General features: G+C 47.6%; 7 protein-coding genes across 8 annotated transcripts in view; 1 reads left to right on the top strand and 6 right to left on the bottom strand.

The window, feature by feature from the left end:
- The window catches only part of LOC135806228 (WASH complex subunit 1-like), a 2,484-nt gene extending 2,038 nt beyond the window's left edge, over window positions 1-446 (bottom strand). The window contains exon 1 of the mRNA XM_065320387.1: window positions 1-446. This exon is cut by the window's left edge and continues 2,038 nt beyond it. Within this exon, the coding sequence (XP_065176459.1) occupies window positions 1-333 (333 nt within the window). The 5' untranslated portion in view covers window positions 334-446.
- Window positions 447-12,774: 12,328 nt separating this feature from the next.
- On the bottom strand, window positions 12,775-14,600 carry LOC135806227 (very long chain fatty acid elongase 3-like). Its single transcript, XM_065320386.1, has one exon. The coding sequence runs from the start codon at window positions 14,363-14,365 to the stop codon at window positions 13,565-13,567; it is 801 nt and encodes a 266-aa protein (XP_065176458.1). The 5' UTR covers window positions 14,366-14,600; the 3' UTR covers window positions 12,775-13,564.
- A 6,062-nt stretch (window positions 14,601-20,662) lies between these two features.
- On the bottom strand, window positions 20,663-28,065 carry LOC135806226 (uncharacterized). Its single transcript, XM_065320385.1, has 4 exons — window positions 27,663-28,065; window positions 24,072-24,277; window positions 23,280-23,554; window positions 20,663-21,255 (listed from the first exon to the last, which is right to left on the bottom strand). Exons 1-4 carry the CDS (start codon window positions 27,894-27,896, stop codon window positions 21,062-21,064), a joined length of 909 nt encoding a protein of 302 aa, XP_065176457.1. The 5' UTR covers window positions 27,897-28,065; the 3' UTR covers window positions 20,663-21,061.
- A 791-nt stretch (window positions 28,066-28,856) lies between these two features.
- Window positions 28,857-32,563, bottom strand: LOC135806225 (AP-1 complex subunit beta-1-like). Its single transcript, XM_065320384.1, has one exon. The coding sequence runs from the start codon at window positions 32,399-32,401 to the stop codon at window positions 29,537-29,539; it is 2,865 nt and encodes a 954-aa protein (XP_065176456.1). The 5' UTR covers window positions 32,402-32,563; the 3' UTR covers window positions 28,857-29,536.
- Window positions 32,564-33,624: 1,061 nt separating this feature from the next.
- LOC135806224 (translin-associated protein X-like) lies at window positions 33,625-35,945 on the bottom strand. Its single transcript, XM_065320383.1, has one exon. It carries the CDS (start codon window positions 35,852-35,854, stop codon window positions 34,994-34,996), a length of 861 nt encoding a protein of 286 aa, XP_065176455.1. The 5' UTR covers window positions 35,855-35,945; the 3' UTR covers window positions 33,625-34,993.
- Window positions 35,946-37,872: 1,927 nt separating this feature from the next.
- LOC135806223 (uncharacterized) lies at window positions 37,873-45,384 on the top strand. The gene is made up of 4 exons (XM_065320382.1): window positions 37,873-38,358; window positions 41,622-41,784; window positions 42,648-42,835; window positions 44,891-45,384. Exons 1-3 carry the CDS (start codon window positions 38,177-38,179, stop codon window positions 42,786-42,788), a joined length of 486 nt encoding a protein of 161 aa, XP_065176454.1. The 5' UTR covers window positions 37,873-38,176; the 3' UTR covers window positions 42,789-42,835; window positions 44,891-45,384.
- Window positions 45,385-45,585: 201 nt separating this feature from the next.
- Window positions 45,586-65,825, bottom strand: LOC135806222 (uncharacterized). Of its 2 annotated transcripts, XM_065320381.1 has the most exons (11): window positions 65,715-65,825; window positions 65,066-65,211; window positions 56,523-56,597; window positions 53,692-53,730; window positions 53,247-53,486; window positions 52,461-52,700; window positions 51,172-51,627; window positions 50,755-50,835; window positions 50,368-50,499; window positions 49,005-49,282; window positions 45,586-46,982 (listed from the first exon to the last, which is right to left on the bottom strand). In XM_065320381.1, exons 3-11 carry the CDS (start codon window positions 56,578-56,580, stop codon window positions 46,605-46,607), a joined length of 1,902 nt encoding a protein of 633 aa, XP_065176453.1. In that variant the 5' UTR covers window positions 56,581-56,597; window positions 65,066-65,211; window positions 65,715-65,825; the 3' UTR covers window positions 45,586-46,604. The 2 variants fall into 2 exon arrangements, with proteins under 2 accessions (XP_065176453.1, XP_065176452.1); XM_065320380.1 differs by lacking the exons at window positions 65,066-65,211; window positions 65,715-65,825 and adding an exon at window positions 59,346-60,208.
- Window positions 65,826-71,258: the final 5,433 nt, after the last annotated feature.

Genomic DNA, 71,258 nt, shown 5'->3' with positions numbered 1-71,258 from the left:
TGGGCGGACTAGTTTCTCCACGTCATCCCGCTTATACAGCGAATGGTACGCATCCACATTCTTCGGTGCGGGGAATTTTGAACTGGAGAAGACCTTGGTGGCCTTGTTACGGCTGGATTTGATCTTATCCACCTTGGCCTGGGCTGAATTGACGCGAGTATTGATCTCTATCAAGCGATCCCTGTTGTCGGCAACTCGGCCGCTGATTTTCGTAAACACGTCGTTCGCTACGTTATCCAGATAGTCCAGAACATCAGCGATCTGCCGCAGCGATTCCTCTTTCCGAAGGTCAGGGAGAATCACAGGGAAATTGTAGACCTGTAACGACGACATCCTTGCGAGTATTCCAAAGAATCAAGCAACCACCTAGAACTGTAGCAGCATTATTGCTACTACTTACTAGTACATTTCAATTTCGTTTTTGTATCAAGTTATTTTGAAGATTTGCTGTTATTTGCTGTTATGTAGTCTACCATGCATCTTGCTCTGTGTTGCAAGCATGCATGCACTGCACATCTGCATGCTGCTCGATCGAGTACGAGATGTCACTGCACTGCACAGACTCCGAGTCAGTGAGTGGCAGCTCATGACTCATGTACTCTTGCCGTCTCTTCTTGGTGGCAGGCATCACCATGATCACTCATCGATGCAGCGCTGACTGGATTTCTATGACCAAGCTGGCAGGACAGTATGATCTACAAAATAATAATTAATGTACATCATACAATCATGTACATTGTATAGCCACATGAGTCTACCATGATGAAAAAGACTGTGCATCTTTTCTTTTCGCGCATGACTCACACAGCATACGTAGAGTCACGAGTGCTAGCCTGCTTCAAAACTTGAGAACGGGTTTATTCACAATCGTGTGAAACCATGAAGTAAAAATACAAAGGAAAACTCCGAAAAGACAACCCAAATTCGGAAAATGCTAACTGTATTATACTGCTCTCTCTTGGTCTACCTCTCCCTATTACCTTTATTGTTATTATTATTCTCTCTCCCTCCCTCCCTCCCTCCCTCCCTCCCTCCCTCCCCCCTCTCTCTCCCTACTTCCCTCCCTTTCTCTCTGTCTGTCTGTATGTACATGTATGTATGTCTGTCTGTCTGTCTCTCTCTTTGTCTCTCTGTCTCTCTGTCTGTCTCTCTGTCTGTCTGTCTGTCTGTCTGTCTGTCTGTCTGTCTGTCTGTCTGTCTGTCTGTCTGTCTGTCTGTCTGTCTGTCTGTCTGTCTGTCTGTCTGTCTGTCTGTCTGTCTGTCTGTCTGTCTGTCTGTCTGTCTGTCTGTCTGTCTGTCTGTCTGTCTGTCTGTCTGTCTGTCTGTCTGTCTGTCTGTCTGTCTGTCTGTCTGTCTGTCTGTCTGTCTGTCTGTCTGTCTGTCTGTCTGTCTGTCTGTCTGTCTGTCTGTCTGTCTGTCTGTCTGTCTGTCTGTCTGTCTGTCTGTCTGTCTGTCTGTCTGTCTGTCTGTCTGTCTGTCTGTCTGTCTGTCTGTCTGTCTCTCTGTCTGTCTCTCTCTATCTATCTCTCTCTCTCTCTCTCTCTCTCTCTCTCTCTCTCTCTCTCTCTCTCTCTCTCTCTCTCTCTCTCTCTCTCTCTCTCTCTCTCTCTTTCTTTCTCGTTGGAGCACATCTTGTTACCTGGTTATGATGTTCTTTCTTGGTCACCACTCCCCTATTACCTTTATTGCTATTATTGTTTATGTATTGTGCTTTTGATTTATCGTGCTTTTGATTTCTTCCGTTTTTGCCTTTTTGGTGCGTTATCTTGACAAGAAACCATTAGTAGTATCAGGGAGTCGTAAAATACGACTTTACGACTCCCTGGTAGTATTTTACGACTCCCTGGTAGTATGATTACCTAAATGGCCTCCCGACCTTGCGTCGAATGCTAGAGGCCCTGCACTGGTCCTGCAGCCCTAAAGCACGTGACTGCCCATCGCAACAGGCAAAACGAAACCCGGGTGCGTAACTCACCCATCACGGCAGAATACACCAAGTCTCTGTTTTTGTCTACAACCAAACCAGCTAGTGACTTCAGAAATATGTTGGTTTCCTTGCCCGCCACACCCGAGGTCGAAAACACCAGTGGGGTGAATGATGCTCTCTCCACCTGGTTGACTCTGGCACTATACGCCACCTTCTTCATTCTCTCGCGTGTTCTCAGGTGGCTAAGGATTTCCGGACGAGACAGCAAGGACGGCCCAAGGTCAGTGACCCTTAGTAGGCCTTACATCAAAAAAGGCGTCCTGCTGCCGCGACCAGAAACCCCCTAGCCCGTATGTCCAGGCACGCCTCTGGCTGACGATTAGCTGAGGCGGCAGAGATGTCCTCACCGTGTAGTGGGAGCAAACGTGGCTCAATCTCGGCATCGGTCAGTACCTCCAGCAGAGCCCAGCCAGAAGGTCCCGAAGCTCGTTATGGCGAGCGACGGAAACCGCCGGTCGGGCATGTGAGGGTGTGGTGAGTAGATATGGACTACCCACAGACACAATGATGACTCTCTTTTTTTACTATGTTCACATTCCCAGCTCGAAAAAAAGAAAGAAAGACAATGGTACTGAGACTAGGACAAACGTGACAACTACTGAGCAGGGGGCTGCACCGAGACGCAGCAGTGCTGGGGGGGAATTGATGGCTCAGCCCTCGGCATCACGGCCAAAAACACGCACCAAAAAAACAAGAGATATGACTGTACTGGTCAGCAAAATGAAAACACCAGCAAGTGTGAGGGAGGAACTATGATACTATGTAGAATTACAGGGGTTGTGACTGAGAGGAGCATCATTATGGCCGATCATGGCGAGTTGATTGTCCGAGCCAGTTGTGTTGCGTAGATCGGGTTAAAATTAATGTTTGGATTCTAATGCTGTGGGGAGGCTGGGAAAGAAGTGCGGCGGAGAGGGAGTTCCAATCTCTAATGCTGCAGTGTGGAAACGAGCGCTTCATTGCCAGCGGGACAGATGCAAGCAGCTGGTGTTGGAGCTGGTGGTCATGGCCAATGACCCTACCGTGCTCGCTGCGAGTACTGGGGCTGGTAGAGGAGAAATGGCGCGGTGGAAAAACAGAGAGCAGCTGCGGAGGACCAGACAGGTACTTGCAGCTTGTACAGGCAGCGCAGGCAAGCGAGGCAACCGTACGGCGGATGGCCAGTGCACCTGGACCGATGATTCGCAGAGCACAGCGTTGGATATGATCCAGGCGTTGCTGGTAGCTGGGCGGAGCACCTATCCAGATGAGACTCAGAGAGGGGGGGGGGGGGGTACTCCATAACGGGTCGAACAAATGCCTTGTACTGTATACGGTTCGAAGAAAGTTTTAAATTTGACTGTAGTGGTATATCCCTGGACATTTAAATTAATTGTTTTATTTTTAACAACCCAGCCCTATGTTTATTGCTAATTTATGTAGCATATACTGTAACACGTGTAGTTTTCCTCACTGTTTATTTCTATTGCATGATTTGCATCAGGAGATCCCCTCGACAGGCCATCGCCTCTGGGAGATCCTTTAATAAAGATTATATTATTATTATTATTATTAACTGGTTTGAGGGAAAGAGACAAACGGGAAAATTCTGAAGAAAAAATTGACTGTCACCACCAGGACTCGAACCAGGGACCCTCGCTTGTAGCCAGCGATGCTCTAACCACTGAGCTATGGTGTAGTCGTCATCCCAGCAGAGGCCGTTCAACGTTTTCTTCAGACTTCGTAACTCACACTTCCTGTGAATCCACACAGGCGGGTGGGACGCAGCCCTCACTGTAACCCACACACTTCACGTACAAACTAGCACGCGGGGAGCCCCAAGTCATAAAATATTAACTGGTTTGAGGGAAAGAGACAAACGGGAAAATTCTGAAGAAAAAATTGACTGTCACCACCAGGACTCGAACCAGGGACCCTCGCTTGTAGCCAGCGATGCTCTAACCACTGAGCTATGGTGTAGTCGTCATCCCAGCAGAGGCCGTTCAACGTTTTCTTCAGACTTCTTATTATTATTATTATTATTTGCCCAGCGCGGGCTTGCGACTAGTTGGTTTGGAGGTGACAGCGTTGCGAATGACCGAGGGTCCTCAACGTCTGGTCTCACCGTCCAGGAGCGACACTGACTCACGCTGCTATCTGGTGTTCACGAGGTGTTTATCGCGCTGGAAGCGGAGCGTCTCTGTAAGTTTGTATCCCTGGTGATGTTTGTACCTGAAGAGCACTATATAAGTGGTGCTCTTCAGGCACAATCTTCCTCAGCCTACTCAAGCTCAACTGATGAGGGGTGAATTCCCCGAAACACTGTGTATTGAGCAGGGAGTGGTGCTTTCTTGCAGGTTTGCCGAGTCGAAGGTTCGATGGACTTCTCGTGTGCTCTGGATGGCAGTCGTGAGTCAGTCAAGTGTCAAGTAAAGTCGGCGGAATAGCGCGAGCTCCGGTGTGGGGAGCAAACCCTTTCTTACAAATTATTATTATATATATTATTATTATGAAGGAGATGCGCCATCTGCGGGCCCCACTGATGCAAGCGATCAACAGAAGTCTGGAGGTTCAATGCAGCGTCGGCTGGGGATCAGGGGATATGTCGAGGGATATGAGGCTGGGTATACAGGGTTGTATCGTCAGCGTAGATCTACGCCTCCAGGTGCTCTCCGGGTGAGAGAGCCTCTGAGGCGTCGTTCACGCAAATCAGGAAGAGTGTGGGCCCGAGTATACTCCCTTGCTGATTTGGTGTACAGCGATGATGTTTGGCCGCCCACTAAGCATTGAAGGGACCGTCTATCTAGGTAGGAAGAGAGCCAGGTATGCAGCCTATTGCAGGGGGCCGCCAATGCCAAGGTGGCGGACTTTGTGGAGAAAGCCACGGCTAGAATACGTGCTGCATCGCCTCACACACTATCCAGTGGCAAACCATAGCGTATGCATAGCGCGTCTCTGAGATCCAACTTCTTCAGCACGGCGCGGTTTTCCCGAGACGGTTGTGCTGTTAACCACCTTGACACGCCCTTTTCGTCTGCTACTGCGAGCAGTTGCCGCTGGACCTGTGAAAGTTCCGCGGAAAGCTCTGTCAGCTGCTGCCAGCACCCACCGACTTTTCCGGGCGCTTTTGTCGGGCGATGCCTCGTGCCTCGCCAATGGCTTCAAGAACGTGATTGACCATGCCCGGGACGACACTCAATACGACGCTTTGCGAGTTGTGGTCCGGACTGATGGCTGGGGCGTCTCGGTCGCTCTCATTTGGGTGGACGTCGATCAAGTTCACTATGAGCGCTGTGAGAGCAAGTGATGCCTGATGCTCTCCCTCTGCAGACTTTGCTACCATAGGTATTGTCAAGCCCCCGAATCGCGTCGGGAGGGCAGGATCTGTCTCTGCGAGCTGTCAGCTGCAATTCTCTAGCCCAAAAGGACAAAGAAGAAATTAATTGATGATCCAATACCTCATCTATTTAGAAGGTGCCAGGGTGACGGAGTCTATCAATGATGCACTCAAGTCGTAGGACCATTTCGACGATACATGTAAGCCCTTTGTGAGCACAGCGTAGGAGGCTGGGGTTGCATTTCCTCCATTGCAGAGAGCCATCAGCTCCTGTCGCCAGTTTTTGGCCAACCCGTCTCCGGCACTGCGGGGGCAATACTCTTCAGAACCAATACTCCCACCGAGATATTGGTGACCCGACCCGCCACCGTGACGCACACTCCCGTCCCCCGGAACACTTCCTCACTGCTACTTACTACGAACTACTAACTATGTTACTTAGCACAGCTACATGGACTTGTACAGACAGGAGTACGTGTGCTGCTCAATGAAATCTAATCCGACGAAGCGAGTCAGGAATGCCACGCCGGGGCCCTGTGCAGCCCTAGACCTGCCAACACTGGGTTGTGAATTGGGCCGGGGTAGAGGGCGCAAACATGATCAGTCATGGGGTCGGATTTTATTGAGCAGCTCTGTAGCTGCATACCCTGATAAATTGTGATATAAAATAATCATGATCACTGCTGACTCTGTGCTACCCCGCACTGCACTCGCAGTAGATCTATCATCTGGCACTCAGCCATGACTCGGTGATACGCAGTTTGGACTGTTATACCCGGACAATGGCCTAGCAGACTCAACTCTCCAGTCCACTGCGCATTGACCACAGAGTAGCAGAGTACATACATAGGCACAAAGTATACGCGTACCGTGATCGGTGTTGGTCAGGTCAAGTCCCCTTGCAAGCACCATACATGATATACCAGGTAGGCATTCCGTTGATTTCTTTTCTTTCTCTGCGTGAGCGATGCATCAAGAGTCGATAAACCCCCATTGCCATTGGGGCGGGGCTGGATAGACACGTTGGTAGTAGTAACTTTATTCATAGACATTTTGGTTGTATATGTCCATGTACATGTACGGACCACCAGTAGAATGTCACAGCCGTATCCGTTATCGTAGAGGACACCTCTCAACTAACGACACCTCTCGACTAATCACACTTCTCGACTAAGGGCACCTCAATATTGAGGACAACTTTGTCGGTTCTGTCCCAGCGTTCCCAATCACCCTATGTTGTCATGGACTCTTGAATCTTGATATTAGTAGTAGACTCTACGTGTAGTGCATGTAGTACCGACGTGGAACGTCCCGACTATGGACACCCTGAGGACCAGATATCCCTGCTGTCCTGAATGGGGACGCGTCCAAATACAAAACAGACCCGAACCAACCTGGAATTACGCTGACAAGTCGGTTACATAAGTGGGTATACCCAGGTTTCAACAGTGCTCAACACCACAAGGGCGGAGCGTAACCATGGCTTACCCTTGTCCTGCCTGGTGGTTTCTCCGCCTCTGCACGCTCCATGCATAGTTCGCGCCTACTGCGCATGCCCATCCAGTGATGTAATTCTTATCACTCGCTCTTCCCGGCATGCATGCCCTGCATTGATAACTCACACCTCCTCTACATGCCCATGCGTATCCCCCACAATAAGAACAAGCTATCCCGCGATAAAAACATTAGTTGTCTGATGATTGCCTTAGCATTTTACATGTAGCTACGTGCATGAAACGCAGCGTTACAACGTATGTATATATAATTGGTGGAACCATTCTTTTTGACCTTTGTGGTTACGCTCCGCCCTTGTGGTGTTGAGCACTGTTGAAACCTGGGTATACCCACTTATGTGAATTTGCTCCTCTTTGCAGTAGAGCACTCTTTACTTCAGGTTGCTACCAAAGGAATGGACAAACCAACACGGATCGACCTGGGATATTCGCTGAAGAATATACCCATACCGCCCAACAACGCGTATACGACTAGGCTGATTGAGAAAACGGAGAGTCTGATCAAGAGGATGCGCTGGAGGGCGCACTTCCTCCTCCATGGCGACGACAACAGCACCCAACCAGCGGAGAAGTTTGGATTCAAAACCAGATCGTGCCCACCTCAGCTGGACGAACTAAAACCGTTCGAAGGTGATTTGCTGCGAATGGTCGGAGATATCAACTTCAGGAGGGTTACAGACGAATTCCAAGACACGCTTAGGAAGGACATCGAGGACATGAAGGGTAGTGAGCAGCTGATCATCCCAGCGGAAAAACCCAGAAACCTATACAAAATGCCGAAGGACAAGTACCAGAAGCTGCTCACCGAAAACGTGACTAGGCACTACCAATCAGCCCCAGGGAGAGCCTACAATGAAATAAACACGGAGGCCAGAGAAATCGCCACAGACCGAGACGTCGCAGACAGGATGGATGTCCTCGCAAAGCCAGGCGCATTTCTGACACTCAAGGACCACAAAGAGAATTTCACTCAAGCCTTCCCATGGTTCATAAACCCCGCTAAAACAGAGGTTGGCGTCATCAGCAAGGCGATTCTCGACCGCATCATCCGGTCAGTTCAGAGCCACACCAAGACCAACCTGTGGAAAAACTCCACCGAGGTGATCCGGTGGTTCAAGGGAATACAGGACAAGGAGCATTACTCGTTTGTCAGCTTCGACATAGTCGAGTTTTACCCATCCATCTCGGAGCAGCTACTCAAAACGGCTCTCGAGTTCGCCGCCCAATTCACTCCCATTCCCCAGTGCGACATCGACGTAATTCTCCACGCACGAAAGTCGCTGCTATTTGCCAATGGCAAGGTGTGGGCCAAGAAAGACAGGCAGAGCCTATTCGATGTGACGATGGGAAGTTTTGATGGGGCAGAGGTGTGCCAACTAGTGAGAGCGTTCCTGATCAAACGACTCGCGGATATGACATTGTATGATCCGGCTAGTGTCGGGCTGTACCGCGACGACGGGCTGGCCGTGCTCAGGACTACTACAGGAGGCGAGGCAGACTCCATCCCCAAGGCAATCACGAAGCTATTCAAAGACGTTGGCCTACGAATAACCATCAGTACCAACCAGAGGACAGTGGACTTCCTCGACGTCACCTTTGATCTAGCCAGCGGCCGCTACCACCCATACCGCCAACCGAATGACGCACCCAGATACATACACACCAAGTGGAATCACCCGCCCAATATACTCCGGAATCTACCTGCAATGATCAATAGGCGGGTGTCCGACATCTCGTGCGACGAGGAGGCATTCACCAACGCGGCACCCGCATACAGAGCTGCGCTATCTGCCAGCGGATTTCCAGGGGCCATGGTGTTCGACGGTGGTGGGCCCACCAAGAAGAAGAACAAGCGGAGGAGAAACATAACATGGCACAACCCACCATACAGCAAATCTGTATCCACCAATATCGGTCAGAGGTTTTTCAAACTAGTCAGCAAACATTTCCCTGCCGCGTCGCCACTACACAAGATCTTCAACAGAAACACATTGAAGTTGAGCTACTCCTGCATGCCCAACATGTCCTACCTGATGAAGGGACATAACCAAAAGGTACTAACGCCTGGTGAAGAGAGATCTGCGGCAGGGTGCAACTGCCGAGCCAAGCCATCATGCCCTTTGGGAGGCGGATGCTTGGAGGGGGAAGTGGTGTACCAGGCCTCCGTCACAACCCCAAGTACCGGCGAGGAAAGGCAATACATCGGCCTGTGCGAGACGCCCTTCAAGGTGCGCTATGGCAACCATCTAACCAGCATGCGGCATGAAAAGTACCGTACCAAGACCGAGCTATCCAAGCACACATGGGCGCTGGCTGACCAAGGTGAGGAATACAGTATCAAATGGGCAGTCATAGATCGGGCCAAGTCCTACAGCAACATATCCAAAAGGTGCTGCTTGTGTTTAGCAGAAAAGTTGCGCACCATCACCTTCAAGACGCCTCACACTCTGCTCAACAAGAGGTCGGAGTTGGTATCAAAGTGCAGACACCAAAACAAGTTCTACCTCTCCACCTACCCTGCCGTGACATAGCCACCGCGTGCTACCACTATCACCGCCACATCCTCTGAATACCCGCAGCTGTTGAATGTGGACACCACAGTGTGCTCCCACCGCCACACATCACACCCCCTGGCCAGTGCCCCCATGGCTTACCGGGTAATACCCTTGTCCTGCCTGGTGGTTTCTCCGCCTCTGCACGCTCCATGCATAGTCCCTGTTTCCGATCCACTCTACTACATTCCATGATCACCACGTGGAACTCCCTGCCTACCGAGATTAGGATATCTGAAGCCCGTGGTGTATTTAGCCGGCACGTTAAGTCCCATTTCCACAGGTATAGATTCCATCCTCGAGGTTTTCTCACTTCCTGATTACCCCCCTTCTTTACCAGTACCCTTTTCGCTTGCTTCTACTCAGACTTCTTATTTAACCTCTTCACATTAATATTTTTTTATCTTAATATTTTCTTCCTTTTAAGAATTGCACCCTATTGTACACGCATTGTACACGTATATTAAATTTTATTCTCGGAGACCCCCTTGATTTAGGCTTCGGCCTTTGGGGAATCCCTCAAATAATAATAATAATGGTTGATAAATATGATGGTAAAGACACACCTGGCAATATGGCGGTAAACACATGCCTGCCCACACATGCTCTCTAGGCTGCAAAGTTCTGGCACAGAGCTCTCCTTCTCACTGATGAGTCCAGCGGGGACGAAACGTACGTCGCAATCGAGCTATGTCGTTGCTGTGTCATCATCTATGTGCCATGCGCTACTTGATGTACCAGCCTGCTATGCTGGATACCGCCAGCCATGCATCGACCAGGCGCCAGGCGCGAACTGATGGTGGTGGTGGTGAGAAGGAGAGCTCTGTGCCAGAACTTTGCAGCCTAGAGAGCATGTGTGGGCAGGCATGTGTTTACCGCCATATTGCCAGGTGTGTCTTTACCACCATATTTATCAACCATAAGTACAGCTGCAGTGGTGTCTTCAATTTCATTCTCCCGAATAATAATAATAATAATAATAGTTCGCGCCTACTGCGCATGCCCATCCAGTGATGTAATTCTTATCACTCGCTCTTCCCATGCATGCCCTGCATTGATAACTCACACCTCCTCTACATGCTCATGCGTATCCCCCACAATAAGAACAAGCTATCCCGCGATAAAAGCATCAGTTGTCTGATGATTGCCTTAGCATTTTACATGTAGCTACGTGCATGAAACGCAGCGTTACAACGTATGTATATATAATTGGTGGAACCATTCTTTTTGACTTTTGTGCTGACAAGTCGGTTATATTAGTCTGCAAACCAAAGGATTAGCGAGAGAGCCAGACCCCATAACATAGGGTTCAAATGGTCACTAGATAGGGGCTCTGCCAACCGATGGTTATAGCCAGGATTGTGATCAAGGGGGGTGCTACAACTTTCCCCACACAAAAGTACATGCACTAAAGTTTTTGATCCGCGATACGGCGTGGGGGGCCGGGGGGGGGGGGGCAAAATTAGCCCCACATTGGACACTGAAAATCAATCAGTGAATGGCAAACCTCCAACCAGGTACTGAAGTAGTAGTAATATTTACTACTCCCTGCTTCCAACGTATGGTGAGCTTATCATCAAACGCACCCCATATTTCCCACAAAACTGCAAACTCCACTTCAACGTTACTTTCACTGTTCTGCTGCTGTACCGACACATGAACGAATCTTCTTTTCTTTTCCACAACCTCCAATGCGAACACTCAACCGTCAGAACTACAGTCATGAGTCATGACTGTACCTGATACAAAACATAGCGCGAGCAAACTGCTATGCCTGATGTGTGTTTCCCGTGGACTGTGTTGCTACTTCTACCAAGAGGCAAGAGTACATACCCCCCCCCCCCCCCGGGGCCCCCCTACTCTTGCTTCTACCCATGGCGTGTTTGTAATTATATGACTCTTTGCTTTTTTCAAAACATGTGGAGTGCGATACAAATCATGTGCTTAGTCTGCTGAGGTCTGACATAATGCTGCACAATGGTATACCGGTACTGGCGGTAGGTAGATCTACGAAGCGGAGTTGCCCTTGACTGTTGACTAGAACTTAGTACAGTGAGTATCGTTTATAAAGTGACCGGGTGTAACGATAATATACCGGCTATAATGATCGAACTCGCCAAAATCAAAATCAAATCACAAAAAAATACAGCTAAAATATCACTATACACACTATTATCGGCTATACCGATATATCGCTTATTGTGATGGGCTTCAGGAAGCAAACCATATCAAATGCACAGGAAAATATCGTATATACTGATCAAGAGTGATGATCACAAAACAATTGTTCTTCAAATTTAGTTCATTTCTTCCAAAACTGATCCAGTGTTGCCTGGATGAATCTGGCAGCAGACGTGATTGAGAGAAAAATCTTTCCTGTATGCTGTAAGCAGCCACATGTACACGTGGCTGCTTTTCATGCTTTTTCCGGCATGTACGCATCATTTCATGCACAGTCATGTGCCATGTGTCAGTCATACAATGCAAATCGGCTATAGTGATGCACCGGATATAGTGATAAATTATCGAAAATCAAAGGGGCACGTTATATCCACTATTTACTGTAGAAGCAAGAGTAATCGTACATAACCCCAGGGGTTATGTACGCGTTATGTACTCTTGCTAGAAGTTTCATTGCAAAATGGTCAATCATCATACAAAACTGCAGCAGTACAATACCTACTACGAAGAGTTCATTGGGTTATGAACTCTTGCTACTACTTCCTGGCCTGAACAAGGTTTGCTACAGTGCGCAATGTGCAGAGTTGCACATGTGATCAGCGGTCAGCGGTCCGCGTATTACCATTACGGTCTCTCTCAACCAGCTGCGAATCATGATCGAAATTTTTGAGGGGGTGCTTTGGCACCTAAAGTTCCCCCCCCCCCTGCCTACGCCCCTGTGTACATGTGCAGGGAATACTTATAATAAAAGAGAAGCAGGTGGGTGGTGAGGCAAAAAGAAGGATACAACTAAATTATGCAAGTAGGGATAGGTGCCATAGCTAACCAGTGTGTGCTAAGGTACAAGTAACAACAGGAGGATGACATGTACTGTACATTTATATTGGGGGATTATTGGCAACTACTTCGAAATACAAGTACATGTAAGTAACGTGTGCATCAGATATCAGATACATGATTGTATACAGTGGGACTACAAGTACATTGTACGTATGTAACTACCGTATATGCTACTGGACGTGCATGTACATGTACATGCACATGCAGAGCCTATACTCCAAGTATACTCTAACTCAGGAGTATTCAGGCATAGCCTATGGACGATTGGTATTCAGGCATAGCCTATGGACGATTGGTTCTACTCCCTCAAGGGTCCCATAGTCTTGCATTCATGCGGTCTTCCATTCTAGGAATACGGAACACATCAAACTGCACATAGCCATGTCAAAGAAGCATCAGAATTGGTTGCCTTGGGTTTTCTCTAAAACAAATTATGATAGAAAGTACTAGTGCAGTAGTGACTAGTAGGCCGCATAAATAATATCATCCTGCAGGGACACATCCGAGTATTATTGGAAGTACTTCAAGATACGAATCACTTTGGTCATGAATTTCGTCGTCAAACAACAGTAGCATCCTCAGAAGGTGACTCGGTATGGCAAATGTTATGCTCATCTCTCTGTTCGAGTGAACGAATGCCTTCACATAAAGATAAAATTGGTTTCTATGGAAATTTGGAAATTTGAACATCAATCATCCCAGGCTTGTTTCGCCAAGTCAATAGAAATGCGTAATCACGATAAGTCAATCCTTCACTATAATTATGTTGTCACGGAGTGTGGGTTTGAACTTGTCCCAAGGACTGTCAAACCAGAAAAAAAGAGCTACCTAAGAAGTGGAACTGGTCTCGTGCATATGATTTGTTTTTGTTCTTGTGCCGTTGACCTGTACGACTTTGCAGATGTTGTTGTGGTGCGCCGAGTTGCACATACATGTACATGTATGTGCATGAGTGTATGCCGTGGGAACTGGGAAGCACGCAAAGTCTTGGCGGAGAACTAAGACGTGCAAGTAGCCGCATAATGCAACGCTCAGAGAGACAGCACTGTGTCTTTAATCGTTGGCAAACAGTTGCGCTGACCTCACACCCGGCCTGTTGATACTGGAAGGTGGTACTGTTCAGTTGACATAAATTAAAATTGCCTAGACTCCATTCCACGGTGGCCTGAAACCATTAGCTCGTCTTCGGCTTCTTGCTAATATACGTCTTGTAGAAAAAGTTGATGAACAGCACTAGGTAGCTGGCGTACATTGCAAACGCAGCATAGATAAGCGTGTAGCTGACGTCACAGCCGATGTTGTTCACCCGCCGATAGTAGGCAATGCTGGTGGCAACGATGCCAAGTGCCATCTGCAGCAGCTGCGTGCTAGTGATAATGATGTTCACATAACTGGGTATCCTCCACATGCCCGTGGCAGTTATCGAATAGTAGGTGTACATCATGGAGTGAACGATCAAATTCAGTAGGCCAAATAGCTTGCCCGTTGCAGCTGCATCAATGAAACCAAACCAGCAATACAGGAGCACTGATGCATGGTGATACCAGTGTAGCAATGTCAACTTCTTCTTTCTCAGCACAATGAACGCCGTATCTCCGAACTCCACAAACTTGGACAGGGCGAAAATGAACGACCACAATCCGCCTTCATGAGCCTCGAAAGACTCTTTATCACAGATCACATCTATCCATCTGCCCTGCACTGTCCTTCGCGCCGCAAACTGCACAACCCGCCACGTGCCGAACATGCTAAACCAGGCCAGGCCCACGTTCCACAGCACCAGCGTGCGGCGCAGGCTGAACGGCGGACGGTCTTTCATCCATCGCACACCCAGGAACACAAGGGACAAATAGGCCACCACAATGCAGAGAGCATAAGGTGTAACATCTCTTGCCCAGCTGCGAGCCGCACCAGCATCGTAAAAACGCTCTTCCATGTCGTTCAGATAGCCATCAAACTGGAGTAGAAATGCCATTGTCACGGCTACGCTGCTAAGTCAAGTGGTCACCGAACAAGAAGGGAGATAAACAGGCTACTGGTATTAGGAACCACAATACCACCTATGAATGCATTTCGCGATAAAACAAAGCTTACAGCAACTCGTGCAATGTAGATCTACAATGTGCGTCTTTACTTCCAACGCTGAAGGAGAGCTAGTACTCGTAGAGGTGATTTTATCATCGTTCCATCGGTGCAGCTACACCCCTCGAGCTCTACCTGCCCTGTGACCCCAAACCCCTTGCAGCTTGCACTCAAGCATGCACTGCCGTTGCTCGCTGCACGTGCTGAATACTACACAGACTGTCAGTGTTAATATTGCATGCTAGCCAGCTAGGGCCAGTGCACATGGTGCAGTGCAGTGCCTGAGACAAGCGCTAAGCAAGCTTAGCCAGCTGGAGAAAGGTGTGTCACTTCTCGATCTCATTCAAACTCAAACTGTCTGCATCGGTGCATGCATATGCCGCCTTCTCTTTAGACCCAAGAGTTGGCAAGTACTGAAGTAGATTGTTCGACTACTGCCTGTACGCCAGCTCTGTAGCCAAGACTGGCAAAAGATTTAGACTTCAGACTTCAGAATTAGACCTACCAAAAAGTTAAATGCCATGACTACATACCGACACATGTATTGCTCGCTGGCATCAGCTCTCTCACCCATCATGGCATCAGCTTTCTCACCCATCATGGCATCCAATCCTCATCCGGCTCATCATTGTCTCGTAAGTAGCCCCATCAATGTATGTCAAGATACTTAGTTTTGAACTTAGTAATTAGTTACTTGTCATGCAGACTGGCTACTACTGAGCTGTAGACAATGCATAATATCAAGATACAGTACAACTTACTACTACAAGTAACAAGAACAAGACAAGTATCAAGGTACAGTACAGTATACATGTGCAAGTATGCTTGGCAAGGTGGAAAACACACCACAGCCAGATCAACAGTAGAGTGATACTGATATTGAACTGACACATGTAGGATGATTAGTGGCCCAGACTGCAACGACATTGGGTAGAGGGGGTCTCGGTCTTGGATCCCACCAACCGGGTCTGACACGATGAAAATTAATACAGCTATACCCGGGTCTGAACGGACGTACAGTGTATGCACTAGTATTACTAATGTACCCTGTCTAGGGTCATACAGACTGAGGCCAGGCCAATAATATGGTCTTATGCTGCTCCTACATGTACGACAGGCTAGGCTACTATTGCCCACAACATCAAGTGACTGTGACATGTGGCATACGCGCTCCCGTTCACCCGCAACAGTCTCACCACTTACACCTTGCACGACTAACTGAGTAAGAGCAGCCATAATTATGAACTACAACACATGAGAACATCCATGTACATTGTAAACGAGAACATCACAAACACGCCCATTGGACGCCCATTGGACGCCCATCGCGGGAGGCGATGATAGCGATGCTACAGCAGAAGCCATAGCAGCTTGTGCTGGGATTGCACCATCACAAACACACACAAACACACACACACACACACACACACACACACACACACACACACCTGTCCTGTCCTGTCCTGAACATTGCCGTTAAACGGTCACATGTCCCCTCATCCGAGGGGCCGACAGACATGGGGTAGGTCGTTACGGTACGCAGCACGCTCCGCAGGCAAGCGGCCAACGAGAGTTCGGGTATACTTTGCGCAGCTGTGGAGTTGAAAACCCCTCTTTGATCGGCAGCATCTGCCACATGCGCTGCAATGAGCCTGGCAGCAGGGTAGTGTTGCTGAGTCCTCGCCGGCACTGGTACTGCCGCAACCGAGTTGGGCGCAGACAAAGGAGGGTCCGCCAATGTGCCTGTAGAACGATCGTCGTCGGGTCGACACGTATGGACAGCGAGGCCTCCGGCGCTCCTGAACCATCTCTTACACGCCGGGCATTTCCTGCTCCCAATCTGATCTGCGATCGGCTTGCTGCGCCCCTCTTTGCACTTGTGTCGGGCCATACCACTCTTCGACAGTGACCGCATGGTGTTCGTGGTTGCGGGCGTGATCCAGATGACGCAACGCTGGAGTACGCCCCTCGCCATTCACACACACACACACACACACACACACACACACACACACACACACACACACACACACACACACACACACACACACACACACACACACACACACACACACACACACACACACACACACACACACACACACACACACACACACACACACACACACACACACACACACACACACACACACACACACACACACACACACACACACACTGGATCTTTGGAAAGCCCATCGCCGAAGGCCATGAACCGTTGAACGGCATGATAGCCACATTGTATAAGGGGAGGCAGTAATAATTCTTGTGTCGAGATAAGTCATTTAGACAGCGAAAGTCACGGCCGCAGACACAGACGAACACTCTTGGTTGGGGCTGGCTTGGTGGCTTCCGACCGCTACATGTAAGCTCGCGCACCCTCCGGTCTTGATATGAGCATGCAGGTACCATTGCGCCTCCGAGATGCCGGTCGCACGCAGGTCACCCCCCCCCCCCCCCCCCCCGCGTACATGTACACACTCACCAACTCGCCCATCAACCTGTTCGGAACTAATAGTTATACTTTGAAGTAACTTCCTTCACCGTTTCAACCAACTACATGTACATGTATCCGCCCCCGACCTGCCTGAAACAAAATAGAAAGCATGCCTTTTTGGTCAATGGCATCTAGCCTCATTCTATCATCCATAATGATTTTATATGATTGTAGACTGATTTGTTGATAAATATGGTGGTAAAGACACACCTGGCAATATGGCGGTAAACACACGCCTGCCCAAGCTGCAAAGTTCTAGCACAGAGCTCTCCTTCTCACCACCACCACCATCAGTTCGCGCCTGGCGCCTAGTCGATGCATGGTTGGCGGTATCCGAGATAGCAGGCTGGTACATCAAGTAGCGCATGGCACATAGAAGATGACACAGCAACGACATAACTCGATTGCGACGTAAGTTTCGTCCCCGCTGGACTCATCAGGCAATCTTCTTCTTGGATGTCTTCATACGGAGCTTGACTCGGGAGAATGAAGTTGAAGACACTACTGCAGCTGTACTTATGGTTGATAAATATGGTGGTAAAGACACACCTGGCAATATGGCGGTAAACACACGCCTGCCCAAACACGCTCTCTAAGCTGCATAATACCGCCAACCATGCATCGACTAGGCGCCAGGCGCGAACTGATGGTGGTGGTGGTGGTGAGAAGGAGAGCTCTATGCTAGAACTTTGCAGCTTAGAGAGCGTGTTTGGGCAGGCGTGTGTTTACCGCCTTATTGCCAGGTGTGTCTTTACCACCACATTTATCAACCATGAGTACAGCTGCAGTGGTGTCTTCAACTTCATTGTAGACTGATTTGAATCATACAATAATTGCCTTCCTTATTGGCCGCTTTTTTTGTAATTAGTTCCAACGCCATCGAGTGGGACCAGGGAGTCGTATTTTACGACTCCCTGAGTGGGACCAATCAATGAGGAGCAGTTATCGCTGACATGGCAGAGTCTGTCAGTCCTTCAGGTTACTAAGCCTTCTCTAAGCCAAAATAAAAGGAGGTAGATCTAAATGCACAATCAGTCATGTACTAACAGTACATGTAGGACCAAGACTAAAAAGTGCATAAGCTACTCTTGGTAGGACTACAATGTAAGGAGGGCCACCGCAGCACCCCCCCCCCCCCCCCCCCCCCCACCACCACCACCACCACCAATACCCCCGGCTCATGACCATGACGACGGTAGATCTACCCCCCTCCCCCGGGCATTCTCCTGAATCGCAGGCTGAAACTCATACACAGGAGCCAGTGTGGTCACTGCGTAGATCATAGATCACCACCTGGTAACAACCCGTCACTATGGTCACCAGACAATGAATTCCCTGAGAGGGGGGGGGGGGACATCCGTGTAATGCGGGCTTGAGTGACCCATTATTTCCTCCCCCCCCCCCCCCCCCCATCCATGATTCCCGTGATGGGGCTACAAGCGGCGTACTAGTAACTCATCTACACGTGTAGTACCGGCTTTGACAGAGTTCTGCTTCCTGATTTCCTGGGCAGAACTGTTCACAAGCAACATGCACTTCCCCCTTTTCTCTGTACGTCTAGCCACTGGTGACACTTGTGCCATATGCTGGCATGCTTCACTGCTCTCATTGTTTATAAATACATGCATTATGGGCCTGTGGCCGCCATGCACTCTTGAGCAAGGCTGGCTTCTGGCACTACTACTAGTACCACATGTATGATTATGGTATTTATAATAACTCAATCTAGAACAATACTTGAGAATACTCAAGAATACAATACTTGAGAATACAATACTAGTATTAGATACACCTTGTTATAGTTCACACATACATGTACAGAACCGGGTTCAACACCCATTATGGTTCAGAATCATGAAATTAACTGATGGTCCCAACGGACGGGGGGGGGGCCTCTACCAACCGTGGATGGTTGTACTGTAGTAAGGTCACTGTTTCCAAACACAGTGTCCTCCACCTTGTTTCATGCTGCTCAGCCTCTGCTCGAACGGATGTCCCTGTACAGAGTTCGGGAGTGCTACGCCCAGAAGCGGCCCGCGGCTCGTCCTGGTGTGGCGCTGTGTCAATGGGAAAGCCAGCAGTGTCCTCCAGGACCTATTCTCACCATCAGCTGGCAGCACCACCCGGCACCAGGTTTCCAGGGGCCTCACTGTCCCCTCGGCACAGTCAGAAGCCGGCAGATCTCGCCTGGCCTTTCAGGCAGCCTTGGCCTGGAACGCTCTCCCAAGGAGTGTAAGGGAGATCAAGGCTGCCCAGCAATTTAAGCTTGCCTCCATCCCCTACACCTTGCAATGAATGCTCTGTCTGACTTTTCCCGTCCACACACCACGTCATTTACTCTTCTCTGCGTGCTTGTGCGCTCAAGTTATGAACTCTTTGTGTTCCCTCTGTTGATGCTTCAAAATCGCTCTATTGACACTGCAAAATCGCTCTGTTGACGCTACAAAATTGCTTATCATCTCCCTCCTTCCCTCCCCCCCCCTCTCTCTCTCTCTCTCTCTTTCTTTCTCTCTCTCTCTCTCCCCGTAGCTCTCTCCCTTTTGAAATTCGCTTCCATAGAATTGGGCACCATTGCCCGTTTGGCCTTGCGAAGCAAAATAAAAATCAACAACAACAACAACAATGCTGTCAAACTAACAACATGTATGACTATGTAGCAGCCTCACTTTTGGAGGGGCCTTGCAACAGTGAGGCCATCATAATTCAGGCCCGGCGGAAGCAATTGTTGGTTGGTCCGGCCAAGTTTTTTTGCCAACACAGCACTTGCACATGTGTGACACAACACAACGTCTCTTTGCTTTGATCGTAGGTCAACCAAGACCATGTCTTGAAATAATTATGACGCCTGACAAGAGCGCTTCACCACTGTCTTTTTCCCAAATTCCCGCCGAGGAAAAGCGAAGGAAGTGGTTGGGTGGACTGGCACTTCTGGCACAGATATTTCGCTGGAAGAAGCCATAGCTGCTAAGCATGCACTGCAGCTAAGCTGACCAAACAGCGAGAAAATTTTTGAAAAACTACTTCGTTCAGTAAAAGAATCTGAAGCACTCGACGAAAACCCCTCAAGACTACAAAATTAATTACAATGTAGTATCCATCATTATCATGGCACGTGCTTTCAGGTCGCGCCACAGCTACAGGCGCCTAGGCGCCGCCCACACACAGGCGCTAGGCCACATGGCCACAGCTAGCCCTCAAGCGTGCACGGTAAGATCAGAGCGAGATCGCAAGTACGCGTACATGCAATCGATGATCACAACAGTCAATAACGTTACTGCGTCGTAAAAAAAATCGTCGGTGGCCGAAAAGTTGGTCCGGCCATGGCCGGACCGACCGGAGCGGCTCCGCCGGCCCTGTAATTGGTTGCAGTGGAAAACCAATGGAGGCAGTAAGCAATGATTCTGACTCTGAGTTAAATTTCACTCTATTGCGGATTTGTGATACACAGACTGTGAGTGGAGAGGCACACCTACATGAGTACCTGCTGTGACATGGACTGGTAACTAATTATACTTATACACTTTAGTGGAGCTGAATCTTTTATTGAGACTGTCAAGCCGTATGGTTAGCCTAGTGATGAGAAGGCAGAAATGCTTGTGTATCTGCAGTGTGTATCGTACTTTCAATAGGGTGAGGACCACAAATTTGAGAACTGCTTCATCTCAGTCTCCGTCCAGGTTGAGATCGGTGGCGTCGAGATCATAAATAGTATTACACAGTACATGTACAAGAAAAAGTAATATTGAAGCTAAACAAAGGTAGGCACGGTCGCTGCAATCACCGAGCATTGAGTGCACATTGATTACGCCGCAGAGCCGTTCACACACTCATTTCATCTAGTAAAAGATAAGCCATCACAACTTGAATGCGAATGTAGTACTAAAACTACACTACAAACACATGCACGTGCACACACACAAACAAAAACGCATCTGATAGGGCAGATGTCTCGTTGCACTAATAGAAGATAGACCATCCAATAACAACGTGTATACAAGCACAAGATCAAAACTAGGGTGCACACACACACACACACCTGACAGGGCAGATCTCTGGAACGCATCCGTCTCCAATGATGCATGCACATGTACATCAGCATTTCAGCTGGGCATCGTTCCACCCGTCATCATAATAGTGTTGCCAGCGAGTCAACTGGCCAGCTGAGTCGAACGACACCACCAGGATCGACGGCCATTCAGTGTGGCATTTCTTCTCAGAAAGTGCACGAATATGGAAGAAGGTGGCAAGACTAGTGCCATTATCTGCAATGAAGAGATCTTGTGGATCTGTGTAGGAATAAGACATGCGAGGCAAAAACAATTTAAATTAGCAGATAGCTGATATCCACATCCTAAGTCACTCAATGAACACACGACGTCTTGCCATGCAATCATTCCACTTGGTCATTTGAGAAGTCGTCGGCCACTAAAATCTCCTGGATGCATGCAGCACGCAGCCTCCTCTTGCACACGGTCAAGCACCGGGGGCTGCACTGGGTTAGGCATGTCAACTGACCAGGGTCACGGCTACATGTCCGGTCATACTCGAATGCATACATGTATGCACAATAATGCACATGCAAGCGGTGCACTGAAGTAGAGCGTGTTTGTGATCATGATCATAATGATTTTCCTCACACTACCGCTGTGTACCATGGTGTACTGATGATGGTGATCTCAGCACAAACAGAGTGCATGGAACCAAGAGTTCGCAGCTTCTGATTTGTTCTGTATGGATGCCTATCTCGCGGCAAAATTCCTAGATTAGGCGAGACCAAAATAAAATCGAGATTCCCGGGCAGTACCCATGTGAAATTGGTGCGGGTGGGCGAATTTTTTTCTCTTTTTTCCAATGTATGTAGCATGCCATGATGAACTTTTTTTACAGTATTTTCCGGTGATTTTTATTAACTTTTTTTTTACAGAAAACAGGTCCGCGGTTTACCCATTCATTTTTTCTGTATTTCGGCCAAAAATGGCCCTGATCTGTACATCAGGCCAAACTAAAGAAGGTGTGTGGTTCGACTAACATGGACATTTTTTTTACGGGCGGGCGGGCGGGCGGATTTTTTTTTTTTAATATATTTTTTAGTACATGTAAATACACTGTACTGCCTTTAGACACCCAGTACATCGGTATTATTACGCAGTGTTATGCCATACATGTTGTATAAAGGGATCACTGGCCAATACTTTGAAACATTGTGTAGCTCTGGAACGAGAAGAGAATAACTTCAAGCGGTGACTCTGACTGTCCAAATCATCAAGCAAATGAAGAACGATGCGAGTTGAAAGTAAGTTCGGAAACTACTTCGAAGTACAAATTGTACAATGTACCGGTACATGTAGTGCTAGTTTGGTGTCGGCGTGCACGAATACATGGGCTTTTTCCATCGACGCTTCCTGTGCTTGCACACATGGAGCAGCAACTTACCGGTACAGGTGAAATATCGTTCCCAATACACGAGGAAAGTGCAATCTCGCCTGTCCTTCATCCCAAAACAGAAGGCCGTCCTTGATCTGGAACGAGGCAATCACTCTCAACCGGACGGTCACTTCAAAATAAGTCTCGCCAGTCTGCCGGTGGTCGTATCGAGTAGACTCTACTACCAGCACAAGGCAGCAGTCGTACCACTCACTGCACTGCACTGCAGTACAACTACAAGTACAAGTCAAGTCCAAAAGAATCCGCCTGCGTCCGCAGACTCACGCTGCACAGCACGTAGACGTGGACGTGTTCAGTCCACGTACGTCAGTCACACGACAGCCCGCCGAAAAAAAGTTACGGTCGGGCTGAAATTGTACGGTCGGTCGGGTGAGTCGAACCACAGACCTTCTTCAGTGTGGCCTCAGGGAGTCGTACAAGCCAGGGTTTGTGTGACTCCACGTCACAAATCTACTCACATGATCAGTACTGTACATGTACATGAACTGTTCCAAAAAAATTAGCTTTGGCTCGATTTTGGTGCGGGAGGGCCCGGGAATCTCTATTTTTTTGGTCTCGCCTTACATCATAGTTTTAAAATGCAGATCAGCGGCTGGAAGTGGCATAGTGCGTACAACTGAGCTGCAGTTGTGCAGCAGGAGATCTGCTTGAATCATAATGTGTACGGGTGTGTCATGTAATGTGAAGTTCTGCTGCCACAGATACCATAGCTGGAGTTGCACACTCTAGGGGGTGATGTAACATTACTCTTGGCAGAGCATGTACTGATATTGAGCATAGGGTACAATCATGCACAACTGGCCTCCACAAATGCAGTCATGCGATAAGCACAAACAACAAAGTTATGTATCTATCTGTTACTCACAAGCTCCGAAAGAGGGATAGGTTTTCTTGAAGAAGGTGCAGAAATCGATGATGCCCAGCTGTCCCGTAACTGGAGCATGTCCAACAGGCGACTCCACACTGCCGCTGGCACTAAACTGACTTGCCCAATCACTGCATGCCCCTGTGGTCCACGTGACAACGTTGGAGTAGAACATCGATTTTATATTGAATGCCAGTGGCTTGGAAACGGATTCTTTCGCCTCCTCCGGAGCTGCTGTACGGTTCGACCGACAGCGAATGGCAGCGTCGATCCAGCTGAGCGAACAAAATAGATGCAAAATAGGAATCATCACGTGGACTCCAGCAGCGTCCACCTACACCGCCGAGTCAGTAATTCCCATCCCTAACTTACGTTACAGTTCAATATAAATTATGGTCCTGGTGGTGACAGTCAATATTTCTTCAGACTTTTTCCATTTTCACCCCCTCAAACTAATAGTCACGTATAAGTCAAAAGAGTTCACGTACAATTACCCTGACTTTCAGACTTTCAGACTGATAGTCAATGTACTGTATAGAGAACTACTAGAGACCTTTCATACTTTTCACACAAGCACAAGATAAGAACTCGTTCGTTACCCGGATTAGAGGATCCATAAGAGCTACACATGTGGGTGCAGAAGGCCATGTTATCCGAGTGCATGCCCCTTCATTCGTAGGCTGCACAGGTCGCTCTGAGTGGAGTTTTGTCTCATGCAGCATTCAGCCCCCAAAATTTAATGCAACGGTCGGTAAAATAATGTGGAAATAACGTGAATGTCCCGGATCTTACCCATCATCATAGTAATGGTTCCAGGACAAAACCTTCTCGCCGTCCTTCTCAAACTCCAATACAAGGATCGACGGCCAGTCGACAAAGCAGCCCACCTTGCTGACGGCGCGAACGTGCAGCGAGAAAGCCACGTGCATGACGCCGGTCACATTGCCAAGCCACAGGTCGCGTGGATAAGCACCCATGCCTGCAAACATCTCCTTGTTCTGTTGGAACAGACACACAACACATGTACACAGATACCCAGGAATGACGGCAGTGAAAATTGATTTAGAAAGCGCGAAACATACATACACCGGTATAGCACACACAGAGTCGTACGACTCCATGATGGCACATGAAACAATGCACTTGGCCACCAGACTGGTGCATTTGTATGGAGATTACGCGAAAGAAGTTGTAATGTTGAGTCAGCAGACTTCCAGAACCGCTTACAGGCGCTTTGTATACAGAGTGAGTCGCTAGTGCAGCGCTGTACCGTGACTTTGCCAAAGCATCTCAACTGATGATGTAATCGCATACCCTAGAATCCCGCGGATAAGCCCATGGGCTTATCTGTTTCACAAGGACATTTCGATGGGCTTATATCAGTTATATGAGAACATGGGCTTATACGCCGACACCAAGTTGTGCTATTGAAAAGTATCAAGGAAGTGAGAAGTACATTGCTGAAAACCACTGTGCAAACAAAAACAATCTATGATTGTGCTGAAATGTACGAAAAAACTATAATGTGCATGTACTATGTACATGGTATGGCCAAGAGTCATAATTTATGGACTCTCGGTATGACCTAGGCCCATGGGCTTGTACGATGAAGCTTTGTGATGTTCGAACAAACTCTGGGCTTATGCGCGGGCATGGGCTTATACGCGGGTGGGCTTATCCGCGGGATTCAACGGTAGCCTATAGGCAAGAGTGCAGAACCCCAATAGTGTGTGCCTGCCTTGACATTCTCTATCCAGTGCTCCGACATGAGAGTTTCACATCCCACCACAATGTTCAATACTAGCACGCTACTCTGGCAAGCAATGCAAAGTGACCGCCAGAGAGTTGTACCCAAAGCAGGGCTGTGTGCACAACATGAGGGAGCACAATGCACACGCACAGGCAGTGCACACAGACATGCACACGCACAGAGACAGACACACACACATGCACAGACACACACACACACATGTACAGATACACACACACATGCACAGACACACACACATGCACACATGCACACACACACACACACACACACACACACACACACACACACACACACACACACACACACACACACACACACACACACACACACACATGTACACTTTGCCCCGTAATCACCCCTGCACATTCTCTGTAGTTTTTGGTCACAAAGAAGCCGAGACCATAATTATGGCAGGGATGAATTTATCCGGTATCGCATCGCAGTTTGCTATGCAACATCGATTTACTGCTACTCAAAAATCACAGTGACTTGCAGAAAACTGCGATACATACAGGCTATCCATGCCTAGCTTACGCTGTCAAGTAACATGCACACAGTGCAGTTGACTGGTGTGCGAGGAACGCGAGATGTCCCTCCGTGGTCTTAGCATTTTCAGTCGTTGTTTTTGTGGATACAAGTACTTCAAGGACCTTTTCAGGAATCACTCACAACAAGAACGATGTGGCAACTACCCAACTTTCGAAGAAAAGTGCTAATCAAAATATCAAAGACTCCTACGCAATTGAGATTTTGCATAGCAAAAAACCGCTATGCAAAAACATGACAGTAAATTCATCCCTGTATGGTGAACAAAGCTGTCCCTGCCTCTCCCTACTCCTGCCATTCCATATGTCCCAGTGCTGCCTTGCTGCTTTGTACCATCAAATGGTGTGGGGTTATTTGTAAAGAACCCCCCCCCCCCCCCACACACACACATTGATGGGGACACTGGTAACACTGCGGACTGCTGTACAAAAAGGGCAACAAATTTGCATCGTGGTTTCTTCCACTGGAACAATTATGTCAAGATTATGTGGATCTATGGTTCATGGACACTGTAGTGATATTACTAATGCTATTTCAGAAACATACCATACAATCCCGCGGATAAGCCCACCCGCGTTCGAACATCGTGAAGCTTCGTTGTACAAGCCCATGGGCCTAGGTCTTAACCGTACATGTACGTAGTACATGTACGGTTAAAATTTTTGTTGTACATTTCAACACAATCATCGATTGTTTTTGTTTGCACAGTGATTTCCAGCAATGTACTTCTCACTTCCTTGGTACTTTTCAATAGCACAATGTTGGTGTCGGCGTATGCCCGTGTCCGCGTATAAGCCCACCGAAATGTCCTTGTGAAACAGATAAGCCCCGGGGCTTATCCGCGGGATTCTACAGTAGTCATAATAGGTGCTATAGTGGTAGCAAGAGTACATAACCCCCCCCCCCCAGAGTGTGCAACGCCGATCCAGCTCTGTGTAGGGTCTTGGTCGAGCGGAATCGGATCTTCTGATGTCATGCGTACACTTCACACCAGCGCAAGGCCGGTCTCGAGGCAGGGCACCATTGTTTTTGATCCAAGAGTACCCGCGACTCCCCGGGTTCCCCTCAGATGTGTACGGTATTATGACGCAAAGATCCGATTCCGCTCGACCAAGACCCTATGCAGAGCTGGATCAGGCGTTGCACACTCTGGGGGGTTATGTACTCTTGGTGGTAGGTACTGTACTAGTGGTGCGGCTACGCGTATTGTGCTACTCCTCCCCCCCCCCCCCCCCCCGCATAAACAGCCGTCATTACTATGATTCATTAGGCTAAGGCTGTGTTGACATGAGAACTTTCAACCCGGGACGAGTTCAACCCGGGTTGAAAGTCTATAATTATGATGGAAAAAATAGGTGGGTGTCTACATGAAGACAGTTGACCTGGTTCAAATACTGGTTTGCCGCCAAAAGTCCACTTCTAGAGTCCAGTATTGTCACGTGACTGCTTTCATGCGAAACTTGCCTGTGCAGTGCAAACTTGCCTGTGCAGTGCAAACTGGTGCGAAATACGCACAGTACTGTCAGTAGTACGGTAGTACGATTCGTCGATTTCAACCCTCCCCTTGGTCAACCCGGGGCAAGCGCAATGCGTCATATAAACGCTCCAGTCAATGTGCATGTGTAGTGCTGCTCAACGAAATCCAGTCGTGTCCCTCAAGTACACGCCGCGCCAGGCGTTGCACAGCCCTAGACCTGCGAACACTGGGCTGCGAAAAGGTGCAAGGCGAAAACTTGAGTGACGCGACTGGGTTTCATCGAGCAGGACTGTATGTTCATGGTGGGTTGAACTTTGACCCGGTTTGAACTCAACCCGGGTCGAACTCAACCCGGGTTGAAACGCCTCATGTAGCCTATGAAAATAGCCAAAATTCAATTCTGGCTGTACCAAAATTCGAAAAATTTAAAAGTGCGAAAATTCAACCAAAAAAATTCAAAAACAAAATCGAAAACATTATGTGGACAGGTCACCTGGTCACAGGCCTGCCGCTTTCGACATGTCACCATGGTCACTACGCAGTCGACCTCGCCTAAATAATCAACACAGACAGTCATAGTCACTCATACCTTTGCACAGAATGCTGCGGGAGTTTGAGCTGTTGTGCCCACGGGCGATAAGACCTTCGCACCTGTGGCAAAGAGTTTCTCAAACTCCGTGCACGAAGATCCGCTGGCAGTAGAGGCGTATTCAGTCACCACACGATAAGTCTCCAGTTTCGGGTTGAATTGACCGTTCACAACCAGCACGGACGCCAGCAGAAATACTGCACTGGCCCCGACAAGTACTGCAAATGCAGCCATTGCTATACGGCTGTCAAGAAAACTGAGAAGGGAGCAACAACACTTCAAGACAGTAAAAAGCCTCGACCAGCTGCCGCAAAGAAAACTGATGGAGGAGCAGACTCCTGTCCAGACCTCACAAACTAACAAACTTACTAAACGGCTAACTAGTCTTCGTCTTTTCCCTGTTTTCCCACCAAGTGCAAGGAACTACTTAGTCTTTGCCACGTGATGCCTGTCACATGTGCGTCTCTTTCTCGGCATCATCAGCACAGTGTCCGAGCACTAGTGACTACAGTAGCTTGTGTAGCTTAGCCTTCATGCTTCAAGTAGATCGATGGTCCTACCACCAGCATGACCGTCACGTGTTTGCATCATAACAATAATACTGGACTATGGATGGACTAACCGACAAGAAATACCCGTAATTCTGTTCTTCATTTTTTAGGGTACCCTGTCAAAACAGGGGCGTGCTCGGCCCCCCAACTAGGGGGGTGCACGGGAGCCGAGGGGAGCCCCCCCCCGGCAATTTTCTGCAATTTGTTTGCAACCTTTCTTGAATTTTAGAGCATATTTGCATACATTACAATTGCAATTACCCAGATTGAAAATTTTTGGGGGGTGCACGTGCCCCCCGTGCCCATCGCCGAGCACGCGCCTGCAAAAGGCCTTAGCCTTAGGCCTGTACTGTGGGGATTGCCCTATCAAAATTTTTATAATAAATACTGTCAACACAGGCCAGGCTTACAATTTAACGTTACGTACCACTGTGCATACATGCAGCAGCATTTGCATTTCTAAGTACCAGCAACTGTGCTACAATGATTGTGGTATTTGGAGGGCGCACGTGGTATAATAATTGTCTATATATATATAAACAGGCAAAACTGTGCCGGGGTACGCATGGCCACTGAGGGCATTTTGCCACATAATCATACGGCCTTCTTCGCATCACGACAGCAGTCCACAGGGTCACAGACATCAAGCTCTATAATTCTTATATTATTCGAAGAATTTGCAAACACGATGACGCCATTCTATTCTGAAGAAGAAAACAAGATAATCGCTTTACTGCGAGAAACATCAGATTGCAGTGCTGTACACATACCTGGTAGCAGTGTAGATCAAACTAGGGTGACATCTCCAATGCAACCAACGTCAAAGTAGAAAACAACAATGCACGGCCAGGGGAATTTCCCCGCCACTAAAAAAAGAACAGAAAAACAAACAATGAGAAGTGATGATGTGTACACAATACTACACATATAATTATATATCCTAAAAATGCAGCCACCATGCGGCAGTGCCTGGACAGGCAAAGGAACGCATAGTGAGCAGCCAATCTGACGACGTCACAAGAGAGCAGCAGCAAAAGAAAAGGATGCCTGCGATAAAATAGATCAACCCGTGTCAGTGGTGTCTCCAACACTACAGCACACAATACGGCAGCAGCGCAAGTACGGATGTACATGTAATAGCAAACCATGCCACATCCATAATGCATACATTTCATCTACTCCACCTAGCCTCTCAAATTGAGAATTTCCTATTGAACAAATTGAATATTGGCTACTGAACAAAAAATACTTCAGCAGAGAGGGAAACAATGCCAGCACGAATTGCGCACGAGGCTTCGCAAGTTTCTGTCAATCTGCCGTTGCTTACGCGTTACGTAGGATGGTGTCAAGGGATTGCTGGACGCCGGCTACTACATCAGTGGCACGCGTCTTCAGGGCCAGTGCAACACTTGTACCGCCTGGTGTGAACTTCAGCTCACCGAGTACCCAGATGCCATTGGTGAACTTGAGAGACACGTAGAGGAGCTCTTGTATTTCGACTGTACGGCGGGCGATGGTGAAGACGTTGTTGTTCTTCAGCTTGCCCTCCGCTGCATCTGGCGTCAGGCTGATATCGGACAGCATCGACTGTACTTCGTTGGTGTTCGGGATATCTTTCCACGTTGCCAAGAACACTTTCCTCTCCATTTGCCCATTCTCGTCCCACAGGACCCAGTACGGAACCTGACAGGAAAAGTAGAAGACGTCGATGTTGTTTTTCATGGCTACCTGCAGAAGAGTAAGAGGATCCACGCGCTGTACAGGGCCGTTGGTGTTGATGGCCAGCGATGTCTGGATCGACTGGTTCGCAGCGATCGGATGTGGAATTTGCAACGGTGTACCAGGGGTGAGGCCAAAGCTGTTCTTGTTGAACTGGACGGCAAATGCTGTCATGGCCTGCATAGCACGGTTGTTGATAGTTAAGTCGGCGTAGATCTGACTCTGGCGGCGAGAGAACGTGCCTTCCACCATGCAACCCTTTCCTTGAGCAGCCTCAAGCCATACGGACTTTGGCGCAGTGTACGACGTACCGCTCTGAAACATACCAACCGATTGCAAACTGAAGAGGTCACCTGCGCCCGCTCCCGTGCCGTTTGCCACTGGGAAACCAGCGCCGCCGCCAGCAGTTCCCGGTGCCTGAGGAGCTACAGAAAGAGACGGATCGGCAAGACCTAGAGCACTTAACTCGGAGAGAATGTCGCCTGACCCGGCCTGTTGGGCTGGCGGCGGTCTTGAATCCAGTGAGAGCAGGTCGCCAATGAGATTATCCTGTCCTGGGATGGACGGCGTAGGGATGACGGTGGCAGCAGGAATGCCTGCCGCGGCTGGAGCTGCTGCTGGCGCTGCCGCTGCTGGTGCTGCTGGCTCGGCCGTGGAGCTTCCTGGAGTTGGCTCTGCTTTTTGCGGCAGCGTGACGGACCGATGGGGAGTCTTGCGCTCAGTAAACGTGGCCGGCGGCTTGTGATAGACCGAGGACAAGCTGGCTATGTGACAAATGAGCTCCTCGAGCAACGCAGGTTCTAGAAGATCCGTCTCTTCAGAGATATGTGGCTTATCAGCGAGGACAACCGTCTTGGCAGCACCTGGGTCGGTGGACAGCAGTCGCCAGTAGATATATCCGCGATCGCGCAAGTCTGGGTTGTCGCTTTCCTGTGTAGCCAGACTAAGTACACTTTGCACTAGTGTTTGCGTGTCGTTGGGTTGCTTCAGGAACAGCTTCACGACGGCGGTCAGCAGCTGCAGCTGGACATGTGTTGGCTCGTCAGCAAAGTGCTCCACAAACGACTCCAGTAGCTCACTGGCATTGTCGATGCGCTCAGCATACTCTCCCAAGATCCAGATCATAGAAGCACGCGCATCCGGCTCATCAAGCGAGTGGAGGTTCTCGCAGAGCGTAGAGATGATGCTCTCATACTTGTTGGGATACTTGCGGAAGATGTCCTTGATGACGACGACAGCTTCCTGCACCACGTAGTTGACCTTGGTCTGGATGAGATCGAGCAGAGTCTGAACAGCACGCTCAGCTTCAGATTCCACTTTGATTGCACAGCGGCCAATGGCACGGACGGACTTGCGCACAAAGTCCACATCAACCTCAGCAGCATACTCCTTCAGTTCAGGCAAGACCGACTGAATGTTGCCCTTGTTACACAGGCGAATCATGATATCCAGCTTCTCCAGCTTCACATAGATCGGGTCATTGTATTTGACGAAGAAGACCTTGATCTCGGACGTCAAGATATCGGGGCGCTTCTGAACGATGAGTGAAATGTTGCGTAGTGCAACATACTGGATCTCTGGCTCGCTAGACAGTAAAGTCACAAGCGGCGGGGCCAGCTTAGCTAGCAATGACTTGTGATAGTCAGCATTTTGCTCGAGGAGTTCCATCAGGCGCATGATAACGCGCACTGCTGAGAGTACAACTGCGGAGTTGGAGTGGTTGAGACGCGGCGTCACTCGCTCGCAGATGCTCTTGGCCTCGCGTTCCTCTTTGGGCACGTACAGTGCAAGACTATCCAGAATGAACACTTGGCCCCACTCTGCGCATTCGTTGAGCGATGTCAGCAGCTTGTTCACCAACGCTGGGTTCAGCTCAAACTGGCTGCGTGCTGATGGGCTGTTGTCGCAGATTTCCGTCAGAGATGCAACAGCATTGGCCACCACCATTGGATTGGCGTCAGACACCAAATCCTTGAGCAGATCCAGGAAGCCCTGGTCTTCCACAAGGCTGGCGTTGATATCGTGCATTTTCACCACACACACAGCTGCTGTTTTACGCACGTACGGATCGTCATCTTTGAGGCACTTGCGGAGAGGATCGCATAGATATTCCGTGATTTTGTCCACACGAATACATCCCATGGTGCGTACTGCCAGGGCACGAACCAGAGGGTTGTGATCCTCGCAATCTCGTGCGAAGGTGTTCACAGCCATAATGGCCATATCCGGATGGGACTTGGCGTAGTTCATCAGGTACAGGTAGACCAGTTTCTTCAATTCCACATCACTCGTCTGCATACAATTCACCACATCGGGAAATAGCGTGCTCACGTCCTTTCCCACTGTCATGTTGGCGATGATTTTCTTCACGGCATCTCTCTTTTTCTCCTTCTTGTCGCCGGCCAGATCTGCTTTGAGCTCGGCTATCTCACCCTTCTTGGTGGTAGTGAAATACTTGGAGTCGGTCATGACTTCTGCTGCTCTTCCTCTTCCTCTGCCTCGCCACTGTTGCTGCTAGCGGCCTGCACGGCAATACTTCAGCACGCTACGTGCACCGTCCAGCAAGCCAGCAGAAAAAACAACGAAAACAACTTTCTTGAGCTCGAAATGCCGACCCAGCAAGTGCCACTGCCATCACTGTGCGAACAAGCAGCATGCCCGCTGCATGGTATGCAGTGAGGCACTTGACTGTTGAGTGCAATGACAGACTCTGTAGTACTGTACAAACAAACTCGTACCCGGTAGATCTGCCCTTGTGAAGTATTAGTTGTGTAGACTGTAGTCCGCGTAGCTGCTTGAACAGCGCCTATCCGGTGGTCGGGCAATGCGCCACCCACCTAACCCGCATACCGCGCCGGGGATAGCATGCACAGATCGAGTGTTGAACTATTGACTATTGTTACTTGAGGGTTTGTGGCCCATATACATACTGCCATAGCCTATAATAATAAGGGAAAGAGACAAACGGGAAAAGTCTGAAGAAAAAATTATACTTTTTCTGGGCATATGGCCCTATGCCTGGCATAGGGCCTGGCATATGCCCAGAAAAAGTATACAGTCGACTAACTTACTTCGCTAATATAGTAATAACGACTGCGGATAGAACGACAATTCGCGAATAACGACAGTATTTCCATGCCCAGAGCAAACTAACTTGAAGGTCCCATCTAACTGTAATACATGTACATAATGATGTGTCGTAGAACGCGAAGCTGACTGCACCCGATACCGGCTGAGAAAATAAGTAAATAACCCTGTCTTATCACAATGTGTGGGGATTATGGCCAATAAGGCAATATGGGTCATGGTCCTACACTACAGTCTACAGCCTGGTGGTATACCGGTACTGTCTGTACTAGAGCAGTACAGGCGTTTAGGTCATATCAGGACAGCTCCAGTTCATGTCTGTAGTACAAAGTCGGGAGTCTAGGCGACTGACTGAGTCTAGGCGACTGTCTGAGTCAGACGCTCGTCTGCACAGTAGCCACACTAATGAGTAATGATTCTGTTCGTTGCCAACGAAAATCACAATGTGCGCTGCATGCAGACTGAGAGGCCCAACAGCCTTCCGTGCTCAATGTGCGCTGCATGCATGCAGAGGCCCAGCAGCCTTCCGTGCTCAATGTGCACAAATACACAGAATGATCATGATATCACAGGAGAGGACGCCAGGTGTCAGTATGCTCGTGAAACTCGTGGTACATGGACGTACTTCCGTACATTCAAACAAAGGCAACTACATGTACTTTAAAAAGAAGTTCAAATCAACAGCAGGAGCCAGGCCAATGAATTCACACCACTGGACAAGATAAAACTGTTTATGAGCTGTCGTGAGTATGCGTATACCGAGTAACGATAGGTGACCTTATACGCCATGTTGAGTGCAGTGACACCAAGCTACAGGTGTCGGAACAAAGCGGCCTGCAGCCACAGCTACACAGTCACTGAGGCTCCGCCACAGCACACTCGTAGCTGTACAGACGCTAAGTCACTCAGCGAGACTACTACATGATGTACGGCGGGTATGATACAGGCCCTGTGTATGGTATGACTACACGATCTGATGATCAGAGATAATCGGAACTGGTATGCAATGAAAATCCTACGTAAAACAAAACATTGCGCAACACTCGGCCATGCGGCATCACTGTTACCAGGGCGACCAGGTAGAATCTCAAGCACGAGATAGCGGAATGTGCATGGCAGGAAGCCAAGATGCGAGCAAACCATGAGCAGAGTTAGCGATGTCTGTGTGCAGCGCTGGGCCTAACGTGCTCCGCGATGAGAGACGGGTTAACGGTTGCTGAAGTCAGCTGCATGCACATGTACAGTTAGAATGTGTAGAGGAAATGGCCTGCAACACAACGAGTCAGAGGTGGGTAGAACGCAACGCCGAAGTTCGCAAGTTTCCAGTATAAACACAGGCCAGAAAGTGGCTTGGCTTCACACGGCAGTACCAACTTGGCCGGATGGAGCAATTGTTACTGGAGTATGTGTAGCTGCTACTGCTAGGAATAAGGTTGCAAGAAGTGGAGGGTGGCACGTGGCAGGCTTTGACACCCTGACTAGCTTGGCCAGCCATCACCTTAAATCAACTGTAAGAACGTACAGCGCAAGAGCAAGCACTGGCCTGAGTCTTAGGCATAGCCATTGCGTACGCTGCTGGGACAGGCCAAACTCAGCTGACTCCCAACAAGAGTTCGTCGAGCCATGTACACAATTACAAGCAGCACGGAGGACGTTATGCCTTAGCAGAGCATAGTTACAGCCGTGGAATACTGTAGTTTTTCGGTGGTGTGAGGTGAGGTGAATGAGCACAAACTCACACACCCTCACACACGCACACACACACACACACACACACACACACACACACACACACACAGCTGTAACTCACAAGACACACGACGTATGCTGCCTGGTGGCTAGTATAGCAGTGCCAATACAGGCAACAGCATCGAAGCAGTGATCGACGTACCTGGAGCTGACAAGCCACAAATGGAGACAGGCTTCCTGGTGTGCCAATATTTCATACAACAGTGCTGGTAGAGACGATTCCAGTCAGTCCTGTGATCGAGTCTCATCTGATTTTGTCCCAGACGTACTGCTGCTCCCCTTAAAAAGGTCACTGAGCATTTGCGTGGGCACTTCAGTGCCACGGATCTTCAGCGCGTAGCAGGCGCTTTCCAATTTTGTCAATGTGGCTTGCATGGTGTTTAATTTCTGGTGGAAGCTTTTGCCATGGGACACTGCCTCAAGTACGGTGAGCTCCTCATAGAGTGCTCGGATAAAGGCACATATTTGAAAGGGGGCATCGCGATTGCCACTGCTAGCATTATTGGTTGCCAATCGCATCAGCTCGCCGCCTACATCAGCCACACCCAACACATAGTCGTAGACTGAAACAGGGACCGTCAGCGCATCGGGTGACTTGCTGTCCCCCTTTGCTGCCTTGCAGCTGTCGATACTGGCTTGTATGAGTGCAATACAAGTCGCTCTGGATATTACACTACCGTGCTCTATGAAGTACAGTAGGCATCTCGCCTCAATGTACTCCTGTATACCAGGGCTGTATGCACGTGAGTATAAGTCAACAGAAACACCGCATAGTTCCATGGCTATTTTGTACAACAGATCTCCAGCACCTCCATTCAGCTTGTCACGTGCCTCAACAACAAGTTTAGAGCGGGATTCATCACAGTCCAGAAGAACACGCTGCAGAGCGAATATTGTCCTCTTGCTAAGAACTGTCAAATCACGACCCAGCTTGACTATACGCTCATGTCTATCTTGTTTTGCTGTCATTTCAGCTGAGTATAGGCGGAAGTCAGACAAAATCCCATCACTCTCCTCTGCGTTGGACATAGCTGCACCGGAATCTGAAGGAATGCGGGCCCTTTTCGTAGGTGGTGCTGACATCATCACTATCCCTCAAGCACTACAACTAATTCACAAGTAATCGAATCGACATCACTCGATCCTCAACCGATCAGGCCAGGCTGAATCCAGTACAATAATTATTGTAAAAATTACCAGGTACATGATGCATACTGCACACAATTAATACTGATTGTTTTGTATCGTACGTAGATCTACGATCTCGAAAAAAGAAGGAAGCATTTTTAATTATTTTCAAAATCGAAAAAATCTTGTAGCGCGAAACGGGCGCCGCAAGAAAAAATTATGAATGTCGAAATAAAAGAGTTGATGGCACTTACTAACTTGCATGCACTGCACCGGTCTTGCTTCATGCTTATTACTACTAGTAGGCACTTCAGTCACGTGACATGACCTGTCAAAAAGTGCTAACGCTGAATCGCGTACAACGGTACATGCATGGCACCAAGGAAAGGCGCATGCATAGATCGATCTGTAGCTACACGGAAGCTGCACAGGGCCTTCTCGTGTGGCGCAGCATGTAGCTGAGGCCCTCAGCTTTCGTTTGAGCCCACATACGTCATGATGCGGCAATTTTTTGAACTCACGTACAGTTAGCTAGTTCGAGTAAAATCGGCAAGGATTTTTCGGGCATTTCACTTGGTTGCACGCATTTGCCATGTAGCTCATCGTCTTCAGCGTCGTATTTCCTTTCGGAATCAGTTGTCCTCGTTCGTCCAACACTTTGCGCATTGCTGCGCAAGGAGAAATAATGCGAGGTGTTATTGGAAGCGAACCGCGACAGGCGTCCTCCCGGCAATAGTCCTTGTTCGTCGGAGCCCATGCGCATGGCTGCGCAAGAAGAAATATTGCCAGGTGTTATTGGAGTCGCATCGGAGCAGTCGTCCTCTCCTGCAGGCGACGAGTAGGACAGTATATACTTCGGCGACTGGACCAAGAGAGCTGACATCAAAACGGCCTGCTCGGAACAAATCGTCAGCTGATCAGCAGGTGGCTTCCAGCGACCAAGAAAAGCATTGACGGTGATATTGTACCAAGAATCCAGCACACACTCTATGCACAAAATCTCTCATGCTGGAGTTGCTGAAGTTTCAGTAGTCCCAAAAATTTGCAGACGATGTTCTACATGTAATAGTTTGTCATTTCTTTCCGTCAAATACATGTACCTGGTAAATTCTAGTTTGCTCAGTCTTCGGCTCATTGTTCTTCCGTACTCGTCACCACGTCAGTACTGTACATGTAGCAACAATGTGTTCTGGCACTGAATTATTGTAGTTACTTTATCTTACCTCAAAGTCTCATCTTATGCTTTTCCAAAGGCTTCTCTGCACTGTTTTCATGCTGTTGCGATGGAGTTGCTATGCTGTTGCTATGGAGTTGCTATGCTGTTGCTATGGAGTTGCCATGGTGACCACACCCGATATCTTCGTCGGAGCTGCCGGACGGATGAAAAATCCGAAGTTTCTCCAAACCATGCTGTTTCTGCATTCATCTGGTTATTTTGACCTGCTTCCAGCGAGCCTGGTATTTTGCCACTATAGACACTGAAGCAAGTTCTGCCAATTTCTGATATGCTGCTGGTGCCGTCGAAATACTGAAAATGCCGTTATTCAATTCTCCGACTTTGGGTGGCTATATCTCTGTGCCAAGTTAGTTATTCTTTTTGCTTCAAATTTTCTGTGGAGTCTTCCTAAACCTATCTGAATCGGATACAAAAAAGAAATACGCGTATTTCTCGTTTTGAAAAAATCGCCTGAAGTGCCTATTATTAGCGCTTGTGCCTGCTGCAAAAGGAATGACACCCCCAAACGACAAAGACAATCTGTAGTTGCCAAGCTGAAGCTCTGCTGCTGTCGACATGCATGTAGTGTGGGAGTGTCGCAGCTTGGTACACGTGCTGTGCTTTACTTGTCTTGAGTGAGCTAGAGCTAGCTATAGCTGAGGAGTGTTACACTGTGTCTGTAGTGATGTACCCCATGGCGTGTTCTCTGATCTGGTGCACCTGTGGTACAGTCAGTACATGTTAGCAGTCGCACACACGAAATAAACAGTGAAAGATCCACCTTCTTTTGTACTTCTTTATCATACATGCACCAGTACAAGGCGCTCCTGGCTTGCAAAGCAAAGATATTTGAGATCGTTGCTGGTAACAACTCGTCCTGCATGGTTGGGTACCAGCCGGCCTTCGAAGCTTCATGGGCTTGCCATCTTTAGTTTAATAAAAAAGATAAAGATTGTGAGTCAACTCAAAGTCAGAGAACTGCACTTGAGTCTACTCTCTACTTCTTTCAACTCACGATCACTGCTGAGTGTGATAGCTAGAAGCACGAAAAACGACTTTACATAATGGCGTCCACTGATGGAGGTGCGTTTCGAGTGAACTTCATAGTGAGGAGTAAGGATGATGGTACAACACTGTACATGAAAAATGACGGCGAGCGTTTCAAAGCAGATAACCGAACGGTCAAGGTGCTGTCCCAGCACAAGTATGAGGTTGACGTGTCCATTCGCCCACCATCCCCGCCAGAGTAAGTAACTTACAAGAAGATTTAATTATCATAATCCGCAGAATTTGAAAATGTTTGGAATAGAGGAGAGAGAGTTGTCTGTCAACAAGCTGAAATTGGCAGATACAAACATGTAGGTAGTTTACATCCTGGGTCTTGGCAAAAACACATTACTACTAGCCAGGGGTGTCACAGGGCAATGGGGTATGGCACGACTAGGGGTGCGGGTGTCCCCCTGTAAAAATGGATTTTTCGGCCAACATGCATTTTAAAACAGGGCACGCGTTAGCACTCTTGTACAGGTGGAATCCTGATAATTCGAATATGGCTTAATTCGAACATACCGCTTAATTAGAAGTTTTTCCAGGACCGCATACCGGTACATATTGAGTTGTGGGTCCATGTTTGGATAATTAGAATGTCCGGATAATTAGAAGTTTTTTCCTGGCATTTTGAGGTTCGAATTATCAGGATTTCACCTGTATTGCTTTTTTCGATGTATTGGGCACGGCATACTATTCTGGACGAAAAGTGGTACAACCATGGTCGTACCAAGAGTACATAACCCCCGAAGAGCGTGCAACTCCCGCATACTGTAAAACATGTTATTTTCGGTGCACCGTATTATCTCTAATATAAGCACAGTCTCCAACAATAGCACGTCTCCAATAGTAGAACACCTTGGGGCGGCATTCAAAAATAAAGTGCTCAGTCTCCATTATAAGCACACTGTGTAAATTCATTGTCTGTACCGGCGAAAAACCCCTGAAATGTGTGTGTCTGACACGAATTTGGCATGGCAACATGCCTCTGAAATAAGGTTGAAATAATAATGGAACAGTCTCCAATAAAGGAACGTCTCCATTAATAGCACGGGGCGAAGGTACATTGAAAAAATAAAGGACCGTGCTTATATTAGACATAATACGGTAACTAATTTCTTTGATTTCGGTAGAGAAAAGAGGCACCTAAATTTAAATTTCACCTAAAAGACACTAGAGTATGCACCGTATGTGAAGAGAAAGCTGGTCGCCTAATTCTACATTCCCCTGAAACCTGTCAGGTCCCTGGCACCGAAATTTTAATGCATTGCATGTTTTACAGTACCCTGTTGTCCCAAGAGAATTTCAAGTTGGTGTCATCTTTATGATGCAATGCTCCTTGCACCAGTGATTTACGACATTTCTACGGGGTGTCAACGCATCACACGTGTTTCCTTGAACTACAGTCCATTCATTGCAGGGGCGTCGGAAGGTAATTTAGTGTGGTACGGTCAGCCATCTCAAGTACAATTTACTCGTGGGGGAAGGGTGGCTGAGCCGAAAATTTTGGAAATTTAGAGCCCAAATCAGTGCATTTTATTGAATCACGGGGTACTTGGGGCAAATAGTGGTACGGTCAATACCGTAGTGACCGTACCGTGTGCGACGCCCCTGCATTGGAAACTGGCACCCTAACTTTTTGGCGTCTCCCACATAGTTATAGATATCGTGAAAACAACAGTACATCCTGCATTGTGTGACCCATGCAATTACTCCTTGCCCCATTTGAGGCCAGAAAAGTCCAAGAACAGGGAAATAGAAATTCAGCCAGGTTTTACAAAATTAGGACAGGTACATGTATGCCATGGCAAAATGTATGGAGAAGCAGATCTCAAACCCAGATTTTTGAGATTTAAAGTGGGTTTTTGATCCTCAATTCGGCCCAAATCGGACTTCAAAAAGCCAGCGGGACTGTTTCCGATGAATGGACTGTAGTTTGTACCGGATCAATTGGGGCTTTGTCCACCACAGGTTCAGGATACGTCCGATAATAGTCGTAATACGTGTACAGTGCGCATTGCATCATAAAGATGACGTCAACTTGAAATTCTGTCGAGACTGCACCCATAGTTGAGTTGCACGCTCTTGGTCGTGCTGGTCGTACCTGGTGTGATGCTCCTGCTAGCTCCACACCTGCTCAATGCTATTTTGGTGCAGTACGGGGTGCCCGCTTTCCTATGTATGCAGGGTTTCAACCCTATAACATCAACCCTAATCTGCATACGTTCGAATGTGATTTGGGTGAAAGGGGTGCCTTAGAAACCTTCCCATTGGCCACAACGATAAATCGGCCAGCGCAACATTTTTCCGCAACAGCCTCGCAGGGTAAAGGTAACATAGTAAACATACAAAAGGCGTCATTCTTTGCTATGGGTATCAAATAGTAGACAAATACGGTAGAGGCATTTCTATTGTTGCATGTCAGGTTAAACCGTTTGAGGTTTTCAAGTGCAGTCCCAACTACACTGGGTGCAGGGCATGCCAATTGTTTGTCACTATGCTCCGTGGTGTGATCATGGGTTGGGGCAGATGAAAGATCTTACCAAGCTGCTGTTCAGAGCCAGTCATCTTGTGCTCGCATCGCATAGATGCCGCATCCACACGTCAGTAGCGATCAGTCCTCAACACTGAAAACATGTCGAAGGATATATGAACTATAACACCCTCACTATCAGTTCCTGCAGTGCAGTGCAGTGCAGTGCAGTGCAGTGCAGTGCAGTGCAGTGCAGTGCAGTTCAGTGCAGTGCAGTTCAGTGCAGTGCAGTGCAGTGCAGTTCAGTGCAGTGCAGTGCAGTGCAGTGCAGTTCAGTGCAGTTCAGTGCAGTGCAGTGCAGTGCAGTGCAGTTCAGTGCAGTGCAGTGCAGTTCAGTGCAGTGCAGTTCAGTTCGCCATTGTAGAATTGTAATTGTTATGGTGGTACATGTACAATCAAGCTGCTGTAATTCCGGAATGGCTGCTCCGATCAACCTGGGATCTTCACCATTGGAGTCAGCGAGTGCGTTCGATTAGGCACTTGAATCGATTCATGAATGGAATCTCGCCGTTCGATTTCATGTCATGAGCCCTGGAATCGATTCGGAATCCATTCACCCTATTCACATGGGGTGATGTGAATAGCCAGGGGCAATTCATGAATGGATTCATGAATCGATTCGCGGGCATAATCGAACACACTCAGTGCATTTTCACTACAAGTTGTGAAATATTCATTTTGGGGTGAACTTCCCCTTTTAAAAATGTTTCAGCTGAACTTGGCCATCCTGGGAAAAAGAAATTAGCAGGAACAATTCCCAGGAATCACCATATAGGTGATGTGATGAGAGCCGCTTTGAAATGTACACGTACATGTATAGCGAAAAGGCTTGCTCCTTTTGTCTTAGGCATGAAGGCATGTGGGGTCGGTCCGCTCCATTTTCCTTTTAAACGATTTCTTGTGTGTCTATCTGTATGCTCTACTTGAAGGCGGGTAACTTTCGGAGATCTGAATTTAGTCAAGGAGAAAGAAAGTGCGGATGGAGCATCTGCAACCTTCTCGTATCTCTGGGACACGATGAGCTTCCCGCCAACAGGAAGTGGAAACCGCTCTAACTTGCCTATTGTTGTCTATTTAGAAGATGGAAGAGTGGTACGTGCAATTGAGCATATGTCTGTACATGTATCCATGTCTAACATGCACTCAGCTCTTGTGCAGTGGGCACTGGCGTCCCATTAGCCACACACAGAGAACACTGCCATCACCAACAAACCGAACAACTTTGTGCGTGACACGAAACCGGAGGTATCTTTTTTCAACGCAGACACTGCTGGACTGTATCTGGATCATCACATTAGAGATAACTCACTAGTTGTGGGGAGTTGCTCTCTGCGGTATGAACGTAGTCAGTGCACCCTAGAATTCCTATGCCGTTGACATTGGGCTGTGCAAACCTGAACCTCACTGTCTGAGACTCTTGGCAATGGCCGAAAAATCACTTTTATTTGGCAGGAACCTCCTTCCTCCGAAGTCTTGCTATATTTCTTGGGTAATGTACTGTATTTTCTCTATTTAAAGCGAGTCTCTTATAAAGGCACGCTACATGTTGTGCGCGATCAAGAGATCAAGAGATCTTTGAAATCGGTCGATGTCGATTGACAGATTGCGCAGTTATCGATCCTATTTCGAAGATGTCTTGATCGTGCACAACACGTGCATGCATTGACAATAAGGGCTAAGGTCTCCAATAAAGGCATACCTGTCATTTTCCTATAATGTCTAACTTGCCCGTTTGATTTTGTACCAGACATGTCCAATGTCATCCACAAATGGGCAATGTGATGGGACAAACGGACTTGAAAATATTATAAGCACAGGTTGGAGGGAGGTTAAATTTCTAGACGCCTGCCTCTGAATTCAATGCCAACTGAATTTGAAGCTCTCCCAATCTTTTACAACTGGCTCTATATTATTTTTTGTATTTTCTTCTGTTGTTCTGTTGGGTCATGCGACAGATCCGTACAATCATTCAGTGCAAGTTCTACAAGCCGAGCGACATGAGCCACTATCGCTGGGGCAATGAATTGAAAGGATTAGAACTGGAGTGCTCTGCCAAAGACGGCAGTGTTAGCGTTCTCAAGACCACGTATAGATGATCTCTGACTGCTGGTGAGCCAGCAGTTGACTGCTTGTAGTCTAACTTGTAAGTAAAGTTACAGTCGTGTACAGCGTACTCGAAGTACTACCAATTAAAAAAATCACGGTTCGCTTGAGACTCGGTTAGACTGAGTTTTCAGCATCCGTAGGAACGCCACCACCCTGCAAAGATCTAAGGCAGTGTACACTACTACAGTGTACACTGCAGTACTAGCAAGAGTAGATAAACAAGAGTGTGCAACTCCGGGATGGGTTGGCCCGCGGCGGAATGTTTTGTTGGCGTAATTTTTTCGACGACGCACGCGCTGCGAGTCTTTTGGAAAGTTTTGCCTCGTGCACTTGGCGGGGCTTTACATTGCAAGGTCGGTGCCCAGCACGTGCTCTCACACTGCTCTCCGGCAAGATGCGCGTTTTTCTAAAAAAGGTGACGTCAACAAAAAATTGGGGGTATCTGCAGATTGTGCAGAAGAGATCCGGAGTTGCACACTCTTGTTTATCTACTCTTGGTACTACCAAGTGTACATAAACCAGAGTGTGCAACTTGGGATGGCTCCTGTGGTAGTGTAATTCGTGCAGTACGTCATTTCTGACGGCATGGTAAGCCACAGGTACGGTGAAAAGTTACGTAACCAGTCACGGTGGTGCAGGTCACTGAGTTTGTCCTGATTTTTTTTATTTATATACGGATAGCCTAGTGAATTTACTTGTCGGTGGATGTACGCAGCGTACACAGTCACACAACAACACCGAAATCCTGAAACAGGACGTCTAAAATCAAACAAACTTGGCTGATTTCCGGGCTATGAAACACGAAAATTTGAGCTGTACACAAGTCACGGCTTGGCTGACCTCATCAGGGTGACGTAGTGCTCGAACTGCGCTGTTTCAGATCTGATATGCATAGTTGCACACTCTGGTTTATGTACACTCTTGGTACTACCAATTCCCGAGATATTTCGGACACCATTTGCACCTTCTATAAGCCTTTTGCGCGTTGTACAGATGTACGAAGTTCAGTACTAGGGCGTAGGTGTGTACAGAACCGATTGGGTGTTCATTGTGTGCTATGCATGCGCAATTGACCAATTTTAGCCTCATAATTAAGGGCAGACAATCCCTATTCCAGCTTCTTCACTTTGGTTAGAACTAATGACTACCTAGATCTTTGTCAGAAAAGGTTTTCGTTTGAAATGCCTTCAGGGCCCATTTCTTAGTGGAAATAGCAGAAAACACAATAGGGTCCTGCACATTCAACACCCATTAGGTTCTACGGGATTCTACGGGATTTCGTGCATCTGTACAACGCGCAAAAGGCTTATTACCGTATGTCAGCGCCTTTAAAGCCATGGCCTTATATTCGAAACACCGCTGCTTTCCTAGATATTTTAGATGCAAAATGACTCGCCCACTACGCCATGCCATAAAAGTCAAAGTCAACACAGAAATGTCGATCTAAATCCAATTGTTCACCCTTCCTGCTGGCCTGTAAGTTTGTTAGCATAGTACGTATTCCTTCATTTTTACAAAACATACTTGAAATGAAATGTCATTTCATTTATGAAGCCCATAGCTTTATAACTGAGACTGGCTTTATAATCGAATATACCGCCATGGCTTTAAAGGTGCGGACATACCGTAGTAGCCAATCAGTTACATGTTTGCGATACTTCAACTCTCAGAGATATACCAGAGAAGTGGAATATGCATAAAACATGGAGAATAGGATTTATTGAGTTCAAACGCACTTTATACCAGGGACGTCACTTACTTTTAAAACACAGAATGGACAAAACATGGAGGGACTACATATGTGCCCAAATGTGTTTCGGTCCAGTATTGTACATACATGTAATGCCAAGCGATTCGGGGGGGGGGGGGGGGGGGTAGATGATGCCTTGACTCGGGGAAATTCACGTTGGCCTAAGAATGGTATGATCCGACCAGACGTCGATGATGTATTCAGGGTCATGCGCTCAAGAGAAGTACAATTGAGCTCGCTTGTGGTGAAAATACTACGACTTGAAAATCCGAATATTAATCACACCTCTTCTGTATGTCTGAGCTAGGTTTATGTCCACTCTGTCTGTGCTCCTGCTTACAGATATGTACAGTTTCAATTCATCCCAGAACTGCATGTAACATACTGGAATCTCCATGAAACACATTCCATCTACTATGCTTGTTTCATTATTGTGCTTCTTTTAGCTTTCCCCTTGCGAGATTTTCTTTTCAATAAAGCTAGTTTTACCCTTACTCCTTACCCAATCCAACCCATGCTTCTACTTACTTCGTACTTTTAAAACACACGAATTCAGCTAGTGACACACAGCCACGTTCAGAGTGGAGGAAACCATGTTATTGCTCTTAGTTTCGTGCAATTGTAGTGCTGTTGCGTTTAAAATTCTTTTATTTGAAGTAGAACATTTTTAAGCCGAAATATAGGTAGCTGTCCGGAGATCCGAGCACTAGAATATTAGTGAACTATGATACTGCCGGGGACGTGTGTGCCGAAGTCGCACCAACCTCTTCTTCATAATTATGACGATTGTTACTGTCTATGACCTATTTCAATGTGATGTGATGTTCATACTTGAAGTATTGGTATCATTCTGGCGCCTGGTGGTCAAGACGAGGAGGGTTCCGTATGATAGGTGATCTCCCCAGGGATGAAGTTCATTCTCACACAAAAGCCAGGTTGTGGTTGTATCCAGTCCCTGGTTGTACCCGCCCACCACTCCTCTCTCCTCTCTCTGTACCACTGCGAACCTAACAACGTGCCATCACAACCAGAACGAACTTGCTTCACTACGTGACTTACTCAATGACGGCGGTTATGAAGGGATATAAGATCATCCGATGACAGGATGTGATGGAGTTGATGATAAGAATGAACAATAGCAAAGGTTCAATTAGATACAAACTGACTAAAGCACGGACGGGGGCGCATAAAAACTGAAAAGAAGACCAATAAGAAGACGGTGAAGACTAAGTGAAGACGGTACAGAAGAGCGGGGGACAACAGTTGCCATGATGAGCACGGGACGGACGAGAGGAAATATAGCACAAGTATGTGCAACGATCATGTGATAAGCCATTTCACTAGTGCTGTGAGGAGAGAGAGGTAAAAACAGGGACGAGAGTTCAGCTATCAGTAGTATAATACGTTCAGAGTTGGTATTGGAGTGCGGGTAGATGTATGCTCAGAGAACACGTATTTCATGCAGGAGGAAATTGTTCCTAAATTCATACATGTGCAGGCAATAAATGCACCTATGTATGGCAAGTAGAATTATGAACGTGGTCGACACCTTTGTGAAAATAAGACTATTTGATATGCCAGAAATTAACTAGAACAGCGATGATCATGTCTTTTCTTACGTACACACATGTGACTCTCAAAAGGGGAATTCTGAAACTAGGGGAGGGGGTACAGAGGGATAGAAAAAATTCCGACACTAACGCCAAACGTGGACTACTAGTTTCTATTATGACAGGTCAGAGAGAACTCTTCACTTGAAGACCTGGAGCCATGTCATCCCAAACTCAACTACACTGTATATTCAAGAAGAGACAAGAGAGAGATTCAGCCACAAGTTACCCAAGACGATCACAACGAGAACAATGCAAATATGATAGCAGCTTCGCAAGTCAATCCGGATCCGGTGCAAGATGTGCTCCCCGAAACGCAAGTGTTGACGTTGGAAACACACAATCAAAGCACTATTCACACCAGGGAGTAGTACAATACGCTTTTTTCTACTCCCTGATTTGCACAGCAGCAGCAGCAGCACTGCCAAGGCACATCAGTGAAAATGTCATGACACCATAGCAGTTGACGGTGCTTGCAGCAGATCGCGTCCATGCTCATGTGACACCTGCATCTGCTGTGCTTGCAGCTGTGCCCAAGTCTCCGCAGCCACAGCTGGTGCTCCGTTGCCTGCAGAGAGTGTAGCAATGCTGGAGGAATGCAGGGGGTCCTCTGCGCTCGGCGGTGGCGGCACTAGAGATGAACTACTCGCCATTACTGTTCCAGCAGTTGCAGCAGGGTGCTGATGATGTAAAGTCGAGCCCGGTAAAGACGCTGTGGATGCCGCTATCGTTGAGTGGTGTTGCACGTCCACTCCAGGCTGCAAACGTGTTTGAAACTGCGCCCCTGCAGTGCTATACACAGGCGTACGGACTATTGTGGAAGCCTGCATATTGTTGTCAAGAAGAATAACAGCAGCAACACACGCACAAGGAGCAACACACACACAAGGGTAAGAATTAGTGGTCAAACGAATGCTGAGAAGCTTCGAACGTTCGTTCTCGAGTCGACATTCGAATGCCAAGTTGACCGCCCAAACGAATATCGTAACTCACAAAACTGTGAACTCTGCACTTGTAGCAGCGATTTTCAAGCATGCAAGCACGTACACACGTCTACTTTTGAAGCCGTGCCGCGCTGTCTTCATGACCAGAGACTACGGTAGGTCTAGTCTGCGCAGTGAACTCTAGTCTGGGTTGAACGTTGCATGCGTGCACCGCGCCCGGCTGTGAAACTGGAAGTGCAGTGCCACAGGCGATTTTAGTCGTGACAACACTCGACGGTCTGTCTGAAATAATAACTATTGCTGAGAGCCGTCGTTGAGTCTTTCTTCATCAAATCCACCCAACGTTCGTCATGGCCGAGAAGAGTAGGTGCTCTGCCGTATGGGATTTTGGAATAGAGATAACGGCTGACATTATCTATATTCTCACGACAATATTGCTACGTGTACTCGGTGCAAGCCGCCGAAAGACTTGGCAGATCATGGCGGAACAACGAATTTACGTAACCATCTGAAGGACGTTCACCATGTCGACTTGGATGGCGCAGGGGCGATACCGAAAAAGGATGGAGGGATAACTGCCTTCTTCAAGGCAAAGAAAGTGCCAGCGGCTAGATCCTCTGAGGCTCTGGATACGACGACCGATTGGTGGAATTTGTGTGCAGAGATCTTCGGCCTGTGAGCGTAGTCACTGGTGCGGGGGTTCCTTTCGCTCATGAACTACCCCGAGCCTGGCTACCTGCAACTCAAGTGACAAAGCTAATTCAGCGGAAGCACGTCGCGGGCCTGAAGTTGCTGGTGCAGTGGTTAGGTGGAGAACCTTGAAAAGACCAGCTCCATGGCGCTGACTACAGACCTGTGGACAAGCAGACGAACGGAGGGGTACATTACCATCACTGTCCACTTCATAAATGAGTCATGGCATCTACAGTCTCTGTTGCAGACTTGCAGTGTGCAACTTCACTTATGATTTGGGTGCCTTTTACAAAAGTTTTAGTGTTACATACTGGTTGGTAGCTATAATTTCTTACTGATTTCTTAATCATGGAACGGGCGACATTCGTTCGGTATTCGTTAGGAACATTCAGAGAAGGTTCGATTCGCTGTTTAGCACATTCGTTTGACCACTAGACTAAGAATGTGTTCATTTTGGCCTACTCGGTAGAGTAGAGTAGAGCAGATCTTGAAAAAGAAGAAAAAGGAGAAGATAGTAAATAGAAGTGTATAAACATACATCCCGAAACTTCGGTAGGTCATCGATGCATTCTGCAGCAAAATCCGTATCGTCCATCCTTCTGCCACATGTACAATGCACGATTTGGTTGAAAATAGTTCCAGTTCAATGGATTCATAGACATCTCTAGACATCTCTAACCTCTACTGCTTCCCACAGACTTCCACCAGCCTATAAACTGGAAAAGTCAGTAGAGAAAGGTACTGTACACGGAAGTCTACGAATTTTCGGCACCTTTAAATTTCGGCCTCCCAGGACTAAAACACATTTTGGCAGCATTAAAATTTCAGCCTGTACTGCATGCTGCTTGCTGCCTGTATACACTGTCACACTGAACCTGGCAAAACATTTTTTCGGCCAAAAATGCCCAGGCCGAAAATATATATGTGCCGAATATTTGTTGACGTACAGTAGAGCCTTTGCTGGACAACATGAATCCACTTTTCTAATTCATTATTCAGATGATGGGCCAGGCCCGAAAATTTGGTGGAATGTAATTTTTGATTTGAATCGCAGCGATGAGACCGTTTTTGGAGTTTGGAGCTGAGAAGTGAAGTTTCCTAAACATGAATCAACCTAAGAAATGTTAAGGCTCACACAAGACCACAGCATGTCTGAAGGCACAGTGTACACTGGACATCAATTCAATGTGAATAAAAGAGAACACGTACCGATGCTGCGGCACTAGCGGATGAAGATGAAGTCGCCACTGTGTTGTCTTCCAGGAGTTCTGTGCAGGCAAATAACCGCTTGTGGAAACGGTGTGCAACGCGCGTGTATAAATTAGCCTGCTGCTCAGTCTGCCGCGCAAGCCGACCTATCCGTCTAACTTCCTTCCGCCCAGCAGACAGCTGCTGTTTTAGTGAAGCAAGTCTCATCTCCAGTGACTTGCTCTCGCATTCCAAATGTGTCGTTCGCTCTTTTGTCGCTTGATATTCAGCATCTACATCTGTTGTGGAAACACAAACGGCAAACAAAGCTCCCAGTGACGGAACCACCACAAATATATTATCTTCGGTGAAAGAAAGCAAGGACGGAAGTACACACACACATATACACCATTGGACCATTGGACGCCCATCGCCGGAGGTGATGATAGCGATGTTACAGCAGAAGCCATAGCAGCTTGTGCTGGGATTGCACCATTCAACAGCTTGCAAGGCTGAAGAATTGACTGCCACTATTCAGCCTGGTCTACACCACACCGCTATGAAGTGGTTTTTTCTGGCCAGTGAATCCCTACTTTTTGGTCTTTTTCATTTTTTTCACGCACACATCACACACGCACACACACACACACACACACACACACACGCATACCACGCTTACAATGGTAATTCCTCATTACCAGAAACTGGTCACGGGGGAGAGGGAAAAGAAGTTCAGAAGAAGTCTTGGAAGAGGACTCAATTGGCTATTGGCAACCCCCAAATCTACAACCTACGGACAGACTTGAAAAATATGACCCCACATATGGGCTCACCACACCGCTGTAATGGCCTATTCACACGACAGGCACTTGCACGTTTTACAGGGACTGATTCACCAGAAAAGTGACAGTGTGGATTCACACGGCTGCACTCAACAACAGGCACGTTTGCATTTTTGAATGATTCACCTACCAGCTGCTAATGATTCACCTACCAGCTGCCATGAGTATTTCAAATTTTCAAAACATGCATACAATAAATATCATGGTGAAAAGAGCCGCGTAAAAAATCAAGTCTTGTTTCGCGCTTTTTGGTGTGAATGTACTCGTGGACGCCACGATTATCGTGAAAGCGGGCCCCCAGCTCGCTTGCACTTTTCAGCCACTTTTCTCGTTCACAAGTGAAATACCATAGCAACGTTCCGGTGCACGTGGATTTGCCTGTCGTGTGAATACCCTATAAGTCTCTGTGTGTCTCTCACACATGCAGTAACATATCTTGGACTGGGTGAGAAGGTAGGCATATGTATGTTCAACTTTGATCAGTACTACCCTGAAGCACTGTTTCAAGAGCATGTCAGCTCCAAGAGTGGACAGGCATGTACCTTCAAATGATCGCGCAGATGAGTCTATTGAAGATTGATGCCGATGGCGCGCTTCCGTGATGACCCCGATCAGATCGGATTGCGACACGCCCATCTTGATGTTCAAAAAGCATTGCGCATAATGAAGCTTTTCTGTACAACACGAAAGCAGAGCATGAGAACAGGTGATGAGAAGAAGAAACAAAACCAAAGCCTGGTCAGAAAGAGAGAGAGAGAGAGAGAGAGAGAGAGAGAGAGAGAGAGAGGGAGAGAGAGAGAGAACAGCAAGAGAAAGCAGGGGAAAAGAAGAGGACATTTCGCAAACGACGCACAGAATAACAACAAAAGACAAATTCCACCACATGCTGGAACTTCACAGCGTGGAATGAAGAGCAAAAAGAAGATTACCTCTCTCAGTCGCTTGCGTAGGTCTCGGGGGAAGGTCAACAATAGGACGGCGCAACATAGGCTGCTCACCCACAATACCCACTGCATACAGGTACGGGCACAAAAGAAATTCAGATTACAGAATAAACCACATACGGGCAACGCATACATGTATACTATTACTGCATGGGAAGAATGCCACAACATGGTGTGCACAAAATTTCCAATAAATTGACCACGAGCCCATGCCAATTCACTTCCATAGCATCGTAAATCCGCAAGAAGAATTCATCCACCAAAATACAGAAATGCACACAAAGACCAGCAAACAGAATCCGTTTCCACGCTGGGATGGACAGTGGAAGCATCCCCGTCCATCATGAACCAGGTGCAGTGTAGATGTACATGCACATAGCACACCGTATTCGACCAACTCACCAGCTTCGTTGGCGTTTCTGGGCATGTAGCTCTCGTGTCTTTTGAGCTCAGCTCTCCGCAGTACAGCCCGTCCACCACGCACCTCCACACTATCTGGCATCATGGTGGGTCTTGCACCATCGCCCGCTGTAGACACATGCTCTTCATCTGGAATAAAGGACGTTAAGTTGTAGCGCTGTGACCAATTGAGGTGCTGGCCATCGCTACCTGTTACTTCATATCCTCCCGCTACACCAGCCAAACCTTTGATGCCAGCCCGCCGTCGTTCCTGCAGGCGTTCTTGCTGTTGCTGTACCTGATTTTGCTGGTTTTGCTGCCATATGGCGGAGCGTTTGCGATAGACACGCTTAAGCTCCTTGCCGCAGATTAAGCAATGCGTTACAAGAGGTGGCGCTGTCTTCTGACACCGAGAACACCATTTTCCGCCTGTTGGACCGCTACCCATGCCTTGCTCACCTGTAAACACATGCACACACAGACACACACCCACACACATTGAGACACACACGGACACGGACACACACACACAGACACAGAAGCAGACAAACACACACCGCAAGGTTCAAAAAAATCTAATCAACTGGCCACATATATAGCATAGAAGGCACCACATCAAAAGTAGTAAAAAAAGTAGTGGAGTCATTGCTTCAAAAGACTGTTATCACAAGTCAACTATCAGGGTGCATACAGGGTCTGGAAAGTTTTGAAAAGGTCTTGCATAAAAAATCCAGACCTGGAAAAAGTCTTAAATATTGCCGAAATTTCAATAGGTCTGGAGAAAGTCTGGTATTTTACCAGTCTGCACTGCAGCACGGCGCATATGTGTATGTGGATACCTACATAACACATGAACATGGGGCGCACCCACCCACGGGCTGAGACCGTGTACAGGATGTACTTGAAACCATGTACCCACAGTACACTGTCTGTAGACATTTACATTGTGATCTTTGCCGCCTCACCGCTGACACACACACTATGCAACATGTACCGTACACAACTCTAAGTTGTCCTACTCGCGAGTCTCCTGCTTGCAGTGAAGCGCAACAAACACGCATGCCACACAAGCCACACGACTTGCAGTCGCAACCGCACAGTGCCGGACGCGGAACACCAAGGAACTCTTGTCAAGTAAGCTTTGGGCACACCGTGTCACGATGTTGTACTCGCGAGATTGCGCCGGCGGACTTGAATGTGGCATGCAGTGGAGTGCAACAAACACACAAACCACACACACACACACACACCACCACACATACACAGCACCACCACCACACATACACACGTACTGTTGTCTCCGTTTCCAAGGTGGTCATCTACGTCGGTACGATGACGTGGCTGTCCCGACACTGTCGTTGCCCTGGCCACTAATGCAGCACGGCGTTTGGCAGTTGCCGGCCGAGAGGAAATGTTGGCGCAGCGGCGACGGTACTTGCGCTTGACCGGTCTGCCACACGCTGTGCACTCCGTGCAGTTCTCGGGCATGTACAGAGCGCAGTGCCGGCACCACTTGCTCCGAGCTCCTTTCGCTGTGACACATATGCACATACAGATAGACACACAGCCATCACCTCAACATGCATCAATGCTTGCAATCAAACTGATGGTTGATGGTGGCTATAAGTTAATCAAGCAGATAAGGTCCTAAAACCAAGAGGCATCTCTCACAATAGGGTGGTCCCAGTCAGGACAACATGACAACTCACTCAGCACAGAAGTAGTACAGTGCTGGCAACTGAAATCCAACCCCTGAGCGGTGCGCTCACATCGCAAAGACCCAAAACGGGACAGCAAAACTACGAAATAGAGACAGCTAGAATTTGAACGCATCGCTAAGAGGTCGGATTTCAGTTGCCAGCACTGTACATCAGATGTTAGAAGAGAAAGAATATTCCTGGTCAAGTTACAATGGTGTAAAGTTACCGATATTCACTTAACAGTTCACCCCCCCCCCCCCCCCACACACACAAACACACACCTGATATACAGCTATCAATGGCTTGGTCACACGCTACAGAGCAGAGAAGAATGGTCGAACGCGGAGAATGGAGGGAGAGACCAAGAGATTCACTCACGTTTTGGACAATCATCCTGTTCAGCGTCGTCTCCATGTCCAGCTTCCATTGCTTCTTCTCCGCCATCATTCATATCATCAACATCATCACCGTCATTGTCATCGTCAGCAGTTCCCATTGCCATCGGTGCGTCCTGTCCGGTTTCACGTAAGTTAGTGTTGCCACATCTAGGGCATGTCACCGCTGTGGATGTGCATGCTGCCTGGCAATTTGTGCACCACCTACGCCAGCGACGGGGTCCTACGCGGAAGGAGCAATGATACACAAGGCAAATTGAGCATTACATCGCTTGCCAAGAGGAAGTAAAGTGGACACCAAAAGATTGTTCACACTCATCGCGTTCAGGCATTGTCTCACTAATACTGGCCAGCTTTCTGCTGATCTGAAATACCGCTACCTCACAACGCAAACTCACTGGGCACTGCCAGCAGCGCATAGAACTTACGTTCAGTTGGTATGGTTTGTTTGTCATCGTCGTACTCCACTGGAAAGAGAAAACACACAACAGAGACCGAGGTCAGAGCTAGCAGGCAGGCTGCAAGTAGTCACGTGACCATACCACACCACAGAAACCCGCTTGCAAGTGGCTCTCTCTAGCAAACTCCCATTGAAAAGTATGCATATCATGGTGCTAACACTACATGACAAGCCCGAAGTGCACCCCAACAGTTCTCAATGTTGCTGCACTTCATCCCTCATGTACTATATGACAAGATTCTTACATGGTATCGTATTTTAAAATGAAGAAAAAAACGTAATGAAAGCTGCAGGCTCAACTCGCCGAGTTGAAATAAGCTGTGTGTAAGCATTATTCCGAATCCCTTCTCAATTCGATAGCGAGTTCAACCCGAGCGTTCTCCATGGCCTGGCTTGCCAGTTCCAGTTCATTACTCAATGCATCCCTGTCACGTTGCCATCTCAGGGCTTCATGTCGCCGCATGTCTGCTTCTCTTTGCAGCCGCTCTACTTCAGCGTGTAAAGACCCGAGCTGCGTTTGGTAGGCTAGCTCCCTCGATGGTACTCACGTCGCTCATCAGCAATGCTGGGAGTTGGGGACGAAGACGGGTCCAGTCGACCCCGGGAATTCGCCTCCTCTTCTTCTGGCTCTGCCAATGACAGATTTGCCTCAGCAACAGCCTTCTGCGCTTGTACTAGTGGTAGCTTTGCCCTTCGCCGTGCTAGTCTGCCACTGCTACCAGAGCTTCTCTTTCCTGTAGTTGCACTTCCATCCGCAGGCGTGCTGATCATTTCAGCATCCATACTCTGCTTAGCCTTTGGACCCTCGTCAGGTGTGCTGATCTTTCTTCTTTCTTTTTCCTTCTCAATTCGGACCTCATCGCAACCAATGTGCTGAGTCGATCCACGTCTAGTCATACAACGGCTCACACAATTATTCTTGAAGACTGTATAAGGAACTTTCTCAGGTTTACGAACTCGCATTCCAAATCTTGTTGAACTTATTCAACTCTGTGAACTAAAGAACTTAGTGCAGGCGTACAATTTAGTAAGTAACAAAATGCAATACACTGAGCATGAGGAGAGTAGCATAGTGTGCTTATATAGCGAGCAGCAAGGCGATAATGTTATCAGCAAGCTGACAAGAGAAACAAGCGGGATATGCAAGAATCTAAAAGAAGGCTCAGGAACAAGGACCAGCGTCTAGAAGATGCTATAGCTAGTGCCATGCAAGAGCTTAATGTCGCACCTTACAGATGTGTGAACAAAGAAGTGCGCCAGCATGTATAGTGTGCATAGGAAGTTGCCACATGTGACAAGTGCAGGGATGAATTTACTGTTATTTTTGCATAGCAGTTTTTGCTACACATAATCTCAATTGTGTAGCAATCTTTGATTTTTGATTAGCACAAAAAAGATGTCTGTGTACATGTCCCGCTAGCTTCCACCCTACATGTGGTTACTTGCACCATACATGTCCACGCAGATTGAGAGTATTCACGTTCCACCTACACTGCAATATATGCGTATGGATAGCCTGTATGTATCACAGTTTTCTGCTAGTCGCGGTGATTTTCGAGTAGCAGTAGATCGATTTTGCATAGCAAACTGCGATGCAATACCGGATGAATTCATCCCTGAAGTGCAATGTACATGCGTGATACCTGCAAGATAGGTGACAGTTCCTTCGCGACACAAAGCCGTTGTGCTACTTGGTCCGCGTCAGCAATATTGTCGCTTATCTTTCGACAATTTGAACTTAGCTTTTGGACATGAACGCGTGCACTTGAAGGGATAAAACTTGGTACGATGGACGGTAAGGTATAGAATGACAACTAGCTGTGAGGAATTTATTGTCCACGGAAGGGTTCCTACTTTTTTCGGTCCTCCTCGTCGCTGCTCTCGGCGCTGGTGACAAATATTTTTGCTCGGGATCGACTCTCTTGCTTTTGCAAGCTCATCTCTCTTCCTCTCCGCTGCCTGGCTATTTTCTAAAGAGAAGTCGATCGTGACGGTCGCCTTCTCTATAGGACGTGGCGTGGGCGGCACGACAGCCTGTGTGGTTCGAATCAGCCGCCGTTCTTTGCAAGATTTTATTTTGAACGACGACGACAACGCGTACAGTACTTGCAAATCTCCACGACGCTCTGGATACTCCGAGCGTTGAGCTGGAGGTAAGGGAGCTGCGATCTCAGCTTGACGAGCGATCCCTGAGGTGAGCGATCTCGGCCGTTCAGCAAAATGGAGCTGATTCCGAGTAACCGATTACTTTCATGCAGCTTGCGCTGCTCTTGCCTGCACAGCGTAACAAGATTATCTATTTTGATGCGGCGCTGTATCAATAAGAATCACCCACCCGTCGCTCTCGAAATCCACTCGAACTCTAGCTAGACCTTTCAGGTACTACAGTCCATTTCAAAACTATAGACGCGTAGGGTTTTGAAATATTTCAAATTTGGCTGGAACTTTTTGAGAATAGTTTTCGGAATACGATGTGGTATAGATGCTGGCATAATGGTTTTTGCCTAGGTACGCGTCTATAGTTTTGAAATGGAAGGTAGTATCCTAACTTGCTAACCAAAATTGGGATGAAATGGGCTGCCAAGTAAGCATTGGCGACATATAAACAAAGCTGAAAGATAAGCGACAATATCGCGGACGCGGACCAAGTACATGAATGGTATGCATGGGAGGTAAGTACAGAGCATCTAAAATGGTAAAGTCATGATGCGTGACCTCCAAGCGTTCACATGCTGTCAATGGGTGACACAACTATTAGTTCCTTGGCCTATGCTCATACATATTCCAACAAACATTTACCTTCCACCATCTGTTGCTCCATTTGTTGCTCTTTGGCTTCTAAACGCTTTCGCTTCATACGCCGACCGTACGCACCTGCAGAGCAGAAGTCACAGAATCAACACAAGCAAAATCAATCAATCAAAAAGGCTCAATGGATTGCCATCATTGCCCCTATCACAAAGAAAAGAACATACTCGTATGTGGCAAGTGCCCACCGATACTAGTGTGATCTAATATACCCTGATACGAAAACCCTCACCTCACCTTCTATTCTGAAAAAAATCTGCGTCACTAATTAAAGGCCAGTCAACAGCAAAAACCCTCATGAATATCCCAATAGCATTTGCTGAATAGTGTACAGATAGGATGCATTATAAATTCTATTTCAAACTCAAAATAGCAGCTGTGCACTACACTCCGGATATTGACGGTACGGTATTAAAAGTTTTTTTTTTAAAGAATTTCGAAGCTCCATTGTAGCCTTGTCATATTTTCAGTGCACCCAACTCGCAACACACAAACAGTCCTTGGCTACACGACGCACACTAATTGTCCAAATTTTCACCCAGAAGGGCGTGTACTGAAGGTATTAAAAGTACCCTGAATAATCCAAAGTTTCGGTTCAGGCTTCAGGAGCTGCATCTGGGCCTTTGATCCTACAAGTAGTAAGTTCTTGAAGTATGAGGGTGGAGGCGTTGCTATGGATTCGGAAAGCTCAGTCTAAGCGAGAGTAAAGGCCGATTCATACTTCATGTCGCGTACGGGAAAGTCATCGCGCGACCGTCGTGCGATGACTTTACCGTACGCGAAATAGTTGAGCTCAGATCAACTTTTTCGCGAAGCGACACGTTTCCTGTACGCGAAATAAAGTATGAATCGGCCTTTATGTGAACCATGATTTTTTTGTCAAGGTGGTGGGAAGGGAGAGATGTGCATTATGCTCCGCCTCACAATCTCAAAATACAGTCAACTTCGGTAATAACGACTGCGGATATAACGACAATTAGCGAATAACGACAGAATTTCCATGCCCAGAGCGAAGTCCCATCTAGCTGTAATACATATTATAATGAAACTTCGGGTATAAGGACACTATTCTGATGCCCCGCCGAGTGTCGTTATACGCAAAGTTGACTGTAGTCAAATGCACCATACTGGAGGCATGAACCAGGAACCAGGGCTTTATCACTACATACATGTACCCGCATGTTTCTCCGTAGCGTTTAGCGTGCATTCAACAAGCACCGTGCACTGCTGCACACCACTGCATTATGTAATTTATGGTTGACCCCCAGGAGCAGTGGACACAGTGGAACAGGGCAACTGAGGCGCACCTGTCGATTGAGATGGACCGAGTGATTCGTACAAAACCAGTATAAAAACTTCGGGCAGTACGCGATCCCAAAAAAGCACACATGTTATTTTGCAAACTGAAGTCATAAGAAAAAGACTCCCACTATTTCAAGTGTGCGATAATGTCCCCATTGAAATTTACAAAAATTACAATTTCAACAAAGGTGCAAGGGTGATTGTATTATCGCATAGCGTGAGAACAGTGCAAAAGAAGCTTATGCATTCAGAAGGAGAATGTCATATCTCACACTTTACATTTACTACGGTAAGTACAAATTTTCGTTTACGAAATCTTTCGTTAGACCACTTCACCAGCAGGTTCGTTACGTACTAAATTTCGTTTTTGGTCCAGGTCTGTCACCCCGAACGTTCAGAAAAAAAACTTACCGGTAAGTTATTTCGTACCCCCTAACGAATATAGCGAAAGTTAATTCCAAACGAAATATATACAGTAGATTTTCACACATTCCATTTTTCTTTTACACTGTTCTCATAGTATGTGCTACCGTATTAACGGCACATATAGGCGCATGCGCCTGTATTGGGTTTATAAGCGCACTCTCACTTATAAGCGAAGTACTACCAAAATTATCACTTTGACACAATCACGGATAAAAGTCTGTAAACAGCATACAGCATACAGGAACTATGAAACTGACACTACAAGACCTAGTCAAACACAAAGATTCTGGCAAACGAACTCTGATCGCGCATGCGCATTTAGGTGAAAATATTTCATTTTTGAAAATTGGATGCGTAGCAAAAATTCACTTATATGTTATAAGCGCATGTGCTTATATGACATTGTGCATTAATTGGGTAATACAATCACCCTTGCACCTTTGTAGAAATTGTAATTTTTGTAAACTCCCACCAGTACCAGCATTTATACCTAGCTCTACTACACTGTATGTAGTACCAGGCGCGTGCGCCGTATGGGTTCCTGGGTGCCCGGAACCCCCCTTTTTCGCTCAAAATGCAGGATTTTGCTTCTTTTTTTGAAAATTTCCCGGGAGGCCCCCTGCAACCCCCCCCCCCCCCTTGAAGGGCACCGGCGAACGCGCCTGAGTACTACCGCACCTTCATGTTTTCTGGATTGGATTCTGAACAATAAAAGTACACTAAATTGACATCATTTCAGGCAAGGCTACCAGCCCCCCCCCCCCCCCCCCATCCTTAAAGTCCACCCCGGCCCCTCTCAAACTCCTCTCGACGCATTCATCCCTGGTTTGTCCATTCCTCAAAACCAAGTTTGGCAACAGGATACGTATACAAGCTCACCGTGGGGTTGCCATTGATCCAACAAAAAAAGCACTGCTTATTCATGGTGCATTATAACGCACACAGGTACTAAAATCAAAACAATTTCTACAAGGAGAACAACTGACTGCAATTCAATAAGCAAACAAAAAACTCAACGGATAGCCCCACAGCAAGCACAACTGAATGACGTTCCATTCACCATTGCAATCAACAAATATCACTAACCTGGAAAACCGCTGCGTCTTTTTCTACCAGGAGTTGATAACCGCTTGCCACAATGAGTACAATTGGGTTGCTTCGATTTAAGAATTGTTGAGCAATTAGGACAGCGACGACGACCACGACCTGGTCCAGGAACAGGGACGTTCGAAGCTGAAACTTGTACTACTGAATCGACAATCTTTTCGTCCATGTTGTCGTCTTCATCAGAGTTTTCATCACCATCACCGTCAGCATCACCATCGTTCAGCGATTCAGGCAGACCAGACTCAGTAATAACTTCTTCAGCACCAATTTCAGTCTCACACTCCTCATCGTCAACCATTTTGTCTACGCCTTCTTCACCTGGATTACCTCCGTCTTCGTCCTCTAGATTGGAATCTTGCGAAGGGTCTCCCGGTGCATTTTCATCAAATAATGATAGTACAAGAGAAATATTCTCAATGCTAATCAAATATACTTTGCCTGTGTGCTTCGTAATAACTTCTTGGCGTTTCAACGCGGCTACAACAACCTTGTCAGCAAGAACCATTCGTGCTTTAGAGCGATTCACACGATTGTGAATATTCGCTCTGTTTACACCAGGCAGCAATTTTGAACATATCTCCACAAAACAACACCATTTCGATTCACCGATTGAGACAGTCGTCAGGTGTTGACCACGAACGGTGAAGATTCCCAACTCCACGTCGTCTTCCATATTATCTTATCAGCTAAATGGTACACCACTTCTTCGTCTTCTTCAAAACCAAAGTAAACAGTCCATCAACGTTACTTTCAAAACTACCTTTGGATGGCATTCATGACAAACACACAGCAGTCAGCACTATACAGTCAAGCATGATTAGAACTGATGCACTTCACTTTTCTTCCACTTCCAGCTTTACTTTGAACTGGTGCATTCCCCGTGATCTGAGATTTATGCACAACAAGCGCTAGATGCCCGCTAGCGCTAGCGCGCTTCCCCAGGCCAGTGTACCAGGTGTGCTGTGTAGTGTATCCACTCCAAACCCCATGAGATTTCCGTCAAATTTGTCTAAATCGCAACTTGTACTCTTGACCCTGTCTTACTTTTTGGTCCCGTATCCATGATCTGATGATCACTCTACTCTAGATCTAGTTTCTCGTCCGGAGCTCAGCTCAGCTCACCTCACTTGCCACGCTGTAGCTGTAGAAGTGTAGTGTGCCATAATCCATGGACCACATGCACATAGAGTTGGCGATGCGCACTTACAACTCGCAGATATAAGGCTTGAAAGTGATGACGTCAAAAACGGCCAGGGAGTAGTAATTTGACATCAGATTTCTATTTTGGATCCACTAAGGTGTGACTTTGTTTATGGGCGATTCACACGACAGGCAAATCCACGTTTACAGGAAAGTCACCATGGAGATATTCCTGCGGGTGACCAAAATTTGCCCGCGGGAATCAAAAGTGTCCATGGCCTTTTTGCCCGCGGATGCACTCATCTGCGGGCACTTTTACAGTTATGAGGCTGTGAGGTCGTACTATTGTACGGTAGTCTTGAACCCTGGTTGTTTGGCCTTTGTTTTTGGTAGGGGTGAAACAATTATACCGAATATTCGAATAGTCGTTTGGATTTTTCAAATATAATCGTACTCGGAATAAATCAGAGTACTCGCTCATACATGGTACATGCATTTGCCACAGAAGTCTGCATTTCAGAGCAGCAGTCAGCAGATATTGATGTGCAGACTGTGTGGTGAACACTTGTACACGAGTAGAGAGAGCCCAAATGACCCACCAACCAATACACCCGAGAAAAGGACTGCCAATCGGTTCAATCAGGGTTGTATCATGTGATTTTTAAGGCCATTGGTGTGCGATTTTTAGGATATCAAGAATACTCGAATACTCGAATATTCGATCGGAGAAAATCAGAGTACTCGAACTCGGGTTCTCAGTGCCAACTTTCACCCCTAGTTTTTGGGTACTCATTCCAAATCACCACAGTAACGCCGTATACTCACCGGATACTCGCGGGAGCTCTGGCCGCCACCCGCGGCCGTGTGAACTGCAGCCTCACGTTTCACTTCCTGCGGGCACTTGACAAACGTGGATTTGCCTGTCGTGTGAATCGCCTATTAGGAAGGTTCCGGAGTACGATTTTTCGTGCCAAAATCCGTAGAGGCGCTACGGATTTTTTATACGTCGTTTTCGAGCAGTGAAATGTTCCGGAGTACGGAACTTATGTGTTTGCCGTCATTGCCTAGGTTACGATCACAAACACGTCACATTCCCGCGCTATGCCTTTTTATTTTGAAAATTTGTACCGAAATCAAAACTTCCCGCGGAAACTCCATGTTTCTTGTACCAAATTTGTACGCGAAAAATCTTTCTGCACCCGATGACGCAAAATCTCCATACGAAACATGGTTCGTGTGAAAGCCAGTCCACACGGATTCTCCGTGCCGAAAAATCGTATGGAGCACGCTTGGAAAAATCCGTAGCGCCCACACGGATTTTGGCACGGAAAATCGTACCCCGGAACCTCTCTATTGCCTCAGTATGTGGGTGCATAGCAACCCACTCATGTCGTATGCAGGGGTGACTTTTACTTCGCCACCAGTTGTAACCCCGCCCCCAGTAGCCAAATCAGTCAGTTTCACTGGTTACATCACCTTGCTGTGAGTAAGACGGCCTGAAACGTGCTTGGATCCATACAAAAACTGGATCCAAGTGGATTCAATTTTTGAAATTGTTGCTATGCTGTGACGTAGCACTTTCAAGCCCTATTGCACTGGTTGTGTTGGTAGAGGCGTGCATGGTACGAGGGGCTCGTACGAATGAAGCCATAGCTTGCTACCAATGTATATTATTATTATTATGTCTTCCAGCCTGCTGTTCCGTAAACCCCTTCCTTTTGCTCAATTGCACACACTGTCCAATATGACTGGAGTCCACGGTTTGCCAAATACTTGCCATGGTCCTGATGTGGATTTTTTTCAACACACTGCAGTCCTTGAAAACACCGCCATTCCGGCAACGGGCTCTCAGCTGCACCAAATAAATAACTTTATTTCGCCCATTGGGCATCATCAGGGCATGCCTAATGATGCCCAATGGGCGAAATATTGGCAAAGTTATTTATTTGGTGCAGCTGAGAGCGTGTTGCCGGAATGGCGGTGTTTTCAAGTGCAAGATATACGCTGCAATGGAGTTTATTTTTTAATTTTTTTACTAAGTACTAGTACACAACCTACTCGTCAGAAGGGGAGAAGACAACAGAGTATACAATAACAAAAACAGCAGGGAGAGTAGGGGCTGCAAAGCAAGCCTGTCAGCAAGCCCACAACACCGACCTATGGTCGGCGTTAACGTGAGCTTGGGCACCATAGCCTAAAAGAAGGGGGTGATTTAGTGCGCCAACGGAAGGTGAGGTAGAATGGTTGAGGAGAGAGAGAGAAAATGAAAGAGAGAAAGAGAGAGAGCTTTTTGGGAATTCTGAAGAAACGTTTTGACACTGCAGTCCTTCCGAAGTATTATTTATTATCATGTCTAGAACATCTGATCGGTCTCTATGAATATCTGTCTCCCCGTGAGCAGATACAACCTCTGCCATCTTGGGTGCCTAAACCAGCACATGGTCATGCATGTATTGTGCGCGATCTAGGGATATACGAAATCGATCGATTTTGCTGCACGGTCAATCGATTTTGCTGCGCGATCTGTCGATCATCGACGTCGCGTAGACAGCTAGCTCCAGATCGATCGCGCAACTGTCGAACAATCGCGCAAAAAAAGAAAAGCCAAATCGGTCGATTGTGAGCCGGGGGCGGAGTAGGTATTTTACTACTCCCTGGTGAACGGCATCATTGTCATGCATGGCATGGATCAGCAGCGCTAGCGCTAGGTGCGCACTGGGGTACTCCCGTAATGCCCGCTACCGGACGTGGCGGGTTGCGCTGTACATGCAGCAGCTAGCTACGGAGTTTCTGTGTACGTGTAGAACTGTTCGTGCAAGGGAAAACGGTCGGTAATAAGAGCAGGTGGTCGCTGAACCCAGAGGTCGCTTACACCAGGGTTTTTTTAAGAAATCCCCTGAAGTCATCATCTGGCGGTGTTCACGTGGCTAGCAAATCATGCAAACCAGCTAAAAATGTTCGCATAAGCCACTTCGAATAGATACAAAAGACCATAACAGTTTCAGAAAAAGAAGAAATATGCGGACAGAAGACAAAAACTAGGGTGCCGACACCACTCGGGCACAGATGCCCACCCAACCGCTTCGGTCAGCAGCAAGGGCACGGAACGCCTCCAGATCGACTTTGCTTGACAAGGAAAGTCCAATCCGCTTGGCATCATCTTGTAGTAGCGTTGGTAGTGTGTGTCTTGGTCGTCCCCTCCAGCCCGCTGGACGAGGCTCTGCGAAGTACGCTCCCATGGCCAGTGATGGTGGGGAGTCAGCCGGGAGCCGGAGGACGTGCCCAAAGAGCCTCCACCTAGCTCTCAAGATGATAATGCCGAGAGGAACCGCGCCGGTACGCTCATAGAGCCTCTCGTTCCTAATCCGATTCGGGAACACAATGCCGATTAGCGCCCGCAGCTGTTTTCGGTGTCTTATGATGGGCTAATAGTCGGCTGCGTCCGAGCACTCAGTTCGGGGCCACTTTCCTCGTTCGGGGCGAAAGTGACGCTACGGGATACGGCCTCCATGTGCGCTCCAGTTGCTTCCTGCTGCTTGCTTCCACGGTTGCTCCTATAGCTGGTACGATAAATGGTGCATGCGCAGGCTGTTGAGAGTACTGGCGGGCAGCTCCGAGGAGGACCTTGACAATCATGGTGTACTTACTTCCAAAGGAGACACAAACCTCCTCCTTCAACTCCACGATTTGTGCAGAAAGTCCATCCACGCATCATTGGATGCCGCCTCTGGGTCTCTCGACTTGCTGACATAAGTTGTCATCGTCTGCAGCAAACTGACCCGCACGTTTTCTCAATGCCCGGAAGAGAGTAGAGCAGTTTCATCGGCTCACCTGTCAGCCTGTCGGCATGGCAACATGACAATGAAAATGGCATGCCTACCTCTTCCTCTCCTGGTCCTACTACAGGTGGAGTCCTGATAATTCAAATAGGGCTTACTCCGAACATACCGGTTATCCGGTATATGTAATTTGAAGTTTCGTCAAGGACCGATTTCTATCAACACGATTTGCAGATAACAATGTCTGACAATTCCAACTTCAAACTAGGCAGAAACCACATACATAGAAAATGTATGGGATTTGTGTAACTGAAATGCCAGAAAAGCGAGAAAATAATGCTAACCTAACCAGGGCTCGAACCCGGGACCTTGCTTGTCATGAGCAATGCTCTAACCATCTGAGCTATGGGTGCAGGCCGAACTAGAAGCCTTTCACTCCAAAGGCAGGTTGGTACCCCAGGGAAGGGAAAATTTGTCAGCGCCTTCTAGGTTCACTCTGGTCCTATAGCTCAGATGTTTAGAGCATTGCTCATGAAAAGCAAGGTTCCAGGTTCGAGTCCTGCCGGTGGGGTCGGCATTTTTAATAACTACTAAATATTGAATCCCAGGCTGTGGTCACTTAGTCAAAATCTGGATGCAGATCCAGATACCAGATCCAGCAGATGCCCTTGAATCAATAGACCATTTTTCACACCATTGCGACTCCCATGATGATGAAGACAAATTAATGGTGATAATAAAGCTTATCCACGATGCCATCAATGGCACGGGGCAACTCACGTGTATGTGCTCCACTCCTTCGAAGAAAGACTTGCTCGGCTCAAGTGTGCAGGTATAGTGTCACCTTCACAACACTTGGACCCCGTGCTGAACGTCTTCACTGGCACTACATAAGCATCATCCCAGCCGGCGGTGGAGCGTGTCAGCTGCAGATCGACACAAGACACACCAAGCAGCCAGGTCTGGTAAAAAGAAGCCCCGAGGAAAGTAAGGGTATGCTGCCTAGCTAGCCACACTGCAAAAGGGCAATACATGTGTGCAAAGATGGTCTGACCTCGGAACAGACAGCGAAAATTTGTACAGCAGCCACTACCTGACCCGCCAGGATCTAGGAGAGCAGCTAGCATGTGCCGAAACGTTACCAGCCTACAAGTACATGTACCTGTATTGACTATTGTATGTGCCCCGCAACTGTCTAATGCCCCCCCCCTACATGATGTCCTACTGATCTCTGAAGGGGAAATTATAACGTAAGTAGACTTGGCTGGCCTCCTTCATTCTGAGCAACACGCCTCGGATGTTGAAGGGAATTCCATTTTTACTCACCGGACTACGATGCCAGCACCAGTAAGCGCCAGCATAATATATAGATCTCCGCATATTGACATGTAATTGCATGTTATTTGGCAAATGAAGTATATCAACCCACCTTTTATTGTCAATCTTCCTTTGTACTTTGAGTCACGAAGAGGAGAGCACAATTGGAACCTGATTATGTCGAAAAGACACAACAAGGCGGTATGAAGGTTGTTCACAACGGATATGCCTATGTCAAAGAGAAGTCGGGCAATGGAGGTGTCATTTACTGGAGCTGCGAGCAAAAGGACGGACTGAGCTGCAAAGGAAGATTGAAGACGGATGAAGGGGCTGTTACAGCTGCTACTGGAACACACTGCCACGCCGTGACCTGACGCTACAAGAAGAGACACTGTAAGAGTAAGGGACTCCATCACAGAGCGAGCGGCAACAACACAGGAATCCACCCACACCATCGTGCAAGCAGCGGTAGGAGCCACCTCGCAGGAAGCAGCGACTCAGCTTCCTTCTGTGCGCAGCCTAAAGCGGAAAGCGCAGCGAGAACGGGTGAAAGCTCACAATGCCCCACCCAATCTCGGGTCACTCCAGGAAATCGTTCTTCCTGAGGCGTACACCATGACCTCCGGGGGAGACATGTTCCCGCTGGATGATAACTGTTAGTGGTGCGGAAACAGCACAGCAGAGGTTGCTGGCACAGCAGAGGGTTCTAGCACAGCAGAGGTTTCTGGTTTTTTCGATAGCAGATAACATGGATTTACTGGCGAGACATGATAACTGGCACGCAGATGGGACGTTCAAGACGGTGCCAGTGTTGTTCTACCAGATCTATTATGATATCAGTGCGCATCGAGGGGTCCTTCCTTCCACTGGTATACGCCCTTTTTTCCCCAACAAGACGCAAGCGATCTATGAGCAGTTACTGCAGGTTCTAATTGGCCACACAGAGGCTTTGGAGCCAACTACCATCGTCACCGACTTTGAATTGGCAGCTATCAAAGCCTTCAAGGTGAAGTATCAGGACGTACAATTATAATGACGCGAGGATGCTACTTTTACCTCTGCCAAAATGTCTATCGGCATGTGCAGGCGTATGGCCTTCAAGAACGGTAGGGCCAAGAGCCTCAGTTCACTGTCCAAATTCGAATGTTGCCAGCATTAGCGTTTGTGCCCACAGGCGATGTTATACATTATTTTGAGCTACTGGAGGACATTCTGCCAGATGAGGCGGGGGGGGGATGTCGTTGCCTACTTTGAGCAATTTACATCGGACTCTCAGAGGAAATGGACAACGGTGGATGCCAATGTTCCCCATCCCCATGTGGAAAGTTTACGAGCGCATCCTAGGCAGCGAGAACAGGACTAACAACGCTCAGGAAGGATGGCCCAGGAGATAAGCCTCAGTTGTTTTGTGTCACCACCCAACCATATGGAAAGTTATCGACGCATTTGTCCAGGAACAAAGCTCAACTGAATGTGAGGGCAAGCGGCTGGTGGCTGGCCACAGTGCTACAAAACGAAAGAAGAAATACGCAGACTGTGGCAGAAGGCTGAGGACCCTACTTCACTCATTCAAGGCACGGCCACCTCTGGAATTCCTCAGAGGAATTGCACATACTGTAAGACATGTATATGTAACGAGGAAGCAAATCCTAACGTTTTAACGGATGACATTTCTTCGTTATAATAAGATCCGTTGAGGCCGTACTGCCTCATATATGCTGTGTGTGGATATGGCAGAATACTGAAAGATCGTTAGCATATCTTCTCGTTAACCTATGAATTTTGGACAATCGTTAAATTTGCGACTCGTTATAATAACATGTCTTACAGTAACCTGGCCTTCAATGTTGTGGAGTGATTAGCTGGAATTGCAGCATTCTCGCTGCTTGTCTGTCTGTCTGTCTCTCTGTCTCTCTCTCTCATTCTCTCTGTCCTCTATTTGTTCTTTCTTTCGGTGAAATGTCTGTTCGGCGAATTGGCCGCTCGGTGAGCTGTGATTCTGGGAGTTGTATTGTGCATTCTGTGAACTGGGTATTCAGTGAGCTGTCATTCGGTGAGCTGTCGCTCTGTGAGCATCGCTCGGTGAGCTGTCGCTCGGTGAGCAGTCGCCCCTGTGAACTATCGTTTGGTGATATGTCGGGACTTCCTACAGAAATAATATCCTTCAAAGGACAGTACCGAGCACTGCATTTTTCTTTCTCTTTCCTACTCCCTCGTGCAGTCCCGTGCAGTCCCGTGCAGTCCAGTGCAGTCTGCAGTCTGCACTACCATACGGCCTAGTCCTAGTAGGTACATGTACATGATTATACAGTGGAGATTGGGTATAACTACCTAGGATATAACGACAGATTGAGTTTAACGACAAAATTCTGTTGCCCAAGTCGTTCAGCAAGTCCTTTCTGTATGTTACAGATCTGGTATAACAACCTCGAAAATAACGATAGATCAAATTTTACTGACACTTTTTTGGTGCCCGAAGACCTGAAAATGCATCGAATATAACGACTTTCCTCTTGTATCAGGCGGAGTGGCATGTATGGGACATGTCTGTGTTACATGCGCAGACCTCTGGGTCTGGGTCACTCCACTCGTGCTGGTCATTGCACATAGCCATTGTAGCCGCAGTGTAGTGACTATGCATGGCCTTTGGCTTGAACTATGCATGCAAGCCACATGCACATCTCAAACCCACTATGCAATAGTATGCACATGCATATCTGCAATGCATTTCTGTCATTTTGATATACATATTGCACATTAAATGTGAAGATCGGGTTTAGTGACAGATCGAATATAACGACATTTTGTTTTCTCCCGAAGGAGTGTCGTTATATCCAATCTCCACTGTATTGTATCTGGAGAAAACACAAGAGTGACTTCACAATGTGGAGGTTGACTCACGAATATTTCGTAGCATGCCATTGTCGTCAACACACTTACACAGAACGCTACAACGTCCCACGGGTTCACTTCCTTCTTCCCGACAGGCGACAAGTGCAGCAGCTATGGCTTTCTGCTGCGTGCATAATCATTATACACTGTACAGCCACATAGAGGATAACAGCGGAAACACACTGATCTGACTGAGGAGACACACTGACTGTGTTGAGGACAGAGTCACGTTTGGGAACATGTTGTTACCTCACAAATTGCGGCAGAGCTTTCGGCCATACTCCAAATAATTTACTACATCCCATCACCACCGCGCGCTCTCAGCCCAACCAATGCACGAAGCACAGCAAGGACACTGTCGTTGACAGATAATTATTACGCCTCTAGACAGCTGTTTGGCTCCTTCGAGCTCATCATATCAGTAGAGGATGATAGTGATGATAATCCGAGATTGTAAAGGAATGATCATTCTTATACAGCAGAAATGGCGCAAGTGCGCGCTTTCCACATAGAACATATTGACATATGCAAGGAGAATAGTGCGAAGAGTAGATCTACGCGCTCATTGGTGGAGGAACCATGCAGGCGACGTAAACCTTACACGGAAATAACACACAAGTACAACTGATTGCGAGAATACAGTGGATCTACTGATGATCACACTGAAAAGTATGTTGTGCGTAGTGCGATGATGGTGCATTGTCCCTCGTGTGCAGTTTGCGAGGCGAGACTCACCGCCGAGATCTGCCCACGCGACAGGCTCGGTTGCCGTTCAGGATTCACACCGCCCGTCGACGAGATCGACAGCGGGAGTCCTCACTGATGGCGTGATGCCGATGTGCACCACGAAACTGATAGTCGCGAGTGTGATCAGTGATCATGGTGATACTACGTAGCGACTTCAGTCCAAAATTCTAAAATCGGAATTAGGGTCAACAAATAAAATTAATTACACGACTGGAAAGAGAAACCTCTGCAGAACACATACAGACAATTTCATGGGTATCTTGTACCAAACCGGAGATATCAAGCCCCAAACTTGGTATGCAATCGTCGGAGGCCATGTATGCAATTGTAATTTGTATACAGAGCAATGGCACAAAAGTGGGTTTCCCGGATCTCATGAATATCATGCATACACAGTGAATGTATGCGCGATATGCGGGTTTTTGGTGTTCTTGGAGGGTGACGGAGAAACCGTCGTACAATTTTAAAGGTGAGCGGACAAGGTAGAAATGGAACGTTAACTGCAGTCTGGCAAAAACTGTTTTTTTGCATGAAGGTCACCTACAACTATCTGTTTTTCAGATCCCAAAGTTTCAGACTGATACTATGGTGGGAAGTGCCTTACATTCACCATTTTCTAGATGCCGGTCAGTATTTTAACGTCTGTTTCGGGATGATTTAAACAGTCCACCCTTCAGTACAACCAAAACACTGAAAAAAACCATTATCTTGGCCTGTATTTCTCCACAAGTGTATATCAGTGTGAAAGATGAGCTGATCACACACATGGCCCGACTCGTTTGAGGTGTAACCAAGCAACAAAACCACATAACTAGAAACAGCCGGAGCCGAAAAATCAGCTCCAGAGTAACTCGTGATGCAAGGCAAAATAATAGGACTGTTGAAGCTGGTACTCAATCCACACATCAAATACCACTACACACATGTCAAAATAGAAGAATTTGGCGGACAAATGGTAATTCCAGTGCGTTCTTGCTTCAGCCATGTGTGCACGCTCTCATCGTATACTGTTGGCGACCTCGGACTCTGCTCTGATGCATTGAGGCTCCCGACGACTGAGCGGCGCACCTTGGTAATATAGTTTGTAACATTTTGGCAGGAGACAGACAGCTCTTGAACACACAGCATCGAAATAATATTCCGGAGACGCACCACCAATACGGTGCCCATTGGCGAAGCAGGACGAGTCCACAGACTTGAGAAACTGTACTTAACGTAACGTTACACATCAGTCCGCAATCCGAGGCCCGATTTGACTTCTTTCCACTCAGCTCATGTTCACCAGCCTTGACCATTCTGTGTATCTCAATTCTTAAAACACTCATTTCCAGACAGTGCACGATGCAGGTCTGCCACTTGCATCCAATACATTGGGCAACAGGTAGCTAGTTGTTCTGGGCTATTAAGTCCCTGCATACGTTCCCCTGTGGTGCACGACGCTATTGTTTCTTCAGCTCCTGCGCTGTGTGCTTCAAAGCTCTGAAGTCGGTTCGGCGTATACATTCAGTACAACTCAGCATCCACAGGAACGTTCCCCTTCATTGGTGTTATCATCATCACTGCTGTCACCACGTTCGCCTGCATCCGAAAGATCCATCTCATTTGTTCCCTATGTCTTTTTGTACCGCGCTGAAGCCAGCAGCAAACAAAACGCTGATCGGCACGTCGTTTTCGGCGTAGTGGAAGACGCTCCCGACTACTACCTGACTCAGAAACGCTCTCAGAATCAGAGAAGCTCTCAGCACCTGACAGCAGGCTATCAGCTGATCGCCGTCACCTCCAAATTCGCCCGTCAATACGCCACCCGTCGCACAACTAGCTGCCATATCTTCCTTCAGCCATAACGGATTCACTTCAAATTTTCAGTGCTGGACCTTGAAGCCCTGTGCTGAGCGAGGCACAAGCGCTTGATGCAAATAGAGCCCTCTAACCCAGGTAAAAAATATGCCACCGTTTGCCAAACTTCAAACGCCTGTATCTCAAAATGATGTCATGCAGCTAACGTTCCATTTCTACC

Source organism: Sycon ciliatum, chromosome 1 (assembly GCF_964019385.1).
Source record: "Sycon ciliatum chromosome 1, ocSycCili1.1, whole genome shotgun sequence".
In the NCBI taxonomy this organism is placed as follows: domain Eukaryota; kingdom Metazoa; phylum Porifera; class Calcarea; order Leucosolenida; family Sycettidae; genus Sycon; species Sycon ciliatum.
Note: the sequence above shows the minus strand (reverse complement) of the source record. Positions and strands in the feature narration are given on the sequence as shown.

Coding starts and splice junctions, on each gene's coding strand:
- LOC135806226 (XM_065320385.1), bottom strand. CDS start 27,896: ATGGCTGCATTTGCAGTACTTGTCGGGGCCAGTGCAGTATTTCTGCTG. Junction 24,278..27,662: donor CCGCAGCATTCTGTGCAAAG/GTATGAGTGACT, acceptor CTGTTCCAACAG/AACAAGGAGATGTTTGCAGG. Junction 21,256..23,279: donor CTATCCCTCTTTCGGAGCTT/GTGAGTAACAGA, acceptor ATTCCTACACAG/ATCCACAAGATCTCTTCATT.
- LOC135806227 (XM_065320386.1), bottom strand. CDS start 14,365: ATGGCATTTCTACTCCAGTTTGATGGCTATCTGAACGACATGGAAGAG.
- LOC135806222 (XM_065320380.1), bottom strand. CDS start 60,039: ATGGAAGACGACGTGGAGTTGGGAATCTTCACCGTTCGTGGTCAACAC. Junction 53,487..53,691: donor ACAAACCATACCAACTGAAC/GTAAGTTCTATG, acceptor CCTTCCGCGTAG/GACCCCGTCGCTGGCGTAGG. Junction 52,701..53,246: donor ACAGGATGATTGTCCAAAAC/GTGAGTGAATCT, acceptor TATGTGTCACAG/CGAAAGGAGCTCGGAGCAAG.
- LOC135806225 (XM_065320384.1), bottom strand. CDS start 32,401: ATGACCGACTCCAAGTATTTCACTACCACCAAGAAGGGTGAGATAGCC.
- LOC135806224 (XM_065320383.1), bottom strand. CDS start 35,854: ATGATGTCAGCACCACCTACGAAAAGGGCCCGCATTCCTTCAGATTCC.
- LOC135806223 (XM_065320382.1), top strand. CDS start 38,177: ATGGCGTCCACTGATGGAGGTGCGTTTCGAGTGAACTTCATAGTGAGG. Junction 38,359..41,621: donor CGCCCACCATCCCCGCCAGA/GTAAGTAACTTA, acceptor CTCTACTTGAAG/GCGGGTAACTTTCGGAGATC. Junction 41,785..42,647: donor ATTTAGAAGATGGAAGAGTG/GTACGTGCAATT, acceptor GTCATGCGACAG/ATCCGTACAATCATTCAGTG.